Raw genomic sequence first — 72,089 nt, 5'->3', positions numbered from 1 at the left:
TCTCTGCAACATGCCAGCAAACAAGAAAAACGAGAGTACTTGCATTGATGCGTGTGTGTGGGCTTATGTGTGTTAAAGCGTGTGTGTGTGTGTGTACGGTGTGTGTGTGTTGTTTGTCAAACCCCTTTTTATTTTCAGACAAATAGAGTCCCCATTAATTTAGTTTAAGCCTAATTAAATTTCAAACGTTTGCCACAAACACAAACACGCGCAAGCTTATTCATTAACTGCTGATGGCCTTGCCACGCCCATATGTACGATGTATGTGTATGTGTGTGAATGTGTGTGGGTTGGTCTTTAAGGCTCTTGAAATGTCAGGCTCGTGCTCAAAGTTCCCCTTTGGTTTGGTAAACGCAAACTTTTTGCTTTGCGCTTTTTGAAAATTTTTGTTTTAGAGCTACGTGTTTTGGCTGCATGCTTTTCTTCAACGGCAAATTTTTATTGTTTTTTTTCTTTGGCATGGCATGAGTTTTAAATATTTAATGAGCCTTCATGTTTGTGTGCTGGTTGGTTGGCTGAGTGTGAGGCTGCATGTGGAAATGCTTTGCATGGGTATTTCAGTTGAAGGCTACTGCAATAGTTTGTTTGGTCGTTGTTTTGGCATTTATTGTGTTGAATGCGACTCTTCAAGGCAGCTGCCTTATTTTTATGACAACCATCTTATTACAAACGCTTATAAATACTATTTGGATGCCAGTAGCGATGTTGTTTTCATTATTTTAGGGTTCTCTTTCAACAAACTTCGGCTCAACATGCTTGAATAAATTCCAAGCCAATTCACAAATTCAAATTCATTAATAAACCGCAATGCCTATGTTTGTCGTGAGAGTTGAAACTGCCGCAAAGTTTTAGCTCTGTGCTGGAGGTGGAGATTAAGAATATCTGTGACTTGTTGTGTAAAAAAAATATGTTGATACTAAATGGAATATCAAACATTCACGGAACTTAAGAATCGATCAAAAATTTATACATTCTTTGTTGAAAAGTTATTGTTTAAAATGAACGGATATGTTAAATAAGAACGTTTTTTATTTCTGTATATTCTTCTGATAAGTAATTTGTCTTTAGCATGGGCTCTTAGTGAGAGCCTCTGCAATATTTTCTTAAATCAAACATTGTGTTTGGCTAAAATTGTATATCCGTGGACACATTTTTGCTTTCTCCGCGGCCGGGTTTTTGGACTTGCCTTTTTAAATAAACGGAGCTTCGCTTTCTTCTTCTTATAATTTTTTACCATCAGCATAAAATTTTCCAATTTAGATAGTATACAAAGGAAGAAGGATGTCTGTCTTTCAACTGGCAATTGCAAATAGCTTACCATTTATTCAATGCGCTCTTGCGCGCTCATAGTTTACAACCTTAAGAAGTGCTTATTTGCAGATTGTTTTCTGCAATGCGTCTAGGAGGATGCTACAAAAACTTGTTCGCTTGTTCTCTCCACTGAAGTAGCTGGAACTGCGATGCGATGCAAAAAGTCCACTTAAGGAAACTTCAAAGTATTTTCAGCTGCATTCAAAAATTAATGCGCTAAAAGGAAAACAGCGAAAATGCTGAAGAGCAGTGTAAAGAGCAAAGCGACAGGGCAAGTGGCTGGCTGCATAAACTATGGCCGCAGGATGTGCTCTACCTTTAGTTACCCATACAAAAAAGTAGTTAGTAGATATGATGATGCGCTGCCTTCCTCTCTGCATGCATGAGAAACAGCCAAAAGTAACGCTCCAAGTAGCCCAAGGCTGGCAAAACAATTTGCCGTGAGTGCAGACGAAAACAGGCAAAACTTTAGAGAGAGCATCATTTAGCATACACAACAAGGATTTTCGCGGGAAGTGCAGCTGAAATAGTAGAGGATCGAATATGAGTAGAGAAAGCTTATTTTGCATTGTTGAATGTTTTCCGAATATTAAATTATATATGAACTCTGATATTAAGACAAGACAAGTTGTTAAATATAGGCATAACTATTCTATTAGAAAAGGGTGTGAACATGAATTGATAAATTAATTCGACCTCGGTTATAAATACTTGCACTAAGCGGTCTATCCACAGCTATAGCTTGATCGGTAATTGTCTCTTGACACTATATTTAACAAATGACTGGAATTTAGTTTGATTGCTTCAGCTAAGTTTTAATTTTGTTTGTGCTGGGAGCTGCTTTGTTTTTTATCGCTGGGTGTAAATATTTCTGCTCACATTTTGTTGAAAAAGCATAAATGCCCGCGAAGCCTTTATTAATGGTGTTCAACCATATTGTAACTATTTTTCATTGTTTAAAATAATTTAGTTGCTTTGGGATATCGCTAAACTCTTTACAAGCAAGCAAACTATTCCGCGAAACTTTAATTCCACAGCAATGTCCGTTGCTCATAACAGTAATCGCAACCGCATAATATTGCGACCCCACCCAGAAGTCCTCACAACCACAACCACAACAATAAGAAAATGTGCTAAAGCCAGCAACAACTCCGAATGCAGCAAACGCCATCAAAAGAAAGGAAAGGAATGACATGGAATGGAATGGCATGGAGGGAAAGAAAGTCAAACGCTGCCAGGTTTCTATGCCACTACGGGCTCGACCCTGTTGTGTGGAAACAGATGGGGCGTCATTATTATTGTGCGATATTGTTGTTGTCATTGTCATCGTCGTCGTCGTTCTTCTTGTCTCTTGATGTTGTTGTTGTAGTTGTTTTTGTTTGATGCGGAAGTTTTTAAATTGTGCAGCAATTTCATTCATTCATGAGTATTTTCTTATATAATATTTTAAGAATATTTGTGTATGTGTATACGAGTATAGTACTTATTTTCTATAGCAGCGCCCTCGGACCTGTCCTTTCCCGCAGGCTCCTTTGTCTGTCCGTCCGTCCGTCCGTCCGTCCGTCTGTGTGTGCGTTTGTCTGACTTGGCTCTTAAACATTCAGCAGTTGCCACTTGACTTTTCAAGTGGCAAAGTGTGCGTCGTGGTGTCCATGTGTATATATATGTATGTATGTGTGCGTGTTTGTGGCTGAGGATCTTAAGAAAAATTTGCTGCTGCCTCTCGAGCAAAACAAAGTCGTGTGGGTGAGGTTCTTTGGTTATTTGGTTGGGTCAAGAGCAATAACGTTGAATAATAAGATTTGCTTGAAGTGACGGAGCAGCGCAAATATCGGAAAATGGCGGCGATTCTGTGTGCGTGTGTGTGTGTGTGTGTGTGTGTGTGCAGATTATGTTGGCCACTGATTTGTGACTAAGGCCGCTTATGGTGTGCACTCGAATAGTCAATATATAAAGTTAAGTGTTCGAAGTATGTGTATACTTGTGTGCAACGCATTGTCTCTTTGTTCTTTATGTCTTGCATACCCATCTAACTGTTCTTTATTTCTGCCTGCGAGCAGTTCTCTCTCTTATGCGTAATCGATCGTCAGTCACAAATAAACTCTACTCTGAATAGGTTATGGGCCCAGAACACGCTGTGACTAAGCGAGTTGAAAAAATAATTCGTTGTGTTTCTGGAAAAATCGGCAACTTGTAAACGTGAGCGAGAAGATCGTTCTGGACGTTTTGGACAAGTGTATTTGTAAACGTGAATGAGAAGATCGTTCTGGACGTTTTGGACAAGTAAATAAAAGTGAAAACGTGAATGAGAAAATCGTTCTGGACGTTTTAGGCAAGTGGTTTGTGTAAAGTGAACTTTAGAGAAGTTCTGGACTTTCGCAAGTGTAATAAAAATGAATTCAGCAATGCAGGCGATCGACAAGCTTGATGACCAAAATTATAGTGCCTGGGTCATTCAAATGAAAAGTGTGCTCATTCATGCCGATTTGTGGGCAGTGGTGTGCGGTCGCGTTGTGAAAACAAATGAAGACAGTGCTGAACAAAATGCCGCGTTCGACGCGAAAGATGAAAAGGCGTTGGCAAGTATTATGCTTTGCATTAAGGCATCGCAACTAAATCATGTAAAAAACTGCCAGACATCAGCGGATGCATGGCAAAGGCTGAAGGAAATTCATATGCCAACGGGGCCGGCGCGTCGTGTTAGTTTGCTGAAGCAGTTGCTTCATATGAAAATGCTGGAGTCGGACAGCATTGCGGCACATATTAACAAATTTATGGAAGTGCTTGAAAAACTAAATGAGATCGGTGTTAGTATGCCTGATGAGTGCTTGGCCATATTGTTGTTGTCAAGTTTAACTGAAACCTATGACAACTTTGTGGTGGCAATTGAGACAAGGGATTCGTTGCCATCGTTGACGGCCCTAAAAATTAAGTTGCTCGAAGAAGGTGAGAGGCGCATGGCAAGCAAAGTGAGCACCGATGAAAATGGAGAACAAAGAATGTTCTCGTCGCGCAATGAAAACGGTAAACCGTCGCGTAACAGTAAAATAAGAGCACAGACGCAGCAGCAAAGAAAAAATGCCGGTTGCTGGTCGTGCGGTCGTCAAGGGCACATAGCAAGAAACTGCGTCGCGAGAGAGAGCCGTGAGAGAATAGACGAAAAGGAGAGCATGAGACTGAAGAAGTCGCTCTCGGTATTTGCGGCTGCGGCGCAAATAGATGGCGGATTATCAAAGTCTGTTTTTTGCCTGGACAGTGGCGCAACGGCGCATTTGTGTTGTGATAAATCGTATTTCGTGAATATGAGAGAGCACAAAGAGAAAATAATAATTGCGGGCGACAATTATGTAGAAGCCAGCGGGCTTGGTACAGTGCGTTTAAATTGGCATGGCACAACAATCGAAATGAGCGATGTGTTGTATGTGAAAGACCTTCAATGTAATTTCATATCTGTTTCGAAGGCAATGCAAAAGGGTTGCACGGTTGAATTTAAAAGGAATAGTGCGAGTATAGTAGATCGCAAGGGCGATACTGTTTTGGTGGCTAAAGAGCACCATGGACTGTTTCTAGTTGAAACAAAAGAAAATAAATGTTTTATCGCACAAAGAAATGCAACAGAGATAATGAAATGGCACAATCGTTTTGGACACTTAAATATCGGCAGTTTAAATAAAATGATTAAAAACGATTTGGTGTACGGTTTGAAGGCAGGCCAGTGTTTTGAAGAGCATACATGCGAAACTTGTGCAAAGTGTAAAATAAGCGTAAAACCATTTCCAAGAAAATCTGAAAATCGTGCTAAAAATGTGTTGGATTTGGTGCACTCGGACATTTGTGGCCCGATGAAAAAATGTTCGATTGGTGGATCGCGATATTTTGCTACCTTCATCGATGACAGTTCTCGATATGTGTATGTGTGCTTTATGAAAACGCGTGATGAAATATTTGACAAGTTTAAAGAGTTCGTAACATTTGCAGAAAGGCAAACTGGCAAGAAAATAAAATGCATCAGAAGTGACAATGGCCGTGAATATTTGAGTGGTGCATTTGACAACTTTTTAGTGAGCAACGGTATTAAGAGGCAGCTCACTGTGCCACACACACCGCAACAGAATGGTGTGGCAGAACGCGCAAACAGAACACTTGTAGAGATGGCGCGTAGCATGCTGGTGCATGCTGGTCTCAGTGAAAGATTTTGGGCAGAAGCTATCAATACAGCTGCATATCTGCGGAATCGTTCAGAGACGTCTACACTGAAAGACATGACGCCCATAGAATCATGGTCTGGTAGAAAGCCAACTGTAAGTCATCTCAGAGTGTTTGGCACGAAGGCTATTGTGCTGAACAAGAAGCGTACTGGTAAATTCCTGCCGAAAGGTGAGGAGCGAGTATTAGTTGGGTACTCTGAAACTGCAAAAGCATATCGCTTGTACAATCCCAGTACAGAAAAGGTAATAGAAGCGCGTGACGTAATTTTTCTCGAAGACTCATTAACAGGTGACAGAGAAAAGGCAAGTTGGTCGATTTGTGATATCGATGTTCCAATGTTGGTGCCGGAACCAGATTCTGTTCCGATGGGCACTGCAGAGCAGAATGAGAGCCACGTTTATGCTGATGAAGATCGGCATGGCAGCAGTACTCCAGAGGTCGAGGAGGCTGCAGAGTGCAGCGCTGCAGAAGGAGAAACTTCAGTCGGTAACGAAACAATAGCAAGCCAGAAAAGAGGTCCAGGGCGGCCAAAGAAAATATACACGGGAATGCCTGGACGCCCGCGAAAGCAGTATAACATGGTGAATGTTATGACAACCGACGAGATAGCTGTACCAGAGACAGTCGATGCTGCATACGAATCAGAGTATGCCAATGAATGGAAAATCTCGCTGAAGAAGGAGATTGAAAGCCTACGAGCCAACAAGTCAAGGCCGTTGGCTGAATTGTCAAAGGGTGAGATGACAATGGGTTGCTGCAGTGATCACGCAACAAAGATCTTCAGCGACAATCAAAGCGCGCAATGTTTGACAAAGGGCTGTGAGAGCCATGCGCGCTGCAAGCACATAGATATTAAGTACCATCATATAAGAGAAATGTGTAAGAACAATGTAATTGAAATTGAATATGTACCTACAGAGCAAATGATCTCGGATGTTCTTACTAAAAACTTGTGTAGAGTTAAGCATGAAAAATGTATAAACATGATGGGTATGCGTTAAATTCATAGTTATATGTAACTTGAATTGTTTTGTTTACTTTTGAATTTGAATTTTTGTAAAAGTAGACATGCGTTGAGAAGGAGTGTTCGAAGTATGTGTATACTTGTGTGCAACGCATTGTCTCTTTGTTCTTTATGTCTTGCATACCCATCTAACTGTTCTTTATTTCTGCCTGCGAGCAGTTCTCTCTCTTATGCGTAATCGATCGTCAGTCACAAATAAACTCTACTCTGAATATTAAGTCTATAAACAAATGCAAAAACTACAAAAAAAGTACACATATGGAAGTTTCCCAATAACCAGAATATGAATAAATCAGTCATCAATAAATGTAGCAGAAACACAAGTATAATAATATATATAGGGAAAGATAGCTTGACATGATAATGTGAAGATAAGGGTACGATTTGAGGGGCATATCTGTGTAATAGGTCTTCCCTAACCGACTCGATTATTCTCTGCTTTGGAATTTATGCATTATTTTGTCTAATTTGCTTACTTTAACTATTTATGATTAACTTTGTATTTTCTTTTTATTTTTATAATTAATTTGATAAAAATAACATTTGTTAGGCTAAATACGGCTGTAAATTGGGGAAATAATTGGGTGATATTTGTATTAGCTTACTTGAAATAAGAGGAGCGAACAAAAAAAAAAAAAATATTTGTACCTACCTTTCGTTCAATAAATGTTTGCCATGTCGATTTAGAAAGGTGCAATATTCTACAACCTTTTTCTTTTGGCGTACGGAGGCTGCAACATTTACAATATCGATTAATAATTGGCACTCCACAGTGTCTAGTGTTAATCTTGGTGTAAAAATAAAGGAATATGGGCAAATCCCCCGAGCAGTGTGTCTCTGTACTGCCGCTACTAAGGCATGGGCGACACAAAAATAAATAAAAATACAAATAAAAAATAAATATACATATCTTCGATTATGCAATTAGTAAATATTTTCATTCAATCATTTTCAAAAGGCTAATTAATAATAAAGAATAAATAAATAAATTTAGAGCGAACAATAAAAAATCCCAATGGGCAAACTAACGTTTTTATGGATACTATTTAATATTGTATTAACTTAAAAAAAAGGTTTCCATAGCATTTACGAATCCTTCGATTCTATAGAAATCAATGATACCATCGCAACATAACAACATTGTTTCTTCGATATTCTATGGTCATAAACTCTATTCAGTTGCACAATCATCGATATATTATCAACTCTAATATAAGGCATTAGTAGTAGTTTAAGATATAATGTTTACATCTAATAAATTGTTTTGTATTAAAAAACTTTCTTTTTCATTCTAAAACATCATTTGTTTTTGAACGTTGATGAAATGCATGCACGAATTATTTGCTTAAAACTTTATTGGCAACATTGATTTCTTAAGCTTAATTGCATTGTTTTTGAATTTTATATGCTTACTCCTATCGAAAATGTCGAGGGGTACGACCACAGATACTTTGACAACTCTGACCATAGCTTAAGACATAAAAATGAAGTCCAAATGATAAACTTTCTGTTTGATATAAAACTCAGGAAAATAAAATTATTGGCTAGTTTAAACATTGCTTGATTAATTTTAGGATTTAGTCTCTGATAACCTTACAATTTAAACATTTTCTTTAAAATATTGACTTTTATATTAACTTGCAACCATTAATTAACTATTTTCTTTCTGTTCTCTCCTCTTTGTTTCTTTTCTCAGCAATTAGCAAATAAATTAAGGTAAGTTCATCAACCGAAACGCGCCTCAAATGTAGCGGCAGCTCAGCGCCAGCCTGTCAGTTAGCCTTTGACTAAATCTTAATTAGGCATTCCTTTATACGATTTTTTGTTGTTGTATAACTTCAAAGGGCCTCCCGCAATCTTCGGTGCCAGAAGCGAATGACTCATTTAGTACTGACACTGGAAGGCACTTTGATTTATAACTTACCCGCCCTGGGCGTGGGGAGAGCGGCATGAAGGGGTGATGGGGGAGATGGGGAACGCGGGGCAAGTTGATGGTTTTTTCGCATGCTGCTGTGGCGTTGACAGTTTGACAGGCAGCGTGTGGTAAAGTGGCAGACACTAACAACAACAACAATAACAGCAGTACACAGCTATATGCAAATAAAATGTGTGAAAGACGCAAAAGGAGAATCAAGTGCGTTCGTTGTCTGTTCACTATGACTATATATACCAATGGGTATTCCTATGTACATATACCCACGTACAGATACCACATATGTGCAGATATATAAATATGGTGGCATCTATCTGTCTATATATGAGGAGTTAGTGCTGCCGTTTTTGGTTGCTGATGTCCTCGTTAATCAACGCGTGACGTCGCTTGCACTTTATGGCCAGCATTTGTTCGTTTCATTTCGTTTGTATTCGTATTTGTTGTTGTCATTGTTGCTGTTGTTGTCATTTTCATTAACCTTAATTAGCGTGCCGTTGACATTCAGTCAGTGAGGCGAGCGAGCCGCCAACATAAACGCAACTGACTCGCGCGAGCTCCTCTCTCTTCTCCCCCCACCAGTGTTGATCACGGTTGGCCGCAGGGGTCTTTGGGGTCTTCTCGCTTATAAATGAGAGTGACATTTTGTGGCACACGTTTTCTTCAATCGTTTTTTGTTGTTGCTGTTGCTGTTATTGTTGTTGTGCTTATTTCACCTTCAACATGCAGTACGCGTCAGGCCACTGCATTGGACATTGAATGCCTCTCTCCCGCTCTGCAACTGACAGCACGTTGGCGTCAAATGCAAAAATAACTGAGTGAGCGGGAGAGTAGGAGAGTGGAGTACGCGAGTACAGTTAAAGCCCATAGACGACTGCAGCATGCGCTCCCTATTGAAAAGAATACAGTAACATTACATATAGAGAGCATGTACTTGTATAAGCAGCTGATATTATAACTGCATATACATATACTTCCAGATAATGCAAACAATCTTTGTGTGTACAGCAGCAACGACGTATAAACTAATATTGATATCAATATGCCCATTTTTATGAAGCAGTAACTATAATAATTGAGTGTTCTGATGCAGTAATTCTAATTAGAATTGAATTGGGTGTTACATTCAATATTATACTTGTTATAAGAAAAGGTCATACATACAAGCATACAGAAAAATAAAAGAGTGGCATGATCTTTGTGTATTTTGTTGTTTTAAAGCGTTTTAGGCCCATTTTCCATTTAAACATAATTCTGTCGAAAGTTAGCTTAATTCAAATTACTCTTTCAAGGAATTTTATAAATACGATTTGAGCTGAAAATAAATTATAAGTTTTGGGGGAACAAAATGGATTTACGTTGTATAAGAAACGTGCAAATTTTTGCATATGCCCATAAAAGAAATATTTGACTGCAATTGTATTTAAGTTTTATTTTAAATTCAATTGCGTTTTTGTTTTAACTGAATAGAAAACAGCTGTATTTTATAAGTTTAAAGAGGAGAATAATAATAAAAACAAATTTCAACTACCCTGTGAACTATAAAATAAGCCTGTTTAGTGAATATACAAGTATTTGGGGTTTTTTTTTGTGTGACATCAGAAAGCATATTTATTTTGAACATCAATATTATCCCAAATAAAAATATTATCTTAACTAATATATAAACTTCATCTTCCGTTGACTAAAACTGAATTTGTGACAAGTAAACTAAGCTCCCAAAAAACGTTCAGTCTCGTCACTGTTCCATTCGTGTGAGTCTACATTTCGTTTTAATGCGCTGCTCAGTACGTGTAACCGTATCCTTTTGCTAATAGGAGTTGCTTGCCAAGCCATAAAGCGCATGAGCTCGACCTTATGTAAGCAGCAACTACTAAGAGTAAGTTAGTACTGGTTGCCCCTTTCGCTCTCCCACCGGCACCCGCTCGTAGTTTTCGTGGTGCTGCTTCTGTCACATGCACATAAATTATGGCTACACATTAGCGTGGTTTGCGTTGTTGTTGTTGCTTCTGCTGCTTCTGTGGCTGCCTTTTGTTTTGCTCTATTTACTTGCCAATGACAGTGACTGCTAAATGTGTACCGGCCGTTTACTTGCTGACTTTACATTGAATTAGAGATGGGCATGGGCTAGCTGTGTTTTGGCCCGACACGCCCATGAAGACACTGCACGTGAAATGTATTAAAATTAGGACATAAAAGAATAATGTTATGGAAACGCATCATAAAGACCAATTTATTGTTATACGTATAGATTGAGATATTTTTTTTTCGTCAAGATGCCTAATGTTTCAATTAATTTTCAACCATACCCTTCCAAACTTTAATATTTTGGCTATTTTTCGGCTTGGAAATCCGTCATTACAGAGTTTTTTATTACCAATTTAAAAATAAATAAATAACAGAATGATAGAAAATTTGGAATCAATGAAAAGTGTATTTTTCGCAAAAAACGTTTTGTTACTGTATTATTGTCAATTTTGAATTGATTTATAAATAATGTTGGGCTAAAAGTGAAAGCATGCGGAAAAAAATTCAGCTTAGACATTTTAAACGTAATTTTTATATGGAACCAAGGTTTCTTCTAACGAAATGACACATTGATTTTTTGTTGGTTTCAACGAATGTGTGGGTATAATTTGGGTGCAAATATTTACGGCACATTGAATTATCAGAAAATCGTATTATTTGCAATATCAAATACTTCTGAATTATTATAATAATTTGTTTTTTTAAAGTTATGTTTTTCGTTTTGCAAGTTTCGCGTTTTTCCTCTCAACACGACTGAGCATTACAAACTGAAGCACGACCCCTGCACACCTCTACTACATTGAATGCATCTCACTCGCTCTCTATCTGCCTGCCGGCTTAGTTGATTGTCTCTTTGCATCCCACTGGTCCCCTCCCCCCCACAACAACACTTTTTTACTCCTCATTTGCCAGCCCACATGTGCGCTGACTAAACTAGTTCGCGTTCCATGCGTTTGCGTTTCACTTGACTTTGATCTCAATACATAAGTGTTAATTAGTTTCGATTTTGCCGCTGCTGTTGTTGTTGTTGTTTCTGTGTTGCTGCTCTTGTTGTTATAGTTGTTGGGGTGCTGCTGTCGTTGGGCCGTTGACTTTGAGGGGCTTCGGCTTGGGCTTGGGCTTGGGCTTCGGCTTCAACTCACAACATCTCAACGTCGCGTCATCAACATTTGCAAAACTTTCACGTACCTCATTTGTCAATGCAAAAATATTTGTCATCTCTTGCAGGCAGTGGTCGTCAGTGGTCGCTGCCTCTGCCGCTGCCTCAGCTGATGTTGCTGGGCCGCTCTGTTTGCTTGTCGCCTGTCACGTTCTTTTCCGTTTGTTTTGTTTTCTTTTATTTGTTTTCTTAGCCTGCCTACACGTTGGGTATTAGCGAGGGCTGGCTGATACGTCAGCGCGCAAACTAAGCTCAACATTTCTGTTCTTATAACCGATCTGAAATATTTGAAGATGCATATTAAAGCGCTTTGCTGATCTCAGCGTTTTTAGCTGAGCACTATAAGCAAATGGTTTGCCCCTGAGTGCTTGGGCTCCATGAATGAAGACACAGATTTTTGGACTGAAAATCAATTTATTTCAATTTAGAGCTATACAAATTGTCCAACAATCTTCCATTGTTCTGTTAACCTGAGAAAAATAATTAGTGTAGGCCTTCAAAACAGGAATTTGTTTCCCAGATGACATCTTAATTTGGAGGTAATCTTTGAGTGGTCAAAGAAAAAAGGTGAATGCGGAGGCAATTCGTAGGAAAATGTATGTATTGTCCAGGTGGAACAGAATTATTCTCCTTCCAAATGATCCGTCTTGCTAAAAATTCACAACAAATCCATTAACTCTGTATTATAATATTTTCCGTTTACACATTTTTCGAACTAATTGGTATTTCAGGCATTGCTTCAAAATCCAAAACATTATGATTAATTTATTTTTGTTTATCAACAGATATTTGTAAGGTAATTGATGTAGATTTTGACACAGGCAGACCTATCTAACCTCCATTAGCTTCTACTGTAAAGTTTACAGGTTGGATTATTCCTTAGCCTCTCCATTTCAAATTAATCTCATTGTTAGATTTATAGTATATTTTATAAAAAAGAACATAAAGCTAGCCCGGAACTTAAATTTATTAAAAAATTGTTTGCTTTAATATCTTACCAAAATCAGATTTGGGCACGCTATTCATCGCTGTTCATGCCAATCAAAAAATCTTCAACAAAAACGGTCTGTGCTTTTTTTAATTTAGCTGTCAAATTTTTTAAACAAAAGCATCATCCAATTACAGTTTGTTTTAATCGTAGGACAACACAACATCTAATTTGATTCATTTTGGCAAAGCCTTAAAGGTATGGCTCTTTAATATAGACTTGACAACAAATCAGATGCATAATGTTAGTCAGACAAATTCTCATTTAGTTTTTATTGTTTAAACCAATTACTCATTAGACAGCTCTCGTGTGTATAGAGTTTACTCTCTCTCTGTGTTAAATTTTTTTCTTTTTGGGTTGACTTTGCGTTTTGTTTGCTGGCCAACCGCACTTTTGAGCCTTTTATGCTGATGGCGTTGAGTTCTTGTTGCTTGTCAATAAAGTTCTTGACACCTTTACTTCATTTGCGCAGATTTCTTCGGACTGTGTGGCACGGCCAGGGCTTTAACTTTGCTTTTTGTCGTTTTTAGCACATGCAAATTGTTTTAAGCTGAGTTTTTCGTCTCTTTTTACGTTTAACAGCCATGGCGTTAATGTTAAGTATGCGTCATGTAAGCCGCCCTCAGTTGTTATTTTCTTTATATTTTTTTGCATAATGCCCGTCAATTTTGAGCCGCAGGCGGCGAAATCGCCCAGACCCTTTACTCCCTTACTGCTACCTAACTACCAGTTTTATCGCTTCATTTTGGGAGCTCACCTCGTGCGTGGTAATTAAATTCACGAGTTTGTTCTTCTGAGCATTTGCTATTGTTGTTGTTGTTGCTGTTGCTGTTACTTAAGCGAGTTTGGATAATTATTCTGCAAAGATATTATTAAAAGATAATAACGCAAGCGGACAAACATGCAAACAGACAGAAAACTGTGCACAGTGGTCCATATGGAAACTTTTCGTTGAAAAAGTCATAACTTTCTGAAAGAAACAAGAATTCAATTATAATTATTTAGTCATAATTTAATTAATTTACCAAATAGTTATTTCCTGTTAGTTAGTTTCCTGCAAGTGATTATTGATGTGTATGGTCTGGCGCTGTTCGGATGGCCATTTGGGGTAGCTTCCAACTTGGCAGCTCATAGTATGGATGATCCCCTTCCAGTCCCAACAAATGCTTAAGAAATCCTTCCTGGTTATCAGTCTTGGTGTGCTCACGTCAGGATCGTTTTACGACGCATTTCTCATCACCACTAATCTCTACGATTTGAAAGCTAAATTGAAAAATACATTATAATTAATTGTATTTTCGTCTGTATCAAGAACAAAAAATTGTAAAATAAACCAGATTATTAGCACTATTAAGAATTGACATAAGTAGAAGGGCACTCCCACACTTCCAATAAGCCCCAGTATTAACGAGTGTAGTCAATACATTAAGAATTAACCCATGTTGAAGTGGACACATTTTTTCTCTATCGTAAAATATATTTTAGCAATGCATCTTGTTTGAACGATCCGATCCATTGTGCGACGGTCTAAGACGAACGACCAGTATGCTGGCAATTGTTGCTGTTGTTGTTGTTGCCTTTTTTTCGTGGAAATTAAATATTTATCCGGTCGTTGTTGCTCCTCTGCTGCTGTTGTTACCTTGAGAGTTCAAAAGTTCAGCAATAGCCGCGACAAGGAAGGAACTACAAACAACAACCAAAACAAAAAAGTCCAAAGCAATTAAGCGTTCATAACGAAAAATCTAGAAACAACAACAAACACAATCTCCAAAAAAAGAGTCAGACGGGAGGGCGGTACGTGGCGCGATAGGGAGGTAAAAAGAGCGCCCATAGATGGCACTGGCCAGCTTTTGTTTGCACAATGAAATTTTTATTATTACTATATTTCTGTATTTTTGTTTTTCTGTATTTCTGTGTTTCTGTATTTCATAAAGGTCGTTGCTTGGGCGCTAGAGTTGGCGGTCTTTTGTGTTGCTGTTGTTGTCTAGCCATTTGCAATTAGTTGCAACAAACGAAGCCCGGCATTGTTTGCCGAACATTGAAAGTTACATAATAATTGTAAATACACGTATAAAGCAATTCGTTGTGCAGAGGAAAATGTTGTACGAGCTAAAAGTTAAAAGCAGATTAAATGAAATGGACACAAAATAAATTCATAAAGACTCTTAATTACAAGTTGGGATGAAATGACATAATAATTTGCATACTCGTACACTTTGCGGGACGTGCCCAACATTTATAATTGCAGGTTGAAAGATAAAATACAGAAAATGTTGAATACTTGCATAAAGGATAGCTGTTTAGCTGCAGATATGGGAACAATTTTCAGAAGCATTCAAAAGGAACATTTGTTTGTACATCTGTAGCGTTGTTGCTGCTGAACGTCAGTATCTGGGAAAGCTGCCTGTCGGTCTGCATCTTTGTTTGTCTGGAAAAGTAAGACAGCTAGAGTCACTAAAATTTATATGCAGGCTCCCCCATTCTTACTATTTCTCCACAATTAGAGGTAAAGGATAAAATGTAGAAAATTTTTAATTAATGTGATGACACCTTGATTAGCTGCAACATAGAGAAAGATATTTACATGACAGATACATATTTGCATTAATGGGGAAATTTGAGACTAGAATTTTCAGTACTGCTCTCCCAAGCTTCAATTTCCTTTCGAATTGTAGATACGAAATAAAGTGAAAGAAAATATAAAATTCAAATGATAGCCTAAAAAGAAAGTACAGTTATTCCAAGCAAAGTTTTCATGTTTTAGAAGCAACCACACCTAGACGTTGCTTGAATTGTTTGAGAGTTAAAAAATAAAATAAAATTAATATAATAAAGCGAGTTAACCGCAATATTGGATTTTTAATGGTAATTTAAATTTAAGCTTCTATAATAGAAGTTCTATTATATCTCCTCGATCGACAATCTGTCTATTTGTACATATAGCGCAGTACAAATGTACAAAATTGTCCTACCAAATCCCATTCCACTACTACTTGATTTCTCATAACTCTCTTAATTCTTTAAATTTTTCAAATCAAACTTGGTAATAGCATCCGGCTAGAGCCAATGTGTCCTTAAGTTAAGTTTCATCGTGATAGTCTTGTTAAGAAAGTTATAGTCTATTGAATGCAGAAGAGGTATAATCGATATTCCCCATTTGTTAACTCTTTTTGTTCAATTTGTTAATTAGAATGTTGGTATTTTTTAAATTCGCATGACTTCACGTTTACCAATCCTTTACTCTTCCTTTTATTTGCTGTATCATTTCCCACAAATTGATTATGACCTAGAACTATTGAGTTGTTCTTTAATAGTTAATTAGTTGCTCTACATTGCTAGTTCGAAGTGAAGGCAAGGCACGGAATGATAAACAAATTGACTTTTTATTTAGAAAGCAATATTTTAAATATTTTAAAGTTCCCTTAACGCCTCTTCAAACTTTTTACTTTCGTTTCATTTAATTATTACACATCACTTGCGTGTTTAAATTTTGTTGGCTTTGTGAATTTACCGCATGCCTTCATGTCGAGGCATGTCCGACTGGCCATCCATCTACTCTTCCCCCGTCCCCCATTTTACTTACAACGAAATATTTTCATGCTACGACTGGCATGCACATCATGATGCTACAATTTTCACACAAAGCGTAGCAAAAATGTGTATAAAAATAACTCACAATATCAAAATGAAATGCAGTTTTTGAATATTGAATAAAACGAACACACACTGAGCAGCTAACAATGGGAATAACAAAACAAAAGCCAAAAGGCAGACAAACAATAAGACCAACAAAAACAATAAGAAAATACTGTAAAGTAAATGAAAATTTATATCAAGGGTGAAAATTAACTTGACAAGAGAAGAAATAAATTGTATTTAAATTTATTTATGGCCCAGACATTGAATGAGAAGGCAGCAGACAGGTGCCTCTGCAATTTCAGACTGACCAAGGAAAACCTTCCCAGTTGGCCACTTGCGTGATAGTTGACTAAATAAAGCATATTAATTTGTTTAGTTAAGGATTTTCTAGATTTGATTGATTTTAGATTACATTCAAATATTCAAAGTAATATTTAAATCTTTACAAAACGCAAATTTTTAGGAGTAAAGAAACTGTCAAAGGAATAAAAACAACGAAAATCCATGAATGTCCAGTTGTATATAGCTCTAATTATGTTTAAAATGTACAATACGTATGTAAAATAAGAAAAATGTTAAGATCGTAAAAAAATTAAAATTAAAACACTGTGAATAAAATTTATTTGGAGCGTAATTTCCCCACTTTGGAGGACGAGTTTTCCGAAATGGGGCTTAAAGTTTACAAAAGGTGAATGCTTCTTCTGTTGTATTCTTACTTAGCTTGCTTAGAATTGGATGAAGAATACTGACTTTTCATGCAAACGTTGGAGCCTCTTTTTCACTTTTGGAGTACGAATTTTCCAAAACCACCTCGAATTATTAGCTCATAGCTATACATTACTATCACATTTTGTGATTTTCAACTTCATTACATTTGAAAGAGCCGTCTAAATTTCCTCCCGCCTTAGAAGTAATATTCAATTTAGGTTAACGCTCAAACTGACTATCCACCAACACCACAGTATGGCCTGCTTAAGTATGGATGCTTTTTTGGATAGTATGGGAGGTATACCAAACATAAATAGACATAGAATGTAACAGGAACCACTTAAAAGCTGGACTTAATATTGATCAGATAACTTGCATACAAACTTGAAAATCTTTACTAATACATTAAATAATATAAGAATCAGAATTTTGGAGCAAGTATGATTTTTCCTAAGCACGAAATCTTTGTACGCAAAAGATACGTAAGGGCTCATAATAAGTATTTTTGTGTTCTTTACAATCAGTCTACATATTACGTAAACCTGAAAACAATTAAGTTTATGAAAGCAGTTCATTTCGCGAACAAAGTGATATTTTTCATTGATGTTTTTATTTAAGATGAACTATTAAACTTACGCATTTTGCTTCAATGTATCGAAACGTCTTTCTGAATATCAAAATGTGCAGCTACATGCACATTGGTAGAAATCTTAGCCATAAGCAAACAGTAATTTTCATGCATCGTCTTGGCAGTTGCGTTTTTTTCGGGATCTTATTTGAGTTTATATTAATAAGGAATTCACGTTTTTGCTGTGCAATAGACATGTTATGTTATTAAGCTAGCTGACTTAATGAGATCAATTATATAAAGATAATTAATTAATAAACGTATTAAAAACCTCCTACTCATTCGCGCTTCTCATGTGCTACTATTGTAGCCACCTAAATTTTCTAAATTGGAGGAGTTTGTTCTAATAGATTTATATTTTTGCGAAAACTAGTATTTCTTCCCCGATTTGAGCTATATGTCGGGAATAAAGTTCAATAATTTCAGTAAAATATAAGTAAGTTAAGTTGTAAGATTAAAGAAAAAATACATTTCTTTCATGTTGTGTTTCGTTTTAAAGTTGTTGTTTGTCCCAAAAATTGTGCATCCTACGTGTTGTTCGTCCTAAATGTTGTTTTTGTTCGTGTTATAACAATTGGTGTTAATTTCGTGGTTTCTTTTTCAGGCAAACACAACCTCAAACTTGAAAGCGACTCTGCTGACGCCTTTCCAGGCCAATCTTCGCACCAAGCCAGCGCTGTTCTCTGCGATTCTCATAATACTAATTGCAAATGGTGGGTAATCAACTCTGCATGATTAGAGGCTTGGAAATAAAGCTACTTCAATGCCACAACTTATCTACGAGTAGATGCGCGTGAGAGACTGCGTGAAAGATAAGCGTGGGGTGTTCCGAAGTAGAAGGTAGAGAAAAAGTGCCTGGGAACTGAATAAATTCGCCCAACTGCCTCTCTTCATATACAAGTATATATAAGTCTCTCTCAATGGTATTTTCTTGGCTAATTGCAGTCGAGTAGCCTGCGGGTAAAATTGCTTTGTGATGGTAGCCGTAAAGTCACTTAATTTCAGAGTCCGCGAGTCCGTCTGTTGATCGACTGACACTTCATAGAAGAAGTCCAATCCGACCGGCCAGACCACAATTTTGGGGCGTGCGAGAAACGAAACTTGTTTGTTGCTTAGCTGTACTTTTTGTTTTGTGGGCGCCATTAATGACAGTCCAGAGAGCCATCCAGTCATCCAGCGGTCAACAGGCGAACACACATACGAGTACACACACGTACACATATGGAAATGCCAGTGCTTGTTTTTGTTTTTGTATTTATTGTATTCACTTGGCTATTGCTATTTATATGCCAGCGAGTGCGAAGGGACAGCTTAATGACTTGTCCATTTAGGGCAAGCAATTTAAAAATAGTCGTTGTCGCAAAATATGCAACGCCTCGTCAGATCCCGACCCATTCCGTAGTCGGTTGGGTAATCGATAGGAAGCTCCTTCTGCGCGCCCCACTCTCCTCCTCTCCTCCTTCAATCAACACGCGCGTAACTTTTATCTGATAATGCAACAATGCAGGGTGCAAGAGAAGACGCACAGTGGGTCGTTCCGCAGATTCGGTTCGATAAAAAATCTATTACCGAACCTGTGCGTGCTTCGTGAAATGGTTTTTTAAATAGCAGTTAAAATATAAAATTTAATAAATGGAATGCTTTCTATTCTAATTCTTTATATCGGGTAAAAAATTGATGTTTTAATGAGTTTTATAAACGACAAAAACAGTAAGCTCTCGGGTTATCAGCATTCTTAATGATTTGCAAATTTATCATATAGTCATTTAGATATATCTGTTGTGGTATGTACAGCTGAGAGTATAATTCTACATCACTGCTTAAATCTAATTCTATACACATATACATATATTAATATTAATATATATTAAGGTATAAAAACTAGAAAATAATTTTCTACAAAAATACCTATTACAAAAGTCATTCAGATCGCTATATTAAATTTTTGTTTGTTTGTTTTGTTTATATAACATTTCTTTGTTGGGGAATACGTAGCAATATTAATCTTTAATATTTGATTGTAATGATTACTAACACCGGCATTCAATTGCTTCTTCGCCTTGAATTTTAGTATTACCCCATCTGTTCAAACATTAAAATACAGTCCAAAGCAAACAATATTAGATGCACATAAACTTATTTATATAACGTATAATACCAACACAGTCGTTTCGGTAAGCAAAATTAAATATAATTGAATGCTATGCAGAATAGAAATTGCTTTATACTATAAGTGATAAATTATTAGTATATTAACAAATGTTTTGTTTTTTTTTTTTTTATTTATTAAGTTTTCTTCAGAAATCTTAGAGGAATTGCTTGTTATTTTTGTTTTTGGTCTTCCAAAAAATTAATCATTAAGAAAACCAAGAGTTGATTTTGTAACTGAATGTCCAAACGCCAAAAAAGGAAGCCTTTATGTAACAGGTACATACTCGTAGGTATATGATCAGATGAGATAAGCCGATATTCATATTGAAGACAAGTTCGTCTGTATGAACGCAGAGAACTATTTAAACAAGCAGCACCAAGCTTGGTATGTAGACTTGTCTTATCCATATACATAGCAAGTTCATTAAAAACTATAGGTAGCCTCATTACTTTATATACATTTGTTTGTTATATATATTTGTTATTTTCTGTAATTGGTTTTATTTAATGTATTGTGAAGTGCCATTTAATAATCTGACGTTTTATCGAGATAACGAATCTTCGTAGCAATTACTGTTGTTTATTAGGATATTGGAACCTTGTTTGGTAATTGGTACTTAAGTAATTTTATAGTGCCTCATCATAATTTTAAGTTCCATCAACGCAGACTTATACGAGTTCAATGTAACTACCGTAGAAACTATCGGTGCAAAAATCAATCTTAGTACCAACAACTTAATGGTTTATTACGATATCGCAACTGAAATTAGATTTTTAAGAGTTTGAAACTGAAGTTTCATATAAATATGAATAGATAGATAAAAAATCACTTCTAGTCCTAAAAACTTTTCTATTTCTCTTGATTTGATATTTATTTTTTTTATGGTGCCTCATCAGAATCCGAACTCATATCTGTTAGCTATATCAAATAGCTACCATAGGATTCATTGATACAACAGCGTTTATGGCTGTCGGGGGCGACAAGGGTGTTCAAGAGTCGGTCCGACATTTTAACCTTCTGCTTGTTTTTGTTCACTACACCCATGCCGATGCGTCACTGTGCAGCGGTGGCGGTGTTGGCAGCGGGGTTCTTAATCTATTAAAGCATCTTTTTCTCACTCGAACAGGCCATCTCGGTCAACATGCTGGGCTTTGATGCAGTGTGCGATATAAATATATATATATATATATATATATACTTGTATATATTTAAGTATATACTTTTTTTTGGATAAGTGGCCTTTTGCGTGCTGTTGCGTCGCATATCTCTGGTGTTTAAAAGGCTGCGCATGCGTCCTCTGTCTGTGCCGGGGACTGTGTAGAAGTGTGCGTGTGTGTGAGTGTGTTGCATGTATGTTGTGCAGTGTTCGCAGTCCGCCTTTTTGCTGTCGAGTGTAAGTTGCACACTTGGCTGACTCTGACTCCGCACATGTTAGTTGAAATTCTTTTTTCCATCGTTTCCATCCATTTTCATTTCTCGATGTAAAAAGAGGTTCGCGTTCGCGCGTCTCGTTGACATTTTCTTGCCTCGGTTTTTCCTCACACACTCATTAACGTTTTATTCGCTGTCACTTTAGACCATTTTGGTGCGTGCTTATCATCTGCTCTTTAAGTGCGACTTGCGTCATGGGTCTTAACCAGAATGATGTTGTCGAGCTCTTTTTACATTTGCGCCTCAATAAATCAAACTGCTGATATGAAAATGAAATTGAAATGGGTTTTGCGGCGCTAAGTACACTTCTGTTTGGTGCTGGGAGTTGTTCTCTTTCTTCTTGACGTTGTATCTGACAGCAGGTGTACTTGACACGAAAATATTTATATGGCTTTAACTGTTAGACGTTAGATACTAAGTGGTAAAAGCCGTGTAGCCTAGCATTGCTTATGACACGAGCGTGAGTAGATCGTAAAGTTGCTTTGATTAGATTGTATGAGATGGATGCTGCTCATCTGCGAGGCCTGCGGTGTGGAAATATTCATAAGATGAGCAGTAAAAATAGTTTATGGCTGTTAAATTGCTTGGAGGAACGAACATAGCTAGTAATAGTAATAGGCAGCTTTAAAAGTGAAAAATTTGTAATGATGTTTCTTCCATATCTGTGTGAATTTGGTTGGAAGTATAACCGTCAACAGTTTTAAATTCTAAGCTATGTGCTTGGGTGCGTGGGTTTTATTGAAATAATTTTTATCTGTAGAAAAAATGTCCAACAGAGTTGTTCTGATGAAGCATTCTTAGAAAAGACTTACTAAATAGCGACGTAGCCTTAAAATCATACTCATACTTATTATATAATCTGATTATATACTTAACAACAGTTTTAAATTCTAAGCTATGTGCTTGGGTGTGTGGGTTTTATTGAAATAATTTTTATCCGTAGAAAAAATGTCCAACAGAGTTGTTTTGATGAAGCATTCTTAGATAAGACTTACTCAATAGCGACGTAGCCTTAAACTCATACTCATACTTATTATATAATCTGATTATATACTTATTATTTTTTGGCTCGGGCTGGAAAAGAAACTATAGTTCCCAAATTAAATTGGATGCTCTGATGAGAATTTGTAAACTGTCTTTAGCACTACAAGTATTTCTGCACTCTTCTATCTAGGTCTCCTTAGTGGACTTGTCTCAATTCTCTTCTTGCTTATTCCCCTGTTGGTTTGTTCCTTGTGTATTATTCCTCTTGTAACTCCAAAGAATCCTGAATGCAGCGATTTCTCTAACTCCCGTAATTCTTGGAATTTCGAACTAAAATTTTGGAAATACCCCCAGTTGATTATTATGTGTCCGTGTGCCAAGTTTCACTAGGATAGACCGATTTAACAAGAAGTTATGGCGATAAATATATTTGCTGCTGCAGCGCTGCTCAAGCGCTGTTCAAGCGCTGCCCGCGGTTGTTGTTGATGTTGCTGTTTGGTTGACTGCTAACATGTTTACACAGACACGAATTGATGCACATAGGCTTACATACACTCACACAGACGCAATTGCTATGTAAATGTGCAATTATACACCCTTTACGTGAGTTCGAATACCGAGAAAGGTAAAATCGATCACATTTTTTTTTTTTAATTTTCTTAATTTTATTTTATTTTCTATAATTATTGTAAACAATGTACAGAGTATTTCAAAGTCGGGACACCCGACTTTAGCTTTTTTACTTGTTTTTAATATTTTAATTATAATTTTAATTCTTATATTTTAATATTTATTGGGAGTGGGTACAGGGTATATAAAAGTTAAGCCCGCTCGACTCTAGCATTCCTTTCTTGTTAAGTTTGTTAATCTGATCAATGAAGTACTTGTAGTCCAGTAAACTAGCCTATTATTTAGTTTTTACACAGACCTGTAGATGTACAAGCATTTATTTCCAAGAAATGCTTATTTTGGCAATACTTTTCCAGTCTGACCTGGAGTTTGGCTTAGTTAGTTAGTATAGTAAGTTAGCTGTGCAGTGTTTTGTCGAACGTGGCCTTCAATTAGCCTTCCTGTTGTTTTTGATTAGCCACCGCCCAACATCTTTTACAACTTGCAATTAAACATGAGACTGTAAGAGCCACTTCAGGCCCCCGTCGCACTTACAATGCTACAGAGGCTACTATTTATGGCGCTTACATTACTCAGACGTTGTTGAAGCCGCTACAACAACAACAACAATAACAACAACAACAGCAACACCAACAAGTTAAACTAAACTACAACCTTGGCTTTGGTTTTGGCTGCCGCTTCAACAGTTGGGGGGCTTCGTCGGTTCGACTTTGGCATTGCGAGCGAGCCAGCAGGCGTGCGTGCGTGCGTGCGTGAGTTGCTCGTGTTGCGCATGCGCATTGCGTTTTATTATTAAATGTTGTATTTTTTCTTGATTTTGCTTTATTTTTCTGCCAGCTAATGTTTTTCACTTCAATTTGCCATGTTTATTTTGCTTTTGAGCGCCTCTCCTTTTGTTTGTTTATTGAAAACACTGACTAACTGACTGACTGGCTGGCGGGCTGGCTGAATAGTTGACTGATCACTGTTTGGCCCGTTTTGTTTGGGCAGCAGCTGCACGTGTTATTTGGCTTTTGTTGTCTACTTATTTTTCAACTTCATTATAATTTATGGCTTATAACATGCTAGCTAAATGGCTAATTTAGTTACGTGAACTATGAAGGTCTTTTTGTTTTTGGTATTTCTGTTTTGTTTGGCTAATAGCCGCCTTAAGTGAGGAAGTACAAATTGTGGGCTTCCCCCCAGCCTTTGGGTCAAACCTTGGGCCTATTTCTGCGTTATTGAGTACTTGCTCTATCATTTTATAATGAACGTTCAAAATACGTGTATTCAATAGCTTTGATGCTTTTCATTATGCAAATCAGTTGGCACAGGCTTCTAATTCAATTTTTCAGCATGACGCAATTGAAAATTCATTAAAGCTAAATGAGTTATTAAAAAATGACTGCAGCATCTGAGTGTATAGCCAGAGTCTCACAATATTTATAATAACTCAACTTATTTGTCGGCTTAACTGGTTTCGTTAAGCGCGCGACTACCCGGAGGCGCCGACCAAGTCGATGCAGGGCTTTAAAAACCAGTCATCGTCATCGCCTTTTCCGACTCCAGACTCTCTTGTAATTTATGCTGCACTGCATAAAACTAATTAAAAGACCTTGCATGCATGCTTTGAAGTTTATTAATAATAAAGAAGTTTTTTATTTTGTATTTTATTCAGTTCTTGAAAACGCTTCTAGAAGTTTCTTCATTAAAGTTAATAAATTGTTGATGGCATGCGTCATAAATTAGCATTTTGTTTTGTGCCTCAAAGTTTAGTGTAATAATGGTGATTAATTAAGTTTTTATGGCTTATTAAAAGCCGCGAGACGACGTCAAACATTGAAGTGTCCAGTGGTGTCTAAATTTAGAATAACTCAAGAAAAAGTAATTGTTAAGCTAGTCTGCTGAGATGCCAGCAAAAGCATTTCTTTCAACTCTGAAACAAAAGATCATAATCTTAATGCAAATTTTATTTGTTTTTAAAGCATTGCATTCCATCAATAAATCTGTCGCTTCTTGGGCTGCGTCTTAAAGACCTTTTTTTATTAAAGTCTAAAATGGAATGAATCATTAACTGCCAACTAGTTTTAAAGCGGTTTGCTAATGATGATGGATTTTCTGCATCTTTATTTAGAAAATACTGTAGAATTTAATCTACAATTTAGAATTTGAATGAAGAGTTTTTGGTGGTACGATAGTATTTAATCGAGAAAAAAAAATTAAAATTAAATTAAAATCACTAAAAGAAAGTGCACTGGGCGGTAAATTATTGTCTAATGAAAAAAGGGACGCTATATCTGAAATATCTGTTAACTGGCTATTTCAATCCAAATGCAATACAAAACAAACTTTTTCGCTTCCATAAACCTATTTAGAGAGATTATTTGTTTACTTAAATGGAGATTTTAGTATGTGTACAAACTATTTGCCGCTCTGATCGTTGCAGTTAATATTTAAATTTAATCTATTTAAGTTTTCAAGCTAGCCGTCCAACCAATAGTAGTAACGGAGTGGAGATATATTTTTTAGATACGCTCATAAATTCTGACAAGTGGTATCTCAAAGATACTTTTTATAGCAGTCACGCATCTGAACAGCATCTTGAGTTCAAGTAGAGATGAACATGTGCGACACGACATGACTCAGTCACGAAGCGTACTTTTTTAAAGAAATTGTATGTATTGTCTGAATTTATCAGAGTTGGTTGATGAAACTTCGATTAATTTCAAATATTTTAAGTAGTGTTTTTAGTTAAAAGCTCTTTAATGCATTAAACGATAAATAACGGTTTAAATTGTTGATTCCAGCGGTTCCGATTAGAAGTCCTAAGGTACTTCATATTCGGTTTTCAATGTAATCAGCTTTTCGAGGCTATTCCTATTTTACTTTAGTACGTATTTTATTTAACTTCTAAATTTTCTTTTTGGAATTTATTATATACATTTTGTTTTATGTAAAGGTTAAAAAAATACATTTTGGGTAATAATTTTATTAAATATTAATATTCTTTAAAGAATTTTAAAAATTATTCTATGACCACACATTAGACAATGTATTTAAGTATTTATGTGATCTTGAGGTCCCAGAGCTTAAGCTTCAACTTTTGTTTCTAAATTCGACCGGTTGACCTAATTTTCTTTTTGGATTGAATCCCCAAATGAGCTTTAACTTTTACAATTTATAACGACCCGTTGAGCTCCAACTTTTCTCCCTCATATATATTTTATACTTGTATAGTGCATAGTAAATCACTAATTCTAAGTAAGATAAATTAATAAATTAGGAAGTATTTATCGCTCATTATCTTTTTGCTTAAACGCCTGATATCTGAGCGTTGGTTTCTGCTTCAAACGTTAAAGCAACTAACTATAATTGAAACAATTGAAAACTTGAAACAAATTTGGAGACAAAAGCTTCATAAATATGAGCGACATACAAGTACGAGCACAATTCCCTTTTGAAGATTATCATTCCAATGTTCCAAAATTCTTCCTAAGTAAATAAGACATTGAAACAACTCCAGAACTTGCAAGAGTGGATGTCCATCCCTAATGTCAACTAAAAGCATAGCTGTCTAAGTAAGTGCAGCCACAGCTGCCGGCAGGCACACACATACCGACAAGTATATCTTCTGGTTCTGGTTATGGTCTTATCAACTCTGTTGCATGGAAACAAAAGAAAAATACAAAGAAAACTGATAAAGAGTTGCAGCTGTGCGCGTGCATTGGACCCTAAAATGAAAGTACACGTAGCTGGCGAGCTGGAGAGCTGGAGGCGAGAATAGACAAAGGGGCTGGGGGGTCGACAGGAAGTAGAGGCAACTGATGCCATTAGTAGGGTCCGCCTTGAAAGCCACGTCAAGGTTTATGGCAGAGAAGTTTAACAAATAAATAAGTAAACGAGGAGACAATTGCAGCAAATGCTTTTAAGCACTTCCTTGAATGGGAAATTGTCACAAATTTATATAATGACGAGGCGCTGCTCGGCCTTATGTTACAGATTTATGGCAACACTTTAATTGTTATTGCAATTGCAAGCTGACGGACGACTGATGCTCAACTCAAATTACAACGGCGTCGCTAATGTGTGTTGTCTGAACAACACAAACCAGCGAACAAAAAAAAAAAAAAAAATAGCTAACCGGAGAAAAACTGAAACGAAGCGGCACAAAAGTTTCAAGGCAAAGGTGGTGGCCGAAAGCACACAGAAAGAGGCAGTCTCGGCTCTTGGCCGTCGGCTGCCTTGACTACAGTCCACAGCGAGATGCACACGCGGATTAGATGACAGATTAGTTAAATGCGCATGAAATGAGCAGACGCTTCCTACTGCGTCTTATGGCCAAGATGAAGTTGGGAGCTGTGAGGTGCAAGCTGCAACTGCAAGCTACCTTGGGCTTCAAGCCTTGGACTGGCAGGCGTTGCCATAATGTCTTCATTTAATAATCAGCCATAGAAATGGCGAGGCGTCAAGTCAACGAGAGTGCTGTTAAAACGCATTTAAGCACGCGAAAATTACTTCTATTAATAGGCGTTTTAATTGCCAGTTATAGCAACCGATTAGCTAGATGTCCAGCGCATGTCAAGGTTAAGTGCCACTGCTGGCAAACTGTGCTGCACCTGTTCATGCCACATGCGAGTGAATAACAAATGCAATATACACATAAAGAGTTGAGTAATTATTAAGATAAAATGTGTCACAAAAGTTGTCTGTAACTGGCAGAAGTAATATAGTTATATAGTATATATAATAACAAAGGATCAGAGCTGTTTATTCCACAAGATTTGAAGCTGTAAATCTAAATATATCTGCTTCAAACTTGTCTCCCTGTATCTGAAAATTTTCATTAAAACAATGTGCCATCCCATTTCATTTTGATTACGCGCATTTGGACATTTTGGTGGTCTGCCATCCTTTTTTGGCCATTTATCTAAGCTGCGCTCTAGTGGACCAGACTTTATTACAATCAGTTCATATTCCATTCCATTGACTGCGAATCACCACAAATATTTATACAAGCCACAGATCCGAGACTGTCGACGTTGTTTTGTTACACTTCATTGATTTGTTTCTATGACTCGTTTGAAGAGGAGCCGAGCAGTGCTCGCCACTGCTGGAGCTATGAAATGAAATCCTTGCTGATAGGATTAATATCGAATACAAACACTCGACGGCAACGGCAACGGCAGCAGCAACAGCAACAGCGCACATAAAATCCGTAAAAGAGGAAAAAAACGGAAAGGAAAATACAGAAATACAGAAAGAGAAACACATAAAAATCATTGTTTTGCATTGTGTTCTGTGGGTTTTGCATGTGTTTTGTATCTTGTATCTGTGCGGTTGAACGACCACGCCAAACAGAGCACAGAGCACACAGCACAGGAGCATAAACAATGTACACAAAATGTTATACAAATACATATATATATATATATATATATGCATACTATATGCGAATATTCTGGAATACTTTTATAGTTGCTGGCATTCGTGTGGCTGTGTTTTATTAAAACATTTTGGCACATTTGTTGAGACAAAAAATAAATAAACAAGGGCATTATTGGATAACATTCCGATTGTTATTGTTGTAGTTCGTGGGGGTTAAGCGAAGAGTAACATATGGAATCAAAATTGTAAATACGTTTCTGGTGAAAAAACTTGTAACAACAATGCCATGCTGTGACAAATATTGGATAATGAAGCCGTAGAAAAAATCACAAATGATTTGTAACTTTTTAAAGCATTCAAAATATCTCAATCTGGCTGATACTTTACCCGGTGTTGGATGTTCCCACACTCAGCAGAGAATTCGTGTCGTGTTCATAGGTTCAGCAGCAGCTAAAAAATGCATGTATCTGGTCGGTCGACAACGATTACATCAATTGAGTTGCCGCCGACACATCTTATGTCCGTCACAGTGACGCAGGGAATGTTCTCCCGCAACGTCTAAATATCCTAATTTATTTGGAAAAAGATTGAAATTGAAAATTTGAGAGAGCGGCTAATAATTTGTATTTTTCTATGGCAAAAATATGAGATTCAATTATGAAATTGGTAGATAGAAAAGAAGTATAGAAGCGGAATGCAGAATTCTCCACACTTAGCTGTGCTTTAGAAAATGGTCCGAGTGCTTACTAAATACAAAATAATTCCAATCACTTGTGTGAATAACTAAGCAGCCTAACCAAACAAACTTCTATATAAAATTTACGACTCTTCTCTATTACACTTAGAAATAGTAATAGACCTTAAATGATAGTTCAGCTCAGGGCAGAACATATCCTTTTAATGCAGTTGCTATTACTGACAAGAGAGCCTGTTACTGTCAAGGAAGCTCAACAGCGAAATACCCTGAATCTAAACGAACTTCCGCATCCGAATTAAATGCGCAAATAAAAGAAGAAGAGTGTAGATTATGGGGGTAGTACTAGAGTGAAATAGATTGGCTAATATCTTTGCTTAGAATTGACAGATTTTGCTGAAATGTACAATAATCAGAATTATATGTATATTATTTAAGTAGAGAAGTTTTTTGTTTGTATTGACGATGTTCTTTAGCGGGAGGAGTAGAACGAACAAAAAATTAAAATAAAATAAATAAAATAAACAATTAAACAAAATCCTAAAAGTGAACCTAAATTTTATATCGCAAACCATAAAGGGGGCGGGTGAATCAACTAAGTTTCTAGCACCGGTGAATTGCTGAAGCCTTTGTTCATTAGGCAAGAGCGGAACTTTTTAGTTGTGGATAGTTTCTGTTGTTATTCGATTAAATGGTATATGTATTTATTATCATTCTAAGTTATATTATGCGAGGTGAGACTTGTTTGCAACAACAGTTGTGAATCGGAAGCAATTTAAAGCTAAATTAAATTATAGAGTTGCTTGTCGTCATCTTCTTAGTTTTATTTCTGCTATGGGTATTTTCACCGACTAGCTGGCCCGATTGGTATCCTTGATATTATTAAAACTATTCTATATCTGAATCCCCCTCTCAATTGGCATTGCTTTATAATCCTTGATTCCAGCTGCTGCTGTTAGTCTAGAATATCATTGTCACAGTGCTGATGAACTATTTCCATTTACTAGGAGTGAATGCTGCTTACTTTTTCAATTAAATAACCGCGGCTATTGCTTCAGCTTCAGCTGAAAACACACACACACACACAAACATACAAGTACACCATTTGCGTAATAACATGAATTTATAAAGTGCTGCTACCAACAATTTCAGAGACACACACACACACACGTACACGTACACAATCGTATGTGTGGCGCGCATGAAATATGAAAAATAAAAATAAGCACACAACAATGGCGACGAGGAGCAAACGGAAAAGGCAGAGTAGTTGATGGCGTTGATGGCGACACGCCTTAAAGCAGGCAACAAGAAAAACAAAATTGTGCGCCAAGATGCTGTCATCGCAGCTAAAAGTCAACAGCAGTAACAGCACTTAAACAGCCTGTGGCTTCTTCTCCTGCTTGTTGTTGTCAGACAGTTAGACAGACAGACAAACTTATTTCTTATGCACACGCGATGGTGGGGGAGGGGGAGGGAGGCGGGGATGTAAAATGGCAGCAACACGTGCAAAATGCGCAAAAATTTCGCGTCCGCTCTCGCCTCAATTTTCTTGTATATTTCCCGTAAGTTACTGCTGCAGTTGGTTAACTGTTTCCGCGCAGCTCCCTACCTGTAAGCCCTGTCGGTGTGCTTGTGTTTGTGCGCCGCTTAATGGCCACATTTAATATCACTTGTTGGCCAAGTTGTGGGCCGCTCTCAAATGCCGGTAACACTTGCACGCGCGTCTCTCTGTCTTCATTGGTATTAGAGATGAAACTTTCCCGGAGCTGCTGTAACTTTTCGCTTTGATGTTAAATTTACTTTTTTAGATGCGTGCACGTACGAGCCGAGCATGTGGAATAACATTTTTATTGAATATGCGACACAAGTTGAGCTTACGTTTCAAATGTCGCCGGCAATAACACTAAGCCAGCATTTATGGCCACAACTTTAAGATGCTCGCAGCAATTTCGACTGCTACAATACACTCAAAATGTACAGAGTCAAGATACAGCCGAGTTAGTTTCGCTTATTTATACTTTTATACTTAGCAGAGCAGCAGCTAAGATGGCTAATGTACATCGCCAACTGGATATTATTGATATTTTACAATTTGCTGAACACTGAACCCCATTCTGCACACATTTTTCGAAACTGCAAGGAAATTGTTAGCACAGACTCGATCCGATGTGGAATGCTTGTTGCAAGAAAAATCGCTGGATAATAAAAAGTATATTCAATAAATATACACCTAATTCGGTTCTTACACGGTTAAAATTGGTTCCAGAAAAAGTCGTGTAAAAAAAACCGTGTTAAAAAATGCATTGATCATATGTTGTTTTGAATCGTGCTAAATGGAATAAAGTCGGGCAACCATATACTACATTTTTAATTTTCAAACCGTGTTAAATCAAATCCCGTCTAAGAAAAGACCGTGTTATGACAGAATTAGGTGTATAAATATTTACGTAGCTCTCCTTCGCTTAAATCACGGACAGCAACATTCTCCTTCTCAGAACATTATAGGTGTAGGTAGCTTTTAATTATTTGAAAATTAATAGCAATTGATACTGCCATTTTGTATAACAAAGAAAGAGAAAACGTATAACATAGAAAAGTATGTAGAATGGGCAGAACAATATAGTATTTTATTTGATGAAGAAAACTCGACGTATTTATCAAGTGACCACAAACCACTAGTATGGGTTCAAAACATAAAAATCAGAACTTACAGAAATGCAAGATATTGCCAAACCTTAAGCTAAACTGGATGTCTAAATTAGTATGTTAAGTTAAATAAGTTAAATAGTACTACATTTCAGTAAATACTAAAGTCTAGATTGAATATTAACGAGGTTGTTGAGAGTTTGCATTTGTTAATTAATTAATTAAAAATATATATTGTTGAAGACCCTGGCAGGCCACTAACATGTTAGCAGTCTTAAATTCATATTGAACACTTTTGAGATTTCCATTCTATCTTAAATACATTGATTATTGTTGAACATTTTTGAGCAATATCTATCTAGACTCTTTAAGAGCATCCACTATAGTTGAAGTGTATGAACAATATTTATCAAGCCCCTCCCTTGCTGGTGCCCTGTTTTAACAGGGAATTCAAATTTCACTTTGTTTTAATTAATTGTCTTTCTTTCTGTTTGCAGGTATGTGCAACTCGAAAACTTTATCTAGCAAGTTGGTAATTAGTTTACGTCGACTGCTCCATGTAAGTCAACACTTCAGTTTGCAATTTCATTAGAAGCCTCGCATGCTGCCAGCATCTTGACATGGCTGGAAAATTTCAAAAAAAAAAAAAAAAGAAAAGAAAAAGAGGCGAGGCGAGGTGGGGGGACACGTAACTGCTGTGGGCGTCATTTTTTGCGCTGGTCAATCAATTAATGACAAATCACATAATGCATGTCAACGATAATGAAAATGTCATTTGCCGAATGGCCAACGAGAACAACAACAACAAACACGATGTGGCAGTAATAAAGACAGACAGCAATACTCTAGAGACCGATGGAGCATAAAAACGAACTTAATTAATGAAATTAAGTGAGGAAATGTGCATAGGAAGTGCGCGTACATACATATATTTGTACATAAATACATGTATGTATATGTTTGTGTGTGCAATATATACTATATTTTTATACTATACTTGTATATCTGCTAACATTTGCCCCCCGTCCATTTGCCATAGTTTTTCATGGCGTGTTTTTGGCACAAGATAATCGATTAAAATGGCACCTGCACGGGGCTTTCGCGTCATGTCGCTGCGCCTCATCATGCCACGCCCATTTCTCCACGCCACGCCAAGCCACGCCTCGTGTCGCAGTGTTGTGCGTGTCGTTCTGTTTTGTGTTTATGATGCGGGCCCCCGACCCAAAATGTCGCTCATTATGCGCATTAATGTCGCATTTCATAGTGAGTGGCCCCGAATTGGGCGCCATAAACCCAATGAGTGACTGATGCATGCACAACCCCAACATATTTAGCGTTGAATTGATGCAAATTGTGTGCATGTGCCCGACAGTTCGGGATTTGGCCGGCCTAACCGCCTCTTGCTTATTGCAGTATTAGTATTAGGCCCCATATTGGACGCCGGCTGCAATGGATTCAATCAACAATTAATTTTTCCTCCTGTTAGTAAATACAACTCGCAACTGGTTACTTTCATCAAAGAGAGCTTTGTTAGCTTTTCAGGTTCATTTTTGGAGAAATGTTTGATATACAGAATGTGGTAATAATTATTATAATAACTCTAGGTAGTAATATGTGCTGAATATTCTTTACAAATAAATATTAGAGCCTTTAGATAATTCTTTTAAGAACTATGGACTGCGGTATGGGGAACATAATTCTTTCAGATTCGATTTTTTAGAATTTCACAACAAAAATACAATGGGAACTTCTTATTTAACTAATTTTAATTGAGCAGGCATTACTGTAAAGACTAAAAAGGTATCAAAGCAGATATTCTGCTGTAATTATGGATCTCAATTAATGCATTAACATCTATTGTCATAGTTTTCGTTTTTAATTTGGCGCTTCATAGAGTAAACTAAGCTGTAATAATTCAGTTCTGCAGAAGGTTGTGCTCTAAATGTAATTTTCAATCTATGCATTAACATCTGCTGTCGTAGTTTTCATAAAACATTCAGATTTCCAATCTATACAACAAAAGAGATATTGCCACATATGGATACTCTTTGTTTTATTTATGTATATAGAGTAGCCATTGCTGCAACTCAACTCTATTAGCCAAAAAATGTTTAAAAACTAGAACTAACTAGCTCTGCAGGAGGTTCTACTGTAATGTTGGATCTCTATCTATGCATTACCATCTATTGTCGTTGGTTTCGTTTTATTTTGGCGCTTCATAGAGCGGACTATACTGTAATAATTTAATTCAATAACTAAGTAAATCCAAGTAGTTTTCATAAAACATTTAGATTTCCAATCTATACAACAAAACAAATATTGCCACATATGGATACTCTTTGTTTTACAAATGTATGTAGAGTAGGAATTACTGTAACTCAACTCTATTAGCCAAAAAATGTTTAAAAACTAGAACTAACTAGCTCTGCAGGAGGTTCTACTGTAATGTTGGATCTCTATCTATGCATTACCATCTATTGTCGTTGGTTTCGTTTTATTTTGGCGCTTCATAGAGCGGACTATACTGTAATAATTTAATTCAATAACTAAGTAAATCCAAGTAGTTTTCATAAAACATTTAGATTTCCAATCTATACAACAAAACAAATATTGCCACATATGGATACTCTTTGTTTTACAAATGTATGTAGAGTAGGAATTACTGTAACTCAACTCTATTAGCCAAAAAATGTTTAAAAACTAGAACTAACTAGCTCTGCAGGAGGTTCTACTGTAATGTTGGATCTCTATCTATGCATTAACATCTATTGTCGTTGGTTTCGTTTTTATTTTGGTGCCGCGGCAATTTATTGGTTTTTCTTTGCGTTATTCTTACTCCAATAATATATACATGCATATGTATATTAACTTTTTTTTGGTTGAGCCTTGCGTGTTATAAGCGCCTGCAGGTAGGCAACAAAAAAACACACACCACACACAAATAAGCAAACAGGCGAAAAAACTGTCTGCGCTTAGCCAAAGCAGTATGTCTACCTTGTCGTGGCGTGTTTGTTTGCCTTTTGTTGTTTTTTCTTCTCTCACTGCACAGCGCCTTTTTGTGCTACTTCATTAGCCAATTGCCTAATGCGGTAACTTGGCCTAAGTTCCAGTTCGAGCCCAGTCCGAGTCGTCATCGTCATCATCGAATATGTGTGTTACGCGTCTTTGAGGTCAAAAACAATCGATTTTTATTTTATTTAATTTTTTCTACTTTTTATTTTTGTTCTATGCTTTCTTTCGTCGGTTTTCGTTTGCTTTCGCTTTCGACTTCTGCTCTTTGGCATGCCAATCGCTCGGCTCGTTTTCTTTGGCGCACGTGCTGCTACTAAAAATATTTATGAAACCATTTAAAATGCTTTAAAAATGCGCATACGTGTTTATGCTTAAGTCGTCACGAATACGCTGCGTATGAGCAATGTGCTTTATGAATGTCGATGTATACATATGTATGGTGTGTAACTATGCATTGGTTCGTGTGCATGTGTGTATGTGTGTAGTAAGCAATTCTAATTAGTTGTGGACACGTTTGGGACCTGATTTGCACAAAAACAATTTCGTGTTCACACCTGAGGCTCTGAGTCTTTCAAAGGTGTGCTTTTTAGCTTTTTGTTTCTCTTTTAATTTATAATGTTTGCTCCAAGGGACTGCTGTAAACTCAACTATAATCAGCTATGTATTTGTCCGATTTCAACAAAAACTGCTGTCTATTTACTTGTTGATAGTTGAAGCGCTCATGACGTGGTCTTACCAGCCATGCTGTTACACAAATGGCGATTCTAACATTTCTTTCAAGTTAAAGAAATTCTCATTATAAATGTAGAACTTTAAAGAACTACCCCCAAAAAAATAACTTTTTAAACAAATTGTTATTCAAATTTTGAGCGAAGAAATTATAAAATTTCCACACGTAGACGCATGCAACAAAACACAAACTTTTTTCTCATCAATAACAACATAAGCTAATAAACAAATATTGTCTAAAGTTTCGTTTTAAGTTTATAACTTTTATTTTTGTTAGTTAGCCATTTGTTTGCACACACGGGAAAAATGTTAAGTGGTGTGCCAATAGCAGCGATAGGAATTGTCTTAAATTGAAAAGTACGCTCATAAAATATAAAACATTTGCCTCCCTACTTGGTGCAACCACTCAATTGTGTATGTGTGTGTGTGTGTGTGTCTGATGCCACAACGCTGCTTAATTTGAAATTTCCGTGACCTGTGTAATTATAGCGATGGCTATGGCTATGGCTTTAGCTGTGGCTGCGGCGGCGACTGCGGCTTTGCTCGTAGCAATAATAATTGCCAAGTCATACACACGTATGTGTGTGTGTGTGTGTGTATGTCACACTACTGCCATTACGTACCCCTGAAAAATAATTATCATAAAAAATAACAGCTGATTCGGTCAGCGTCTGTGGGAAAATTGTGGCACTTGGCGGTGGGTGGCTGTCGGCTTTTGGCAGTTGGCGGTTTAACTTAAACAGCCGCAGATAAATTATTTATTTAATTATTGCTTGTAGGCCATTTGCAAATTCCGTGCTGGGCTTAGTTATAAGGCCTTAGATATACGTGTACTTATTTCTATGAACTTATCCTTTGTCATGCATAAACTAATATAAATCTATCAATCACCCTTGCAATTCATCTTCTTCCGTCTGCAATAAACCATGCAGTTGATTTCGCAAAGTTTATTTATTTATGGTTGGCGAAAAGGAATGGTCAGTTTTGCACATTATTAAATTTCCTCTTCCTAAAAAAATATTCTTTGTGTGCCACCATTGATTCCGAATATCACCGCAATATCTTCAATCCTGATGTTTAAAATAGATTAGGCAGCCTGGCTTTTGACTTGAATGTTCTAAATACTCTATAACCCAATCAGTCCTTCTTCTTCTTCTTTTATAAGAAATTTTATAATATGCATATATACAAGTGTTAACTTTGCCATCATATTTTTCCCCAAAAAGTACTTATAACTGTCAGTTTTCATTTATAATTGCAATTTAAACATTTTTTAATCCACGTATTTCTCTGCGAAATTTTCTATCCCTACAACATTTCCCCTTCAAAAATAAAATGGAATAACATATTTCAGCAGTGAAAGATTAAGTTATAATTGTATTATAGTATTTAGGCAAAATTTCGTATTCTTACATAAATTTTGGAGCAATAATTAAAATCGTTTTGTCATTTGGATATACTTTCTAGAAACTAGTTTGGTTTTGATATAAACCCTTCAAGATTTAAGAAAATTATAATGTTATTTCATCGTATTTAATATTTATTTTAACTCGATGAATGAAAAACATATTGACTAATATATCTGTATGGACTCCTTGCTGAGGCTGACAATGTCTTTTTATGCCCTAAAAAAAGGTATATATTTATATGAATATATTTCGTTACCACTACTTTCTACTAATAACAAATATAATAAAGTATAGTAAATGATAATAAAAAACCTGTTCAGGTATCTCCTTAAATATGAATATTATATAAAATAATGTGTAAATCGAAGTCAAAATATTGAACTATAGTATGAACATAATATTTAATTTTAGGTACATTTTGTTGTAGTTGATATAAATATTCATAAAATATATTATACCTTATTACGTTTTTCAAAAAGATACTTAATTCAAACATTTTCTCTTTGTTAATTGATGATTAGGCAGAACAGAGATTCATGAGATTTGATGTTTAAATTTAACCTCATTCATCTTTAAAGTTTAAGTTCAGCGATTTGAAAACAAAGTTTAATGCTTTAGGATTAATTGAATTAACCATCTACTGAATATAATTCAAAATGAAAAAGTTAAACTGCAAATGGAACTATTAAATATTTGGAATTATTATTCTGAATGAATAGTTGATTATGATTATGAATGATTACTCAATATTCAATAGTTTCATTTGCATTAAATTCTATTTCTAATTAAATTAAATAATTAACAGCTGAACGAAAAATTCTAGACCGATTAGACCCTTCTCTACTCTATGTTGTTAGTATTTTTTTTAACATCCTTCATCATTATCCTGCTCCACACGAATATATTTATTTCTTCTTCGCACATTTACTTCTTCAGAATCATCACTTAATGCTGTCGTATAAACTTTCGACTCTACCCACTGGCATTATTTTTATTATTGTTTCGACTCCTCTCTCGTTGCCTCATTAAAGTTTCCTGTCGCGTGTTAACCCAATGTGCTCATTTCAATTTGAATTTCACGATTCAAGTGACTTTCGTAGCCTGCAGCTGCATAATTTATGACCCATTGACCATTACAGACCAAGCTTCCTAAATTAGTAGCAACATGAATGCTATTAACTTGTTTTAGATATCGTATGTACGAGAATGTATAGCCATACTATATATAGCCTCAACTTTGCTCTTTCAGTCGCTGCCTTGATTTATTTACAACTTCATCGAACTTGTACATGCTAGCTGCTCACATTATTCTAAATATGTTGTTGACTCGCATCTACGTAACTATTCTTGGTAATTATTATTAATTAGAGCTGCCATTACAGTTAAAGTTGTTATGGAAAGACAGACAGCGCATGTTGTTTTGAAAATATTGAGAAAGGAAGACGTTTCTGTTAGCGTCGAGAAAGAGTTTCCTTTCATTTCTAGTTTTTATAAATAATATTAATAATAATCGATCGAAATATTTATATTAATATCTGGTTTTAAACGACTTTAACATAAAGCAATTGATCTGAAATTTTAAAATGAAAACGTAACACATATTACAGTATTTGTTAAAAGCAAGCGAAATATATTTAAACGAAATCGAAATTTATGCATTCTGGGGGTTGGAAGAAGCTTTTACATTATTATTTACACAACAGTGACTTACTAAGTCACTTAAATAGTTATTTTATGATAACGTTTATTAGCAATGATGCGCTTAGTTTGAAGACAAATATGCTAATACTACCGAATGTATATTGCAATATTTTCATCAAATTATATTCTAAGCATTTATAAACTGTTGTTGAAAGACTAGACCAATTGAAGTTCTGTAACTTGATTTATAAAGAAGGATTAGCAATAATAATAATACATTACTGATGCCAGATGAAATAGGAACAAAGTAAAGTGCAAAGTAGGCTTAAAAAAGACATTTGTTTAAGCTGAACACTTTTTGGATTAGAATTCTGAATAGTTATTAAAAAACAAACGTATATGCATACAAACATATGACAAATTAAAATGAGTTTAATAAAGGAGATGATAATTTGCCTGTCTGACCAAGCTTTAATAATTTTCTGCACATACATATGTAAACATATGTAATATACCAGAAGGGAACATCTGTGTAATTTCCTTAAAGATCTTTTAAATTTTAACAGCATTTAAATAAAAAGTAAAAACACACTTTTTTGGCAGGCTTTTGTGCAAATGATTTGCTTGTCTGGCCATAGCTTTAGCGGGTTTGCCAATTCAATTGAGTTTGCTTCGCATTTATATGCGAAATGGTAGCAAAATGACTGTCGAATTGTTCTTGTCAAATGTTAATGATGTTGTATTGAACGCTTTATACGTATACGTATTCGTATATGTTTTTGTTTTTTTTTTTTTTAGAATTCTGCTACACGTGCGGCCATTTCAGTGCCAATTGCTTCATTTTTATGGCGCCTAATAACTGCTCAAAAATAAGAAGATAAAAAGGAGGGAGAAAAAACAGAAATGTAAACCGTTTATAGCCATTGGCTAATGCTTGGGCTTTAGCTACCAATTTGACTTGGAATCTAATGAGTTGTTTCAGCCGCAACAACAACAATAACAGATATGATCAAATACATAAATCGAACATTTACGATGCCGCATAAATCTTCGAGAGCGGCCAGAGGCAACATCTTCGAAACGAACGGTTTTGGAATCGGCATCTGTTGCCTCACCTGTGTGTAGCATTTGCCAACTAACGCCTGGCCTTCCTGCCTGTCCGACTGTCCGCCTTCCCGGCTGTGGCCACACCCATAAAATGGCGTACCATTATACCTACAGTTATAATTCATTTTCTGCGGCCGTTTCCGCACCGCCATACCAATGAACCAATATAAATTCAATACTTTATGAGTGTGTCTTGTGTGTGTGTGTGGCACATAAACAAACAAAAGGAAGGAAGGAAGGACGGAAGGTGAGGCCGTCAAGTGTTTGTTTGTTAGCCTTACAGTTTGACAAGAACTGCCAAGTGCAATAAATGCCAAACCATTCAATACATTCATCAATGCACACAAACCTTCTTCTTCTACAAGTATAGTACTTCGTTGTGTCAACATAGTTGCGACAGTTCTCTCTCCCTCTCTCCTTGTCTCTTTCTACCTGTCTATGTGAATTATTTTCATTGTTTCGGCCACCTTAGCTGTCCAGTAGATCTTTCTATCTTGCCATCTTTCTGCCTTCTTGGCCGGCTCGTCTGCTGGCCTATTTATAGTTAACAGGCCACGACAGCAGCGCCCATTAGGCCAACATGCCAGCGGTATTATCGTTAAATGCACATAATGCCGCGGGTATCTCTACGCTTTTCTTGTTGAGCGATTCGCTGGCATTTTGATATTTATTAATGCGCAATTATCGATAATTATCTATTTATCTATCTATATTGGCCACTGAGTTAAACTGAGCCCAGCTGCTTTCCTGCATCGCCTGGACTGGCTGGCCATCAACGTATTTAGCCAGCAAATTGTGCGAATTGTTTTGTTAATTAAAATTCATGGACGATTAGTTGCAAGTAATTCGTTGCTTTAATTGGAAAGTATCTTACGGCTGCTTGTGCAATCAAGCATAGGAATTCTAACAATAATGCTCAAATAGTGGTTGGAAAAATCTATATATATATAAATTTATATGCATCTAAAGGATACTTTGCCTGTTTTCGTAGTTGTTGAAAATTTCATTGCCTGCTTTCAATTGTTGGACAAAGTTGCTTACAAAACTAAAACTAACTTAAATTAGTTATTTAAGTGGATATTGTTCTGTTGGCCAGCATTTGGGATTGCTTGATAAACTATTTGTAATTAATAAACACAATACAGGGCTGTTTAAACAGTTAGAGAGAGCGTGAACTAAACATGATCATGATTGAAGTCAGCCCGCAAATGTTCTAACGTTCAAATCGATAGTCAGGATTTACTGCGAAATACCAATCGTACCATTTAATGAGAAGTACTAAGCTTTAGAAGTTTACCTTACAATCGATCGCTAATGCATTGAGGTGCTACATAAAACAATCTTAGTTGCTAAACCGAATAGTTCTGGCACAACAAACGTAATGAGACCATCTAAGAAGAGGGAAACGAAATAGAAAAGTAATTTACCATTAAATGGTTTAAGGGACCAATACTTGCTTTTAATATAAGGATGAATCATTAAAAAATCATTTATAATTGTCTTAAAAATATGATTATCCCCAGAAATTGATATTCATATATTGATAATTCATAACTTCACTAATTAATTGTAGACCTAGACTTTACAGTCAATTGTAAAATTACTGAGGATTTATTAATTTATCCAATAAATACAGGTAAAACAAACGACGAGGTGGGAAAGCAATACCTAATTAAACTATAGCTGAAACGATTGCTCTAATTATAATTCATTATTAAAAAAAAAAATTATAAATATTAGCTATCAACTAACAATGAACAAAATGTTGAATACTGTTGAATACCTTAATTAATTAATTTTCTTTAAAAAAAAGTTAAAATACAGAGTTTAAATCCATTGTATAAGTTAATAAAGACCTCACTATTCACAGAATCTGCCTGCCACGACTTAAACGTTATACTAGTATTTCTAAATAATGTTTATGGAATTGTTTTAACATGAATATAAATTGGTTGAAAATCGAAATGGGAGAAATATTGATTAAACTAACTAAGAAAAGCAATAATAAGTATTGAAAACAACCAGAAAATTACATTTTTTAATTTATCTTCAACACCTTAAGTGTCCCGCTAAGAACTAAAAGCGCTTTCATGCATAAAGCAATTTGAAGAAACCTTTTTATGAAAGTCCAGCGGAAATTGTAGAAAAAGGAATAGTACTCTTATTATACAAATATATGTATAATTTAAAGCGACTGTGACAGAATTAAATCTCAGCACTTACCGCTAGAAAACTGAAATGGTTTTTTAATAATACTCGTTTTAGAATATATTTAATAATAATAGTGTCTTTTTTCTTTGCAATTTTCTGAAATGCTGGCGTAATTTTTCAGTTTTTTAATTACTTTATTTCCGCCAATTTGAACTAGCTCACCAGTTTATAGTCTTGTTATATTTATTTCATTTCGCTTATATTTTCCTTTTTATTCCTTTGTATTAAGGCAGGTGCTAAAATTGATGCTAGAGTGGTGCTGGAAGCCTTCAGTTATTTAATACACCTTCTTTTCTGCCAGGACATAAAATCTTTAGTGCTCATAAAAGTCGCATTAATAACAAATCCGACAAGTCTATTAAAAAATGTTGGCTTGGTGAGTGAGCACACCTTTATGTTTGATAGCCATTCGTTGTCAGTCCAAGTATTTCCGGTCTCGCATTGTGCTAAAATTAAATCTAGCTCAAAGATAGTGTTGTCGTTAAAGCCGTAAATGCTTGGGCGTGGTTGCGAATAGTACTGAAAATGTGATTAAGCATATTTTTTATAAGAAATAGGTACCTTCATAGAAAGCCCTTTGATTTCAATTACGTTTGAAGCTGAAAAATTCGGATAAATACATAAATTTTCTTCAAGTTTTCTGATGTATTTTCTAAGCATTTTGTTTGGCACACACCTCCACAAACCCAAGCTTGTTCCACACCATATCATTTCCCACTCACACACACATACTTGGACACTGGCCCATAACAATTTCCAGTCAATGACTGCCCTGCCTTGGCAACCAGCCTCTGTCTCTTTGTCTCTGTTCCCGTGTCCCCGCCCCTCGCGCCCTAGTCGCTCCTCATCATCATCTCCGACTGCCTAATAATCGTGGCTTGCACTGTGTGTGACTTTTGTGGGGCCATTTGTGCAAACAATTTGCTGCGTTCATGTTACGACTTTTTGCCCCTCCTCCCCCCTTTCGTATTACCATCACCCAGCCCATGCTAGACAACAACAATTCAGCGCCGACACGCTGTTGAAAATGAGCAGCAAAGGCCGAGATGACGACAAGAAGTGGAGAAAAATTCATCGAAGAAATGCCAAACTGCAATTGACTTGCATGACCATAAAAATTAAGTTATATACACCAAAACCAGGGCCAGGGAACGGAGCGGAGTGGAGAGCGAGGGTGCTGGTAGAAGTTGTTGAAGTTGTTGCTCGCCTCTGCATGGCTAAAGCGCAAAAATAAAGTCGAGTGAAATTGCTGCTGTAATATATTTTAATAGTAGCAGTGGAGTTGGAGCTGGAGTTGGAGCTGGCTGAGTTGGGCGAAGCATAGGCCGGAAAACTGAGCAGCGATCGAGAGCCGATTGTTGTTGTTGCTGTTCTATTGCTGTTGCCTCTATCCAGCTAGCTGGTCGTTTGGTCAGTTGACCAGACCTCTCAGTTGGCAACTGTGGATGCGATGCGTCGCACAGTGGCTCCGAATTATTGTGCATTGATTCACAATTTGATATCTCTGGGAAGAAAGCAGCCTTTCTAATAGTCAAAACAATTAAATTACAAGTTATTAAACAACTTTTATACTGATGTTTTTGTTTAAATGCAAGCATTTCGTCATTACAATCGTCAAATCAATGTAGTGTCCTTCTTGAAAACGTAAGCCAATCAATTCAATCGGCTGAAAATAATTGTCAAAAAAGACTTTAAGTTGGGTCTGCCACGCCTCCGCCTTCTGTGTGTAACATACATTCGCATTAAACTACTTGTAGTATAACCTATTAACCTTTGGATGAAGTGTATAATTTATTCAAATAAATTCAAATAGTACTTTTAGTGCCTCCGATACTCAAGTTTCTAAAATATGTAACAGCATTTGCGAATAGCTTGAATATGAAATATAAATTTGAAGGAAAAGGACTTTTTATAAAAATGGAAGCTTAAAAATATTTTTGGATGAGACAACATATTCTTTTATGTTCTTTATCCACAGTCCCCAGAATTATTGCCAAATTGTGTTGATTTCCTATAAACCAATTTTAAAAACAACCAAAATAGAAGAAAAACTATGAAATATGATTGAAATTTGTTATTGTTTCAAAAATATATTAAAATATTAATAAAATATTTGAACACAGTTCTTCTGCATTTTGGACCATTTTTAAATTTGACAAAAATTTCAATTTTTATTCAATAGATAGGTAAGAACCAAATATTCAAATATTTGTACGATGGCAGGCATCATAGAACTTTTCCACATCCTAACGCAATTTGGTGTCCCCTCCCAAATATCAATTAACTCAATTTTAATAAAAAACTGACCACTGTGCAACGATGAACCTTTTGGGCAAAATTTTTCGCTGCCCGCTCGCCGACATCGTCTTTGCTGCTGTTTGCTTATTATGTCTAATTAGATTGCGCTGCTGCTGCCGCTGTTGTTGTTGTTGTTGCTATTGTTGTAATACATAGTTGTAGAAGAATGGTGGAGCTTTGTGGTATGTCTTATTATTGCTTGTTGCTAGCTGGCATTTGACTGGCTTACCATAGCCAAGTTTAAAGTGAGTGAGTTCACAAAGTTGGTTCGGCTCTGCCTGAGCAGCAGCTGATGAAGTAATTGGGTGGGTGGCTGTTGGTGATGCTGGTGATGCTGAGGTTAAATTGGGGTACACGGAGCAACAGGAGTCGATAGCCGAAAGTTCGAGGGCTAATTGGCAGGATCAGGTAGAAAGTTAGCAAATGTCAATTGAAAGTACAGCCGGCAACAACAGTTAGCTGAACATATATTTTGAGATATCACTATGAATGCTCTGTAGCTATAATACATACGAATATATTGCTGTATTCCAAACATCATTTTAGAAGTCTCGAGCTCACCAACAAATTTTCACACTCAGTATCTTATCGAAAGTATTTTGTATTATCTGGGAACGATATGCCTGGCCGATTCCAATCAATTTTCGTAGAGCTTGCGGTTTACTGACATACGGGTAAAGGTTAAAAAGTTGCTTAAGTTTATGTAATATCTGGCAGCATATATACATATACATATATGATAGGCTAATAAGCACCTATTTCGTTTCAATTAGGACATCTAGAAACACTAAACTTGTTTTATCCATATGCAGAGCACGTTTATTAAAATTATTTTATATAACTGCCATGAGACCGATCGATGGAAAATTCACTCTTGGTTGGATAGCTTTTTTTTATAAATATATATTAACTAAAATTTTATTTTTTAAGATTTGTATATATTATCGTATGAAAAAAGATATTCTAAAGTTTCTTTAAAGTCTCTTCACTATAACATATAACTGCCATAGGAATGATCGGTTCCAAAATTTGTTTTAGGACTAAAAAATTAGTTCGCTACTAAGATATCTTTACAACATTTGGTATTTTGGAATTTTTCACAATTTTTATTTAAATCGGCTTACTATATTATACAACCGCAATAGGAACGATCGCTTCTTTGAGTTAAAAACGTTTCTATTTCTTTTGTACCTTAACAAAATTGTGTATTTAAGAGTTTTATCAAAATCGCTAAACTATATCACATAGCTGTCATAAGAATAATTAGTACAGCAAAGAATATTTTGAGGAAGTTTTTTTTTGAGCTGGTACAGCGTATTTTAGAGTTGGGGTTGTTCGACTCTATCCCTCGTTTCTTGCTTTTATTTTAACGTAATTAAGTAGGATGCTATAAATTGTGACCTACTGGGAATAAGTGCTTCAAGTTTTTGTCTTGATAGAACTCTCCCTTAGCTTGAATTTGGTTGCCCGTCCATTCTTTCAAACTTAGGAAGTGTGTCAAGACGTGTACTCGTACGATACTTTAAATACTAATGGCAAATTGAAAACTCATAAAAATTCTCACGTTTTGCTCCAAATTTGTGCACAACTAACTGTTTTTTCTTGCTATGCATAATCAGAGTGAAGTACGAGAACAGAGCGCCATTGAATCTGAGGGGCAGTCCGCCAGTCAGTCAGTCAGGCAGTCAGTCCAGCCATTGAACTTTGCTGCGACGACGATGACGACGACGTCGACGATTCCAACATCGACTTCGAACTCGACGCACACACGATTATGATTTGAAATGTCCATTGAAAAGAGAGAGAAAAATTCAAAGCTAAATCAGCAGTTGGAACGACTTGAAGAGTTGTTCTGTTGCCGGGCGCACAGATTTTTATCATCAAAATTGCCGCCGGCCGCCGGCAGTTGTCCGCAGAGTGGCCAGCCGTCACAGCTTCAGTTTGAAACGCGTTGCGTTGCGCTGCGTATTCGCCAGATAGATTTCGTCGGTTTCCTGTGCGCGTTGCTCAGATGCTGAGCATGTACTTATATGGATGTATGCCACATGTGGTACTTGGCGTCTCAATTTACCCGCCGGCCATGCAAATTTATCAACTGGCCTAGAAACACAAAAACCGGTGGCACTTCGGATACACGGGGCGAGCCCCAAAGCCCCCAAGCCCAACAGCGCCAACGGGTGTGTAACCCAAGCAGCTAAAAGGTACAATGAACTTCGATCAAGCCAATGACGTAGCGAAGCGAAATTCGCGTCCATTTCACGCAATCAGTCAGAGAAGAAAGCAAGACCCTTAATACGAAGCTGAGCGTTGATTTGGACGCGTGTGCTCGGCGGGTGTCTTCATCGAGCCCCTCCAGTCCAGCACGGTCCGAATAAGAAAACACATTTCTCAAATTTTAAATCTTTGGCAACCTTAATCGCTCACGCACGCTAATGAGCACACGCATAAGTTATCCAAATAATAGAAGACATACATACTATACTTACAAGCACTGCCCACATACTTGAGAACCGACAAATAGTGGAGGGAGATAAGTATATAAGCAATACACACATACTGTAGCTGGAATGTTTTAAGACTGTGTAGAAAACAATGTTTAATCTGAAAGCCTAGCAATCAGACTCTTTTGCATCATCAATGCGAGTGCCAAGTGAAAGGCAAGTTTTACTTTCGGACACGCGAATTCGTTTCATTGTTGCAATTACACTGAACGAAATTCTCCCCCAGTTATGATAATTGAACATTATCTTAAATGCATGTTCTTGTAAATTTACGAGTATATTATTTATAATTCAACTTGGTTTATGAAATGTTGCCTATGAAATTTATAGTTTTGATATTTTCGTTATTATCTTATATTTTTTCTCTATAGTCAGTATGTCTAAAGATATTCCACATTTTTGGGTTAACATATTATTTTCGATAAAACCAAAAGCATTTATTCAGTACGCAAAATTGCAATGCTTAAACTTTCGTATATTTTTCAGTAGGTTTTTGGTACTTTTCCTAATCTTTAGAATCAATAAAAAAGCAATTAGAAAGATGAACTCATGAACACTAGATGAAAACTAGTTGGAAAGCGCCAAAGCTAACATTTATTAGCACTTTTGGGTAATTTCATTTTAATTTTATTTTTTATGCTGCGTGCTTCGCCATTTCTATTTCAGTCTGAAATGTATTTGATTTATTTGCACGATAAAGAAATACTTACTATATACTATATGAACACATACATACTTGTATCTAATAAACGCGTTGACATAGTTTTCTGTGCAGTTTTAGAGCAACTCCATTAGCGCTTGACAGGCGTGACTCCGAAACTGTAGAAAGCTGTTAAGCAGCTTACAGAATCTGCGAGATAAAGACAACAAATTAGCGCATTAAATTGCATATAAAAACAAAAAATTTAAATAGATCATGAAAACGCAAGTTAATTAGTGCTAAACTGCGAGTGAAACTAAATAAATTTTATAAACTAAAAGTTGGCCCACATTGAAGTTAATGCGATTTGGAAAAGTTTTTGGCGTTTAACCGAGTAGGGAAGGGCTTCATGAAAAATGTGCAAAGTTTTTTGCAGTTCACGCACTAAATTGTAATTGTTGTTTGCAGGCTTTTAATTTAATGTCTGCCTGCTGACTAATGCTGATGATGTATTGCCCTCCAAAGTCGTTGCACTCGCTGCAAAAACAAACAAACAAATAAATCCCCACAGAGCTTAAATGTAAAACTCGTTCTGAATACTCGATTAAGTATGAACTGTACATATAAATGCTTTAAGCGGAATTAAGTAATAAGAGCTGCATACACGTACATATATCGTATATCGTCGGTTGGGCTCTTGAATGCATACAGAATGCGTTGAAAATAAAAATAGTTCGTTGCGCCATTTATAAATGAATTTCTAGGGTATTCTGTGAAACATTTCCCAAAACGATTATTTCACATTTAAAAGCCAATTTTTCTATTCTACATTTTTGTGCTAAAATATTATTTCCGATGAAACCAAAAGCATTTATTCAGTCCGAAAAAATGCAATATGTAAGCTTGCGTATATTTTTCAGTAGGTTTTTGTACATTTCTTAATCTTTGAAGTGCAATAAATGAAGTGTGTGAAGTGACAGATAAACTGTATGTCGTAATTAAAATTGCAGATAATTAATGGTCTGTGAGAAAACTTAAATAATCAAAGTGCAAATTTTTTTCTGCCGAAAAGCCAATTTATTGAGAATCCTTGAATAAGAAAATGCAAAATACATACAAATTAAAAAAAATATATATGATTTAGTTGTTTATTTTCGTCTCCCTATACATATTTACATAGAAGCTTCTGCAAATGGCTGTGCTGTTTTGGGGCTACTTTCCAAAACATTCCTATCGTAAAATAAGTCTGTTTTCACGTTGTACCGCCCATTAAATGACTAAACTCATATAAGTATTTGTATAATCACGCTCCTATCTAAATAAGCACATTCAAAAGTAAGCATTGTTTAATAAAGATAGCGACACTAAACTGTAAAATTCCGCACCAGATAATAAAATTACGTACATAAAGCAATGCGGCAGCTTTTCATACTTATCGAAGGCATTAGCTTTTACCTTATATAAATATTTTTTCAATACTACCTGTATTTTGAAAAAAATCAACATTCTGGTTTCATAGATACATCACTGGTGGCCATTAGTTTTGAAAAATGTATTAATCATGTTAACCATGAATGAATAAATATGTTCCACAAACGCTCGGGCATAATGTCTAAAATACTTTAATTTTATTTAACATTTCTTTAAATGGAATTCGAAATGTTTTTATTGTTGTAGATAGGGGTGCAACCAATATGTTATAAATTCATTTTTTGGTAAAGAAGCTCATAATGTTGCCTTGCTTCGTTTTTGCGCCGGCTGTGTTTTTGTTGGCTGAGGGCGGACTCTTTTTCTTTGAGGCTGGCGCCGTCTGCGCTGCCGATGCTGGAGAAGCGCGCTTCTTGGCTGGCTGAGCTGCTTTCTTGGGCTTGATGGTGATGACGAAGCCATCCTCATCGAGATACGTTTCGGCTGGGGGCGCCGCGGCATCCTCTTCTGCATCCACATCCATTACTTCAGTATGAGGCTCTGGCTTGGCTTCAATCTCTTTCTCGTTGGCTTTCTTTTGTGGCTGCTCTTCATCGTCGGAGTCCATGATACGACGACGTTTGCTGCTTGAGGTGGAGGCCTTGATATCCTCGGTATCGGATTCATTGTCCGACGCGACGACGGTGCGGCGCAATTTGTCCAACTTTTCTTCCTCATCCGAAGATGGGCTGCTCTCCTCGTCGAAGAGCTGCACTGAGGTGTTGGAGGCGGCTGTTTCTTTTTTGGGGCTCGCCTTTGCCGCCTCACTCGCTGGCTGCTTCTTGAAGAAGTTTTCCATGGTGTTATTGGTCGCTGCTTTAGTGTCCTTGGCTGGCTTTGTCTGTGCTTTGGCAGCTGCTCCTGCTGTGAAGAAACTGCTAATGCTACTCTTCTTGTTGCCGGCCGCTGCTGCTTTTCCTTTCTTTTGCTCCGTAGGCGACTCTTTCTTCTCGTTCTGCTTTCCCTTCTCTGTGGTTTCCATCTTACTGCCATTTGTGGCATTACTATTAGAAGTTGATTCACGCTTCGGCATTGTCGCGTCGGGTGCTTTATGCACTCCATTGCTCATCGCTGGCGTCGGCCTTGCTGTCGTGGCTGCTGCCGCACGTTTCTCCAGCTTGGCCAGCCGCACCTCCAAATGCTGCATGGGCTTAAATATCTGTGCGGGTGCCTTGGAGCCGCCAGCCACTTCCACCGAGTATAGCTGGGACTGTGCATTTTGCAATTTGCGGAGCCATTCCTTCAATTTGCTTTCACCCTGGACAATCGTGTAGACCTCGGTGGGTGCACCTCCATTGCCAGCTGCTTTGTTGCCATGAACAAGAAAGCACTTCTCGTATTTGGTGCCACACTTCAGCTCCTGCTGCTTGATGTGCGCCTCCAGCGTGTCGTTCACCTCCTTGTATGTTAATTTGTATTTCTCCAGCAAATCGGTGACCAGCACACGACTGTCAAAATCGATGAGGCTATCGTCGAGCGCGCGTTGCAGCAACATTTTAAAAGCGTAAGCTGTCGCCAATTTAAAATTCCAATTTATTTAACTTTCTGCGACTCTCTTATGCGGAAAAAGGCGCACAAATGCCGCAAGCACAGCTGTTCGACTGACAGCGGCTGTCACAGCCGCAACGCTGTTAGGTGAATGGCTAAAAGTATTGTAGTGCGACGGCGAACCGCCAGAGGGCGCGCTATGAATGTTAATGTTATGTTAAGCACTGAACGCAATGTAAGCGGGCTGTTAACAGCTGTGACTGTTATTTTGAATTTTTAGAATGTTAAACGCAATTCTATTTTAAAACTTAAAGAATTTTCTTCAACAATACAATCGCGCGATTCAGGAAATAATCAATGTAATTGGGATTAAATATAAAATTTTTTTTTGTTTTTTTTTTCTTGTTTAATCAAAGCATTGATGCCGTGCATTCAGATTAGCACCTTAACAATACATTTTTACAAATATAAAATAGCCCAACCTCGAGCACATCCGCGAGGATTAATAAGTTAGTGGTGGCTTATGCTTATCAAAATGTTTTGAAAAAAAAAAAAATAATAATAATAATAATAATAAATAAAATAAAATAATAATTATACATAAAACGTTGAACGCAATTCTAATTTGAAACCGAAAACACTTCAAAAATACAAATATGCGATTCAAGAAACTAATCAATAAAGAATTGTTTGTGAATAATAATAATTATAGAATAATAATAAAATTCAAAAATAATAAATAAATAAGCTTATATCTCTGATAATAAACTATTAGAATTGAACACATAGCTTGTTAATACATGGAAATATGTATTTAACCCATTATATGGTAATAGTAATACAAGATGTATTTGGTGAGCACCGTTTTAGTTGGCATTGGTTGCCAATTAGTATGTTGAATCTCCAGAAGGCAGAAAAATTTTTATGAAAAAGATTACCTAATTAAACAAATCAAATGGTTACTAATTCAAAACAGAAAAAGAAAAACAAGAATGGAAAGCTTAAGTCGGCAAGGACCAATTGTTACATATCCTGTACCCACAAAAAGTAATTAGATACAAGAGTTCAATTAACCAACTCTTTTCATAATTAATATATTTAAGATCTGCCCCGCCTCCTTCATTTAACACTTAAATGCAAAATATTCTGAAGATATCTTCATAAAAGACTACATTTTCCTACTAAGAGTACTCTTCAAGCCGATCCTACCTATAGCTATAGTACTTTACCAGCTAAAGCTATAGGTTCTTTCTGATAAACTGGATCTGCTTACGATAAAGATAAGTCTACATGCCAAATTTGGTATGCGTAGCCGTAATGGTTAGCTAGCACTCGAGGTTCATACAGTCGAACAGAGAGAATCACCTTGTCATATTAATAGCATATATAACATATCTGAACCTTTCTAAGTAATTATTTTAATCCAATAATTAAATTATTATGAATGCTTTCTTTGCTTGCAGCTTCCTTCGGCCAAATTAAATAAAACAACAGCAGGAAACATGCGTTTCGAGCCCCTGGGCCAGAAAATGTTCACACGCCGTAACTGGCTGCTGCGCTGCAGCATTCTCATCAATGTGGGGGTCATCCTCTACGTTGGCAGTCACGTAATGATCGGTGGCGGCAACAATTTCAGCAGCGGCGGCAGTTTCCTGCTGCAGGAGCAACAGCCAGCGGCTCTCCAGGCTGCCTCACAGCCGCCACAGCCCATTGCGAAAAATGGGAACGAGCTGACGCAGCTAGAGGAGAAAACACAGTCGCCACTGAATGCGGTTGAAAACGAGGCTGCGCCTGTTCCGCCTGCCGATCCAGGCGAGCCGCCAGCTCAGCCGCAACAGATCGAGGATGTGGCAAAAGATCCAGTCGGCGAAATCTTCGATGCCGTACAGGTTCCTAATGCCAATGTGAATGGCAATGGCAACCGAAACGCTGCCAATGTCGAAATGAACAGCACCCAAGCCGATGGCTATATCGTCACTGGCGATGAGAAGGAGCTGGAGGAGCGGGTCCGCGCGCTCCTAAACTGCTACGACCACGAGTACGAACAGCAGACGCTGCAACGCGGCGACTTCTGGGTGCTGGAGAACTACGTTCAGGCCGATCATGGCAAGCTGAAGTGCCATGAGACCATCACATATACCACGCATGCGGATTATACGTTTTTGGATAATCTGGTGCCGTTACTCGAACGGTAAGTTAGAAACAGAATCATATACTTTACCCAAAAAATTACATTGGACTTCAGGCATCCAAAAAAGCTTAACATACCGATAGAAAGTTAAGTCCCAACTCAATATCAGGAAGTAGAAAAGCTAAGCTCAGATGTCCCCAACTTAAAGTAAATAAATTAATTTAAAACATATGCTTATAAATATTTTATAAATAATAGTGTTCCACAAAATTTGACGTTTTCTATATGTTTATTTCGATCTCTATCAGAATCTGAATACGAAATATACGAAATATTTAAAATATACCTGACCTATACCTACGTATAAATCTGACGTTTAGAAAATGAGTCGAAGTTTGTGGATAAATTAATTAGTGCTCGGTTTTTAAAACTTCTTAATGCTTACAGGCAATATAACTTAGTATCATTTATATAGTAGATTTAGTGGCATTTGTAGAAAACGCTTCAAGCTAAGCTTATATTTTATTTATGTAAGATGGGACAGTGAGATTGGATTGATTGAATACCCAAAAGCAGCATCGCCATCACTTCTCGGTAATCATTTGGTTAAAAATAGTTAGTCGACAAGAACTTAGCAGTTGATTGGTACTTAGCAGTTGGTTGTCGAACCAGAGTACGTATACTACATAACCTGATATTAGCCTTAAGTCTATTACGGGTTCTCCATCTACACCGTTCTTGCATTATAGTCCTAATTAATATCTTGGAAAATACACAATAATAAACGTTGCATATCACATTTATGAGAAGTGAGTAAATACAATTGTTAGCTTATTAAGTTTTCATTATGTTAACTAAAAGGTTCAAGCCCTATTTGTTAACAAAAGTTCCCCATAACACCACTTTAATGTGTTGAATTTTGATGTGTAGACTTTTGATGTGTAGACATCTGATGTGTCGACTTTTGATGCCATCTGATGTGTAGACTTTTGATGTGTAGACACCTGATATGTAGACTTCTGGTGTGTAAATCTTTGATGTGTAGACATCTGATGTGTAGACATTTGACGTGAAGACATTCTTTCTCCACCTGCTGGACTGCAGATATTTAAGAGTTTGCTTAATGGCATTCTCAGCTGGATTACCATGAAAAAAAGGCTACTACTTACATATATATTCTAGTATTTTAAATTTCTTATTAGTCCTCGTAGAGAGTTGTCTAATCCTGAATTTTTGGTTTACTCTCAGGTGGAACGCACCTGTTAGCATAGCAATGCATGCGCCCGGCACAGACTTCCAGCCCACATTGGACGCCATCAGATATCTGAGGGACTGCGTGGCTGGCAACAATCTGGTGCGGGCCTTTGCCACCTTTCACGTCTATTTCAGCACCAAGCACATACCCAAGTCTATACCGAAGGCGAAGGATGCGCTCAAGACCGGCTATAACTGCTCGCTGCCGGCGCCATATTTCAACGTCAGTTCGGGCCATTTGTATAAGGCCCAAAAGAAGCTGCTCTATCCGGTGAATGTCGGCCGGAATATAGCGCGAGATGCGGCGCTTACGCACTTCATACTCGCCTCTGACATCGAGCTGTACCCCAATCCGGGTCTGGTGAAGAAATTTCTGGAAATGATTGCACGCAATGAACTGTATTTGCACCGTGCGGCCCCCAGGTGAGTTGAGGAGTTGTTGATTAGGAATGGATGAGTAGGCGGAGCAAGTATATAGCAAGTAAGAAGCAGAAAGTACAAGCGAAGAAGCGTAAGTTCAAGCATTATTGTTTTATGACTAAATACTGCACTAGGAATTCATATTGATAGTGGAAAAGACAGACAATAATCAAAAGTTGCTGCAAATAAACTGTTCTAAGCATCCAATGTTCTCTTTTAGACACAGTTTCAAGACAGGAGTCATAACAACAACCTGCACTTTTCTGGGATTTTGTAGTCTCAATTGGAAGTTTTGATTTGACATTTTAAGAATCACGTTTGATCAGGAAATTAGGTTACTTTCCTCTGCATCGAGAATATTTTTTAAAACAAATTAATAGAGCAAAGCTCTTCTTTCAATAAATGGAAATATTAAACGAATACCAACCGTGAAAATATAATTTTTGATAACATTTAAGTAGCATTATTTGTCAATATAAGAGGTTTTAAAGCTTGGTAGGCTTTGCATAAAGAAGTCAGTCCAATATTAAAAAGGAGTAAAAAGTTTTGAAGTATTACTTAATATGACTTTATGCAGATGTAAGAAAAGTGTCGAGTCAAGCCGACTTTTTACACGAAAAGTATCAACAAGTGCCGTTTTATTTGGAATCGTTTGAACCCAAACTACAGCTTCAAGTAATATCGATTCCTACTAGGTAAGAAGAAACTAGTTGTGAAGTATTGAGTATACAAGTATAACAATGAGAAAAGAAAATAGGGTAGTAGTTATTCGTATTGAAATATTAAATAATAAAAGTTTTTACAAAAGGCTTTCTATCGATAAGTTCTAATGTTTTGAAAGAATCGAGTATACAAGTATAGAAATAAAAAGAGGATACATGATTAGTACTAAGTACTTGCTTGAATGTCTAGTTTTCATTACAAATATATTGAAGTATCCAAGTATTAGTATCAGAAAGCTACTACTTACTAAGAGTATCGTTGCTTCTGTTATGCTGGTATCGTTTGCAGAGTAATACTGCAGAGTATTCATGTCGATACTTCCGTGACAGTTTTTCAGATTAATGAGTACAACTCTTCAGTAACTATGACATCGTTTCCGATCACTCTTCCAGAGTCTTCCCTCTCAGCATTTTCGAGGTGGACGGCAACTCGCCGGTGCCACGCGACAAAACTGAGCTGCAGGAGTTCCTTCGCACCGGCAAGGCGATACCCTTCCATAAAAGAGTTTGCGCCAGCTGCCACGGCGTGCCCAAGTCCAAGGAATGGATGTCGGCCAACGAGACAGACGAACTGAGTGTCTTCCATATAGGGAAGCGCACCGGGTATTATGTGCACTGGGAGCCCATCTATATTGGCACAAATGCCGATCCCCACTACGACGAGCGGTTGAGTTGGGAGGGCAAGAGCGATAAGATGACGCAGGTAAGTGAAATGGGAACCTTTCTTTCTTCCGATTCTACTAATTGATGCCTCTTCTAATTGTAGGGCTATGCGCTGTGTGTGCTGGACTACGAGTTCCATATACTCGATAATGCCTTCCTCGTCCACAAGCCGGGCATTAAGGTGCTGAAGAAGGATAATCGGCGGGCGATGTTGGCGGGCAAAACGAATCAGCTGATACGAAAGATCATCTATCCGGAATTAAAGATCATGTATGGCACGCGCAAGGGCTGTGCGGTATAGTAACTAATCCTGCAGCGGAGTTGAGAACAGACTATGAGTGCGAAAAGACTACAACAAAAACAAAAACAAATACAACAACAAAAACAAAAAGGAAAACCACAACAACAACAACAACAAGAAACTACACTACTACTATTTGCAATGCTGTAGAGAGGGTTACGAAGATCCTATAAAATTGTTTGCCGCATGAATTGGCATTGCAAATGTCTTAAATTTAGTCTAGACTTAGAACTGTTTAGGAATCTTAGTTAGTTAGGTTTAGTAGAGTCAGCTTATAAGTATTAATGGCTGAAATGGCAGTTCAGGGCGGGTTTTCTATTCCACACACTAGTATGCATAAGAATTGAGCCTTAGGTTTTGAGTTCGCGTTTTATAAATATTTAATTGCAACTAAACGAGCACGGCTTAAGTACGTTAAACGTAGTTAGTTGTTGTTTCCGCAAACCCAACTCCACTCCACCTTCCTCCCCATACCACTAGATAGGAAACTTTTCGGATCAGTTCCATTTAGAGTTTTTTGCTTGTTTTACTCATGAGAAGTCAATTGATTTAGCTTTAAGTTACCAATTTAGCTTAAGTTCCCTTAGTTAGCCGAATTCTGCTTAGGCATAAAGTTCATAGTGTTTTTTCATATCTCTGCAGTATTTATTGGAAAATTTATTTATTTCGGTTGTGCAATACTCACCACCCCTGATTGCTTTGAAACATTTCCGGCAGATCAAAGAGCCATCAATGAATTTTGTCTAGAAAGAGAAAGCGTAGCGTGAATGTTTTCTGAATATTTGCTAGAAAAACATCACATTTATAGAGAGAAAATGAAAATAGAAATTGCAAACCAATGTTATGGTCAGACAGGCAAATAATTAGCTCAAAAATAATTCATTGCATTCACTGTTGATTCAACAAAAAGCTTTAAAAATAGTTTTCGATTTTGCACTTTCAAAGTTTGACAAGTTTGTGCCAGTCATAGAACTTGCTCAAAAAACATTTTAAAGAACTTGAAATTCCATATTGATGGATTGAAGCAAACAATTTTTCAAATTTGTTGCCTTTTTGATAAACAAATAATTTATACGAAAATTAACCACCAATTATTAAATGTTAATCGTTTTTGTAATTTGAATTGTTTGATAAGTTTGCTTTTAATTGATCAAATAATTTAATTGCTTAATAAAGTTTTTGTGTTAACTGATTTCCATAGAGTTAGGCCAATAGTTCATGTTTAAATTATTTGCCTCTCAGACAAACAAATAATTTTATATATAAATAATACAAAATTAATATTTCTGGAATTCGACTTTTGAGTCCAAACCTTTTATGAATTCATGTGCAAACTATTTTCTTACTCTCTTAAAAAGCAAAATTTGTCAAGCAACAAATTTAAAATTAATTGATTTAGGTAATTATGGAAAAAGTTAACTTACACAATACTTTAGAAAAGTTTTTTTCAAGCTCACATCTTTGAAATTTAAAGGCAATATGTGCCGGGTTTGTGTGCAAACAGTTTGCCTATCTGACCATAGGGTTTTGAAATAAACCATAATTGAACATTTCAAAGCATAACTCTAGCCCGTAACGCATGCAAATTTTATAAGCAAACTGCAAGATTTACTCAGTTTTACTGCAAAAAGGTAAAATGAGAGAGAAATCTTAATTATATACATATATAGAGAAAACAAGAAAATAAGACGTTTCGATGCGTAAAGCGTAAATGCAAAACCGTGATATTTGTACTAGTAAAGGCGAAGAGGAGTTCAAGCATTAATTATTATTCTAATTGTAATATCTAGATGTAAATGAAAACAAAAAGAAATTGATGATGATGATAAAGATGAAGATGATGATTAAGAAGATGAAACCATATGCATTAAACTAGTTTTGTATATGTTTTTTAGTGTTGAACATTTAAGTCAAACCTGTGCACATATAAATGTTAAAAACATAAACAAATTACAATTACACAAGCATTATTGATGGTAGTTGCAAGCAAAGTGTAATATTATGTGTAAGGCGGCCGGAAAATATATTTCGTAGGCCCTAAAGAGACGACTATGTTTTTATTAGAGAAGCTACTACTGATCCAGCAGTGCGCTTAATTGAGAGAAAGACATGCAAACAAGAAAGTAGGAAAAAACAATTGCGAGAGAAACTAACTTTTTTCTGTCAATTTGAAAAGAAATCGTTTAAAAATATATTTGAACATGACTTGGGAACAACAAAAACAAAAAGAGAAACATATAGAACCACAATTATTGGTGTTTGTATCTATTACATAGATGTCTATGCTAAAACGTAAGAAGCTACGGATTGAAAGTTTGAAGATTCGAAGAGCTGGAAGCTTCTGCGCTGACAAGCCTTTGCTAAACACTTTATTTGTCTTTTATGCGCTCAGCATTTAAATTTTCAATTAGCAAGCAAAGCAACCAAACAAGAAAACTAAACATTAATATTTAAATCAAAAAATATCACTAAACTTAAATTCAATAAAACTGTTGCAGATACGTAGCTAAAAATAGGCTCCAGAAATGTGTTTCCATTGAGAGAGTAAATTGAAAATATATAAGAAATCATAAATATGATAAATTATTAAAGTGCCTTAGACGAGAACATTTTATGAATGAAACCCAAAAAATGAAGTATTTTTGTTTTATATACCAGCGGCAAATACTATTATTGTGTTTCTTTACCTTTTAGTTAATATACTAAGTATATATTAAAACACAGACCGGTGAGCATTCAATTTGTTGCGCATTATTTTTGTATATATATAGAAAAAGACAACATTGTATTTAGTATATGTGTACATATATACATATATAAAAGTTAAGAAGAAACAACAAACATATGCCTATTCACGACTTTCTTATGTGCGAGTAGTTTTGCAAGCGAATGCATTCGATTAGCACTCGATTACTGAATGAGTCTTCTTCACTAGCTAACCTGCCAATATTATGTTTAATAATTGAAACTAATTTGTATTATTTAATTGCCTTAATAATGTACGATGTGCATGCATTAATGTTTAGGCCATAAACAGAACTATTTAAGCGTAAAGCCATAAGTTTCTGTTTGTTTTTATTGAGCGCAGCATTTTCAGTTTTCATTTTTGTTCGTCTTACCATTATCTTGTCAGTTGGCAATTGTATCTGATTTTTGTGAGACTTAGAAGGAAATTGCTGAGCATGTTCTATGGACTATTAGCTGATATATAGTATATATATAAAGAGAAAATGTAAAAAATAAACAAAACACTGAAGTTTAAAGAGAAGACAGTTTCATTTATTTGGGGTGTGACTTAAGTGGTTTTCATTTAATAGACACTTTATCGAAGAATCTATGAAAACCCCCCGATGGCAATGCCAGACCAAGCCCGAGCTATCTTAGGCGTTCAAGGCACGGCTGGCCTTGACTTTAAGACATGTTTGATGCCCGCTGTTGTCAACGAAACTAAAAGTGCGAAAAATGTTAATTTAAAACATGATCTTAACATAAATTAAGTGACAAACAAATATGCGGGCATATAACAATGCTTGGGACATTAAACAAAAGGAACTTGTTGCTTTTGGAAGCGTTGTTTTCTTAGTTTTTACTTTTGGGCGCTGCACTGACTCATCCAAAACGCAGATGGGATGAGCTTGAAACGAGCTTTTAAATTTATGCCGCTAGGCGTTCAACTTGATTGGCATCTTTGCTAGAAGCTGCGAGCTGCGAGCTGCCATTGTTGTTGTGGGTTATTTATTAACATGTTTGCTTTTATTGCAGCAGCAAAAGCTGTCGCAACCACGTAACTAGAAGAAGATCAACAGCAACAACGTCAACACAACGTGTGGCTCATCCGCGACGTCGCCGCAGCCACTTGCCATTTTTTTTTTTTTTGTTTTTTTTTTCAGACACATATTGCCGTCCGTTAAGATCGGCAACACGTTTCTAGCACACACAGTCGAAATTGTCAGCTCGCGCGCTCAACATCGCGCCCGCATATCGCAGTAAACGTAACGTACCGTCAGAGTATCTAGCGCGTAAGGACTCCAACTTTTGAAAGGATACATCCACATAGCCATGGCTAAAATTATAATCAGTGCTCTAGTGTGTTTGGCCATGTTTGGCTCCTTGGGTTAGTATATTGCATGAACATTTTTATGTGAAAACGAAAGACTTAGGCAACGAACTTGGAATAATCATTACACATTAATTGAGTTAATGGTTGTGGGTACATTTTAGATACATATATATATCGAATTATTGTGGCATGTGAAAGTGTGTTTCAAGTGGAATTTTAAAATATTTGATGTGTTTAATACTCTCTCAAGCACAAATTAAACATTTTAATAGACTTTGCTGCAAAGTTTTCAGATTTTTAAAATGAACAATTTGTTGCAACTATATGAAAGAATTAAGACTTAAAGAGTTTTAAACAAAGTTTGTTCTACTTCCCATTTAAGAACTGTATATTAATGTTTTTAATAACTGTTCCTGTTACTGTTGGAGTCTGAAAAAAAAATTATTAAATTTTATATGAAGAATTTAAAAGACTTTTTAGAACCGTTACCCTTGACAAATTTTTCGGTTTTATTTGACTACGAAAAATATTACCTTCATGCAAAAAAGCAGAGTTTAGAATAATATGTTTTCATTGGAAATATGAATATGTGCATATTTACAAGGACATTATGATTAAAATTACATTATATTTAATATATTATTTTATTTTTTTGTATTACTTTACAATTTTGTTAAGCTAAAAAAGAATACCCTATTTTAAACGTACGAGTATGAAGAGAAAAACAGTATTTATTAACAAAATAAAAGACTGTGTAGGATTTTTAAAATAAAACATGTTCTGCTGATTTTAGAATTATGAATTTATTAGACTTCTTAGAAAAATAGGTTCCTATTAGTAAAATAAAAGACTTCATAAAAGTTTCTACAATTTTTAAATAATACGCTTTTTTTGAAAAAAAAACTAAGTACTTTAATTTTTAGAAAAAGTAAATTTTCCTGAAATACACGAAATCCACCAAAAGTCCACTAATTAGAGAACTTTAGTTATGAAAATTAAAGTTTTTTAATTTATTTTTTTTTTATTATTAAATTAGCACATTGCGTCTCAACAATGTAAATTATCGGTTGCACATTTTTGATGGCGTAGAGCGAGGAATTCGAATTTTAAGCAAATAAATGTTATTTGTCACATTTAATCATTTTATTTTCGATATGTTTTATTTTAAAAATTTTACAATATGCAGTGCTGTTGGAATTTTTGCACTTTATTTATTTAGACGTCATACAAAAATGTGCTAAAATGTTCAAAACGGTCATAAAAATGACTAATGCGTAAAAAAAGCATTGGGATGAATAAATTGCAGTCGAAAATTATCTCTCTACGTGGCCAAGTGCTAATTTTTTCAAATTCAATTAATTTTGAACAAATTTAAAAACATTAATTTTATATACATTTCTAAGAATTAACAGACTGACTAATAAAGTTCCAAATAAAGTGGAGCGACCAGATAGGCTTCAATTTGTGTCTTTTTCCTTAAATATTTATTTAAGCTAAGATGGAGGCTTACAGAAGCTATAAAAAGTTGCCTTGACTTGCTTGGAAATGTCTTTGGATTGTGGTTTTGTTTGAACCTGTTTTTGGACATTTCGAATAAAATGTGTTAGCCGCGTCCGCGCTTAGCTAAAAATATGACTTAAGCTGAGATAATTCAAACGTAATCTCGAAAAGGCGATACACTTGCTTTAAATAAAAATAAAACCCACATACCTAACAAAAAGTACCTAAACAAATTGGATTAGGCATTGGCCATTGGGATGTCCACATAGTAACAAAAAACGTCTTTGGGTATTGAACATCAGTGTGGAGAGCGATTAACTAAATCAATTTAATAAAATTATAAATTAAGTATATTAATACGCTTATCAATAAATAAACATAAAAACCACGAATAGGTCGCTTTGATTTTGGCTTGAAATCTTAGAAGCTATTTTAAAAAAATAATTAGTTTAATTATAAAATAAAATATCACAAAGATATCGACTGTTGTTGTATACAATTTCGTTTTGTTTTCTGTCCAAAATATTCTTCAACGATTAATAAAAACAAATTACTCTAAAGCTGATGGATTTTATAATGATAATTACATTTTTTTTTAATTTTGCAAAATCTAGTAGGTTCCAAAACTAAAAAAATTTTCCTCAGAAATAGGAAATATATTTCGAATTTAAATAATTGCAGTTCTGGTTTTTACCTGCCGAAATTAAAGTTAATTATTTTAAATTGTGGATAGCTAATTAAATGCTACGCGGGGCTAAAACAGCCTTCGTGTTAGAATATTATTAAAATTAACGTTTCGTTACTCTTGAAAATCTTTCAGTGTGCTTAAAAGTGATTATTAAACGAATGTCACTGCAAATTGACTGCCAATTAAATTGAAGTGACTTTATTTCCGCACACGACCCATCAAATATTTCATTCATTATTGTTTCGCCTAGAGGCGAAGCTAAAATTGCGTTAAATTTTGAATGAAACCCCACAAAGGTGAACGACAACAACATTTTCACATAACAACGAGTATTTTGCAAAATCTCAAATTACACACAATGATGATAAATCAGCTGATTAAGCAGCGTCATCGTGCAATTAAGCAACTACTCAGGGGTGCAAGCAAGCCAGCAAACCAACAAACAATCAGACAAACAGACAAACGAATGCAAATGAAAACCCAAAGAAAAGTTGCCCAACAATTATAGGAAATTGAGTGCAAAAAAATTAACAAATAATTGCAAATAATTAGCGCACAATCGAAAGACTTAGGCAACGAACTGCTACTGCTGTGCTTGCCTGAAAGTTAAGCCGAAATTATTTAAACAGTTAATGCATTCAAATGTGTGTAGAGGCGCAGCATTTCAAGGTCGACTGGCAGCTTCATCTTCAAAACCAATTCACACGCCGCCAGCTAAAGCCGCAGCAGAAGACGTTAAATATTATGTATAAAAAATCAATATTACATAAGCTTTGGCTTGCGGCCGTTGTGTTTGTTGTTGTTGTTGTTGACTGATATGCCCAGAAACTAGTTTTGAATCGGCCAGCAGCGAGTTAAACGCTTCATTGCGTGCTCGGCCGTTCGTTGTGACCTTTAAGTGTTTTGCATTCAGCTATGCAGTCGTTTATTCAATCGCTTCTTCTTCTCATTTTTTCATACACTTTATTTCGTTTTGGGACACCTTCCTCATCAGCCAAATCAAATGATCATTTATATTGGTTTAGCCGACCATATGTGGCGCACAAAATGAAAGGAAATTATTCTCGAAATGCCATTCGAAAACTTTAAATTGCACCGAAATTCCAACGCACAGTGCACAGTGGTGCATGGCGCAGAAATGCCAATTAATAGAGCAGTGGTTTGCGGCTTATTTTTAAGGAGCTTGAAGAGTGTAACTTTTCATGATTTTTTGAAGCAAATATTTATAGAATTCAGCATACATAGATAGTATACAATTTTGAAATAAGTTCCCCGTCTGTAAAATAAAACACTCGATACACAATAGTATTGTGATTGATTCTTTATTCAACAAATGATCTAAAGTGTTCCCTCCGACTTTGCAGTGGATAGTTCTTGGGTAAATTTGTTCCCAGAAGGAAAAATGGTAAATCTTAAAGCTTCCGCTTTTAAACTTTGTACTAAGGCCTACTTTTGACGCACACTGATAATATGTTGTGACAAACCATGTCAGATCACTATAACATATAGCCATCATAGAAACGTAGTGATGTCAAATGGTTTTTGTTTCAAAAAACTTGTTTGTTTCTTAAGATATGGAAGCCAAATTGCGTCACGTGTGACTACGAATGACCAAATGCCAAATAGGTAAAAGAAAAGTTTCTGGCAGTTTTGCTGTAAAGCGTATATAGCTTGGGGTATATTTCTAAATAAGTTTATGGTATATCGTTAAACTTAAAAATTGCACAATGAGGATACATAACTACCAGACAAGTAAAGAACAGCTTTTTCATCTTTTGTGAACAAGTTGCCTAGAATTTGTAAAGTGCTGCTAACAATGTCCACAATCCCGCTAACCTTTTTATACAAATAAGAAACAAATATTCTTACAATGTTAATAAATACACTCTTTGTAGATGAATCATTTTTTATTAAAGTAGGGTTGCAAAAAAATTTCGTCTGTCAGAGGAAGGAGATAGGGAAAGTTTTTGCTTGTTACTTGATAAAGAGATGGTTTCTATGGGCTTGAGAGAGCTCATAATGTTTCTAGTTTAAAATTGTATTGCATTCCAGGCGTGCTGGATATACGTGTTTCTGAAAAATATATTCCGGAAATTCAAGTATTTTACCGATTTTTTGCAGCTTAATTTTTTTGGTGTTGTACCCGTATTGTACCGGTATTGCATTGTTTATTTAATTGCATTGCTTATTTAAGAACTACAGTCTTGAAAGCATTCCTTCATAAGTATGAACACTACAAGTGTTTTTTGAATTAAAAAGTTCAATTAAATTTGTTAAAGCTTCAGTAATAATAGGCTAACAAATAATTAGTTATAAGCCTAAAGAAGGCAGAGTGGTCTTCGTATAACAAGATACCTTTTGGCAGCCTTTGGAATTCCACTGTGCATTGCCGGGTTCAACAAACGGGGTGTGTGGGACTCTGAAACTCATTAAAATTTCAAATGCCACAAAGAAAGCCGCTCACCAAAATCAAAAAAAAAAAAAAAACATACATTACAGATAGAGAGAGAAAGAGATAAAGAAATAAATAATTGCTATGCTGTGCATGCCACTTTTTTCGCCACACCACGGCCTGTCATGTTAATTGAGAGAAGTATTGTTATTTTGAATGAATTAAAGTGCGCGCCATCCATCCATTAGACCATTAGAGGTAAGAGAGATAGAGCCCTTCCACAACCCGACCCTACTAACCCCAATCCCAACTCTGTCGCCTCTCCTCGTTCCAGCCCATGCTGCCGGCTCGTGTCGCGAGGCGAACGGCACCGCTCCCGTCTCCGGCTCCTGCGACGCCTACATTGAGTGCAAGAACGGCGTGGCCGAGGAGAAGCTCTGTCCCGACGGCCTGCTCTACAATGAGAAGTCGACTGGCTACCCCTGCGGCTATCCCATCGATGTGGAGTGCGCGCAGCCGACGGCCCGCTTACAGGCCGCCCAGCCCACCGACGACTGTCCCCACCAATTCGGCTACTACCGCATGGGGGATGCGAGCCATTGTGGCCAATTTATGAATTGTGCGGCCGGTCGCGGCTTTGTCTTCGACTGTCCCGAGGGCTTGGCCTGGAATCCGGCCACCTATAAGTGCGATTGGCCCGATCAAGTTGAAGATTGCGATGCAGAGGCTTTTCTGGGCTTCCGTTGCCCACCCTTGGCGCCCAAATCGGATCTGCTGGGCGAACAGGCGGAGGACTATACCTTCCACCCATCGCAGGACAATTGCCAGGTGTACTTCATCTGCATTGAGGGACGTCCGCGTCGCATTAGCTGCGGCGAGGATCAGGCCTTCAATCAGGAGCTGAATCAGTGCGATGATATCGACAATGTCGCCAACTGTAGTCCGGATATTAGGGCCAAGGGCGCTGAGATAAAGGCGGCCCGTAAATCGGCGGCTGAAGCGAGAAAACTGCAGCGCTCTGGTTAAAGCATTCGACTAGAGAGATTTATCAGATTTATATTACTTAATTCCATGCAAACTATGATTCAAACATATAGTTGCTCGAGTTTTCTAGTCTGTAGTTAAAAGCCGCTTACAAATAATTTGTTTATTGTAAGTCGATTGTCACAATAAATGCCATCAAACGAATCGCTGATTGTTTAATGTTCAAGTTTGTGTCCTGAGTCTTTCGTTTTAGCCACAACTATCTCATGGCCCAGCATTTACTAAAGTTCCCCCTCCATTCCGCATCTCTTGCAGCTCTTGGCTCGCCCGAATGCCCCACACCCAACGGCCGCTTTGCCTCCGGCGACCAATGTGATGCCTACACCGAGTGCCAGGACGATGTGCCCATTCCCAAGCTCTGTCCCGACGGTCTGCTCTTCCATCAGCGCACCAAGTCCACCGGCGAGTGCACCTATGCGCCCTACTCCAGCTGCAAGGAGCGCGCACGCCTGCAGCCCGCCAACGGCACCGATGAGTGTCCTCGCCAGTTCGGCTTCTATCCCAATGGCGATGACACCAAGTGTGGAGTTTACCGAAACTGCGCCCATGGAGTGGCCAGTCTGACCAAATGCCCCGAGGGTCTGGCCTTCAATGAAGAGAGCTATCAGTGCGACTGGCCCGATCTAGTCCCCGCCTGCAACGCCGAGGCCTATCTCGGCTTCAACTGCCCCGCCCCCGAGCCCGTCGATGGCATTGCTCCCGAGGTGGATGTCAGTCCGGAGGGCGAACTCCGCTACTATCGCCATCCCCAGACCTGCAAGAAGTACTTCGTCTGCGTCAACGGACATCCCCGTCTCTACAACTGCGGCAAGTATTTGGCCTTCAATGCCCAGAGCAAGCTCTGCGACTTCTACAACCGGGTACCCGAGTGCTACGAGCTCCTCAAGGCGAAGCAGAAGGCAAAGGCCGAGCGACAGACTCCATCAGCCGCAGCTCGACAGCCCTCAGAGTAGGGCACTGGAGCTATCGCCGATCTATGTTCAATTAGAAGTAGTTGTAAATAGCATATGATTCGATATATGTACATATGTACTATAAGCTTGCACTTGTGTGTAGTTTTTTTAACATTAAATAAACGCATTCTTACACCCTACGAATAGTACAATTATATACAAAAATCGTTCATCTGCTTAACCAACTCTAGGCTATAGATCGTCTAAGAATAAATCCAGGGAAGTAATATCAAAAACGTACACACTACCATCGAAACTGCGAAAAGCTAAAGTACTTTCAAATAACTTTTAAATGTATTTTTTATTGTTGTTGTGCCGGCTTTTAGATACAGAGTTCCAATCTGTCATATAGTGCCTTCTGAAAACTAAAAACTATATTCTCAACAAACAATTTTAGACATGAACAAATATTTTTTGAAAATTTTAATACAATTATTGAGGTAAAATACCAATTATCTCTAAATAACTATTCATAGAAATGCCTTCTCGTTGGAACGATGTATGGTGTTGAAAAGCTGTTGAAATAAATCGCCCTTGGATTTGGATTGGATTTCAAGTATTTGTTAGTTCATGCGTCTCTTTCTTAGCTGCGATAGCTTCCGGAACAACCTCATCATTATCAGACGGGCTGCTGAAGGGCTCGTCCAGTCTGATCTTCTTCGAAGTCGTCGTCACTCTAAGCATCAAATGGATCCTCTATACGTTTTAGACGCCAACTAAATTATCCATCTAATTGAATCATAATTTATCAGACTTACGTGCTTGCTCATGGTACTTCAAAAGGGAAAGTCTGGAAAACAAATTCAGTTCCTCATGCCCCTCTCTTCCTGGGATCCAGCTATTATTGTTTTCCAATTTGCATGCATAGGGCTTTGCATCTCCGAGGTTTATGTGGGATTGCAGAAAGCTGAGCTTGGAGAACCAATATGGTTGAATACTATTGTCCGATTTCCTCAGCTTCATCGCACACTGGCACCGCAGACAGTGCAGTTGCGTCCTTGCTCCATTCGCCGCTAATTCCGGAAGCTTTTGTTGTAGGACCGATGTGATGGAGGCCATGTTTCATTACGTGGATATTTGTATAAAAATCATGTTACAACAATTTCAGAAATCTGTTAAAGTTGTACAATTGCTTAATAATCAAAGCCTCACCTTTGTTATTGCTTATTCAAATCATTTCACTTATTTTTCGTCAAATTCAACAAACTCATTACAAAAATCTGGCACAGGTTATGCTTTTGGAGTCAGCTGTTCTTTAAAAACATTAACACTTACTCGATGCTTGACTAACACGTATCGATAATTTTGTAACGATTATTAATTCCGTGACTTGTGACTTCCGCTACTTGGTCACCCGCCAATTCAAATAATTGTTCTTTGTTTCGCAAATAAACAACAAATACAGGTATACAACACAAAAACTAACAAAATATTAAAATTCCATTTTGTACAAGTATTTCTCTAAAAATATACAACACTTAACATACTAAGTTACTAAAAATGAAAATGGGGGATGCATCAGAAAAAAAACACAAACTCGTCCTATCTCGGACTTACTTGTAGGAGAATCTGGATGCCTAGTTTGATTATTCTAAGCCTTATACTTGCTGAGCTCCTCACGATAGGTTAAATATGAGGAAAGTATGGATATCATAAATAGCTGTTGTTGTTGCTGCTTCGACTTATTCTTGTACTGCATACATACACGCATAGACACCATGATGGAAATGTATGCGTTTGAAACATACACTGGTCGGCACAATTATTTTGACGAACTGTACTCACGACTATCGGTGCTGGTTGCTTTTAGTTTCAAGGAATAACGGTACAATTTTCATACGGGATATAGAGTTCATAGCAACAACAATATGTAGGCAAAATATTTTGCCTATTACTCTTCACACCTTCTTTCTACAAATGACAATGTGAGTTGACTGCGGATTCAGGCACGGCATAAGTATTTTGACCAAATCTTTGTCGCCGTTTTCGCGTACGTTTTATCAAGTGATACTAAAATAACTTTGGTGTAACAATTTTTGTTGACCTTTTTACATTATTTTCATTAAAATTTGATTCAAAAGTAATCGATACAATGGTAAAAAAGACAGAATTAAGTTATGTTGTTAGAGCCTCAATAGTGGCGAAGTTTAATGCCGGCGTAGCACCAAAAGACATTGCAAATGAATATAATTTGTCGCGGCAAACAGTCCACTATCAAATTAACAAATATAAGACCCACAATCACGTCAAAAACTTGCCTAGATCAGGTGCTAACCGCAAAACAACACCCATTGAAGATCGAGTCCTATTGCGGGAATTTAAAAAAAATATTCATTTAAAGCCGCAAGCTGCTGCAGATCAATGGAATAAGTCGACCAAGACTCCAATCAGTGAGCGTACTGTTCGGCGACGCCTAAAAGAAGTAGATTTTAAGACATACAAAGCGAAGGACATACCTTACATATCAAAGGTGAACAAGCTCAAAAGATTGGCTTTTGCAAAGGAGCATCTGCATAAGCCAAAAGAGTTTTGGAGAAGCGTTCTATGGACAGATGAAAGCTCCTTTGAATACAATTCATCAAAAACAAAGATTTTTGTAAGGCTCCCACAGTTTCAAAGACAAAAAAATATCCCCGTATGTCAAAAAGTGAGCCATGGCGGAGGCTCAGTCATGTTCTGGGGATGCATTGCGTACAATGGGTTAGGTGATTTCGTTCCCATCACCGGCTCAATGAACCAGCAACAATATTTGAGTACCCTTAACGAAAACGCATTCCCTTCCGGTGACAGGCTGATTGGAGAATCATTTATCCTGCAACAGGATAACGCCCCATGCCACAAAAGCAAAATGATAAGAGCATTTTTAACCGATGTTGGTGTTACTACTCTGGATTGGCCACCACAAAGTCCGGACTTAAACGTTATTGAGAATGTGTGGTCTCTTGTAAAACGTAAAAGAAATGCGTCTTTGCATAAAACCGAAGAAGAAACTATTTCCGAGGTCACTTCTCTTTGGAAAGAGATACCATTAGAGGTCCTTCAAAATTTAGTGGACTCAGTTCCAAGACGTCTTCAAAAAGTTATCGAAGCCAAAGGCGGGTATACATTTTATTAATCTACCATCAATTTCTTATGTTTTGTTTAGTATTAAGCTTTGTTTTTTTTGTTAATATCCATTGTCAAAATACTTATGCCAACCCATGAAAATTACCTTGATTTATAATTTTAAAAGTCCTTATAAAAATATATCCTTTGAATTATTTTTAAGTTTGTAATACCAATATGGAATTGAGAAAAAAAATTTCCTTTGATATCTTAAACCAATAACCAGTTATTGACAAAAATGTATGATTTTCTTCTCGTCAAAATAATTGTGCCGACCAGTGTACATTTACATGCACACATTCGTGTGCATTGAAATTTATTTATTTAATTAACTAACTTAATTTCTTTTTTTTAAATATATATTTTTTTAATTTTCGTTTTTTGTAGAGAGTACAGCGTATTTTACTGTTGGCCTTCTCTCTTTTTTATTTGATTCAAACATTCAATAGTTTAAGTTAATGACTTCATAGAAAGACTACTTGTATATGGACAACAAGATAAGATTACGCTAATTGGGTCTTGCTTATCGGTATGTATATGTAATCCACATTTGTCGATTAAATAGTTCCGGAAACAATTAAATTAATGGACTTGAGGCTTCTGCACATGTTTGGTTGATAGCTTGACATTAGCTTTAGATTGTCCAAGATTACTGGACGGATATGAACCAATCTGGGACAGAAAAGATACTTTCTTTTGACCCCGATACATATAAATAAGTTTTTTTTATAGCCTGTACTCAAAGGGTGAAAGGCTATACTAGTTGTGTGAGAATGTATGTAACACACAGAAGGAGGCATGGCAGACCCCACAAAGTATATATATTATTGATCAGGGTGACAAGACGAGTCGTTATAGCCAAGCCCGTCTGTCTGTCCGTCCTTCCGTTTGTGGGCTGGTACAGGGTATTTAATAATTGAGCCAGCTCGAGCCAACCGATAAAAAAATTTAAATTGTGTCAATGTTATAGTGGCGCACCATGATCTGGAACTTTATCAAATTTATTGCATGATATAGCTGTCATAAACAAAGTTGATTGACTTCCCGAGAATAATTTTGTGTTGATATCTTGACATTAGTTGCCGTATAAAAGCCCAATTCAATTTCAAAGAATTGGATAACTACATATTTGCTATAATTAAGTAAAAATACTTGTTTCATTTCGCCAAACTTTTTTATGAGTCAAAGGAAACCGGGTATTTATTGAAGTTGTCGCACCTAGCGAGGTAAAATTATAATTTGAAAAATTAGAAATGAAAGCATTTTTATGAGGAAGTAAATTTAATTTTTAATGGAAAATGTTTTTTTTTATTATAATATCTGTTTTTGCCTGCACCCTTTTCTGAATAAAAGTTTTAATAACAGCAGTCTCACGAAGCTTCATATGAAATATAATGTCTTTTATCTATCTTTTATAGAGTTTAGGTGCATCGAAAAAACTCAACTTCTGTGTGTTACATGTATACTCTCGCACGGAACTAATATACTCTTTTAGCCTTCGGGTACAGGGTATAAAAATATATCGGTTATTGCTATTAATGTCTAATTCTTTATATAATCCAAAATAAGTTGATTAGTTCGTTAACTATTTTACCAAGGTCCATAATATTTTTCTGGTTTTTTTCTTTACCAAACAACTACTGATACAGTACGCGGGCTATTTGTTTCGCAGACAAAACGTAAAGCATAACTGCAATCTAAATCATTCATTAAAAGGTTGATATCCCACATGTGGACACAATGTTCTTTGCCACCTTGATTATCAGGTTGATTTGGATGCCAATTTAAAAATGTGGCGTTTAGGCCTGTGGTAGTCGAAACATAATTGCCGCTCTGCCCTAGATCTGTTATATCCGTCCAGTAATGAAAAACGTTCAAATGCTGTTTAATGGCCTCATGCTCCTCCTCGGACTCCAAATGCAACAAATGACCACCCAGTTGGCGACATTTATGGTCTGCGTTGAACCAATTCAGCCTAACGCTTTCTTCAATAAAGTAGTACTTGGAGCCGATTTTCTTAAATGGTGTAATATCCACTGGAATTTCCTTCGGTATGCCGTCAATTTCGTGGACTTGCGTTCTGGGGACCACATTGGCAGCTAAGAACAAGTTGGTTCGGTAATTTTTGAAATGTTCAAGTAAATATTACCTGTCAAATGGGAGAGAATGCCGCACACGACTAATATTGTTATTGGACTACACATTTTCCGGATCTTCTCTAGAGTAAGTTGTTAAAACAATGAATGCAATTTTGCTATATGCGGACTTTTATAGCAATGTCCGCTAATAACTATATACATACATATGTATTTCTCAAGTAGGTTGATTAGATTGTTTGAATGCACTAACGTCCGGAACTCAGCCATCGACAAATTGAAAGATTCTTATGAAATAACAACGATCCACTTACCCTTTATCTTATCGCGATGTCTAAATCATTAAGAACAAGTAAAAAAGCTAAAGTCGGGTGTCCCGACTTTGAAATACTCTGTACATATGTTTACAATAATTATAGAAAATATATTTATGGCTATAACTTCTTGTTAAATCGGTCTATCATAGTGAAACTTGACATACGGACACATAATAACCAACTGGGGGTATTTCCATTTTTAATTTTAGTTCGAAATTCCAAGAATTACGGGAGTTAGAGAAAATATACTTCTGTACATTTCATGTACAGAGTATAAAAAGTGGATTGGAAATAACTTTTTATTTATTTTATTTATTTATAATGAAATTGCCAGCACTTACAAAGTGCGGACAATTTATGGTTTGTGTTAAGCAATAGCTGCGATGGCCTTCTGCTTACATTCTTTGTTGTA

At 36.6% G+C, this 72,089-nt stretch overlaps 5 protein-coding genes across 8 annotated transcripts; 2 read left to right on the top strand and 3 right to left on the bottom strand.

Moving 5' to 3' along the window:
• Positions 1-18,241: 18,241 nt before the first annotated feature.
• On the top strand, positions 18,242-58,785 carry LOC115628991 (beta-1,4-glucuronyltransferase 1-like). 2 transcript variants are annotated; one of them, XM_030525273.1, is made up of 5 exons: positions 18,242-18,337; positions 51,495-52,222; positions 53,411-53,839; positions 54,952-55,261; positions 55,325-58,785. In XM_030525273.1, exons 1-5 carry the CDS (start codon positions 18,335-18,337, stop codon positions 55,520-55,522), a joined length of 1,668 nt encoding a protein of 555 aa, XP_030381133.1. In that variant the 5' UTR covers positions 18,242-18,334; the 3' UTR covers positions 55,523-58,785. The 2 variants fall into 2 exon arrangements, with proteins under 2 accessions (XP_030381133.1, XP_030381132.1); XM_030525272.1 differs by lacking the exon at positions 18,242-18,337 and adding an exon at positions 32,037-32,087.
• LOC115628993 lies at positions 48,683-50,110 on the bottom strand. Its single transcript, XM_030525274.1, has one exon. It carries the CDS (start codon positions 50,036-50,038, stop codon positions 48,782-48,784), a length of 1,257 nt encoding a protein of 418 aa, XP_030381134.1. The 5' UTR covers positions 50,039-50,110; the 3' UTR covers positions 48,683-48,781.
• Positions 58,786-59,475: 690 nt separating the features above from the next.
• Positions 59,476-66,289, top strand: LOC115629020 (protein obstructor-E). 2 transcript variants are annotated; one of them, XM_030525315.1, is made up of 2 exons: positions 59,476-59,636; positions 65,462-66,289. In XM_030525315.1, exons 1-2 carry the CDS (start codon positions 59,582-59,584, stop codon positions 66,157-66,159), a joined length of 753 nt encoding a protein of 250 aa, XP_030381175.1. In that variant the 5' UTR covers positions 59,476-59,581; the 3' UTR covers positions 66,160-66,289. The 2 variants fall into 2 exon arrangements, with proteins under 2 accessions (XP_030381175.1, XP_030381176.1); XM_030525316.1 differs by lacking the exon at positions 65,462-66,289 and adding an exon at positions 64,497-65,322.
• A 278-nt stretch (positions 66,290-66,567) lies between these two features.
• LOC115629042 lies at positions 66,568-67,445 on the bottom strand. Of its 2 annotated transcripts, XR_003995860.1 has the most exons (3): positions 67,312-67,445; positions 66,918-67,185; positions 66,568-66,855 (listed from the first exon to the last, which is right to left on the bottom strand). XR_003995860.1 is itself a non-coding variant. In XM_030525345.1 (2 exons), the coding sequence occupies exons 1-2, from the start codon at positions 67,216-67,218 to the stop codon at positions 66,836-66,838; spliced, it is 321 nt and encodes a 106-aa protein (XP_030381205.1). In that variant the 5' UTR covers positions 67,219-67,245; the 3' UTR covers positions 66,568-66,835. The 2 variants fall into 2 exon arrangements, 1 of the variants encoding a protein (XP_030381205.1); XM_030525345.1 differs by lacking the exon at positions 67,312-67,445 and having other exon boundaries at positions 66,918-67,245.
• A 3,354-nt stretch (positions 67,446-70,799) lies between these two features.
• LOC115629024 (C-type lectin 37Db-like) lies at positions 70,800-71,486 on the bottom strand. The gene is made up of 2 exons (XM_030525321.1): positions 71,414-71,486; positions 70,800-71,363 (listed from the first exon to the last, which is right to left on the bottom strand). The coding sequence occupies exons 1-2, from the start codon at positions 71,466-71,468 to the stop codon at positions 70,891-70,893; spliced, it is 528 nt and encodes a 175-aa protein (XP_030381181.1). The 5' UTR covers positions 71,469-71,486; the 3' UTR covers positions 70,800-70,890.
• Positions 71,487-72,089: the final 603 nt, after the last annotated feature.

The sequence above is a fragment of the Scaptodrosophila lebanonensis genome, unplaced genomic scaffold (genome assembly GCF_003285725.1).
Source record: "Scaptodrosophila lebanonensis strain 11010-0011.00,11010-0021.00 unplaced genomic scaffold, SlebRS2 tig00000131-arrow-arrow-pilon, whole genome shotgun sequence".
Classification (NCBI taxonomy): Eukaryota; Metazoa; Arthropoda; class Insecta; order Diptera; family Drosophilidae; genus Scaptodrosophila; species Scaptodrosophila lebanonensis.
Note: the sequence above shows the minus strand (reverse complement) of the source record. Positions and strands in the feature narration are given on the sequence as shown.

What these genes read in the sequence shown, in the direction of transcription:
- LOC115629042 (XM_030525345.1), bottom strand. Translation starts at nt 67,218, where the DNA reads ATGGCCTCCATCACATCGGTCCTACAACAAAAGCTTCCGGAATTAGCG. An exon ending in GAAGTACCATGAGCAAGCAC is followed by an intron (nt 66,856 to 66,917) that starts GTAAGTCTGATA and finishes TAAAACGTATAG; the next exon opens with AGGATCCATTTGATGCTTAG.
- LOC115628991 (XM_030525273.1), top strand. An exon ending in CTGGTGCCGTTACTCGAACG is followed by an intron (nt 52,223 to 53,410) that starts GTAAGTTAGAAA and finishes GTTTACTCTCAG; the next exon opens with GTGGAACGCACCTGTTAGCA. An exon ending in TTGCACCGTGCGGCCCCCAG is followed by an intron (nt 53,840 to 54,951) that starts GTGAGTTGAGGA and finishes TCACTCTTCCAG; the next exon opens with AGTCTTCCCTCTCAGCATTT.
- LOC115629024 (XM_030525321.1), bottom strand. Translation starts at nt 71,468, where the DNA reads ATGTGTAGTCCAATAACAATATTAGTCGTGTGCGGCATTCTCTCCCAT. An exon ending in CATTCTCTCCCATTTGACAG is followed by an intron (nt 71,364 to 71,413) that starts GTAATATTTACT and finishes ACTTGTTCTTAG; the next exon opens with CTGCCAATGTGGTCCCCAGA.
- LOC115629020 (XM_030525315.1), top strand. Translation starts at nt 59,582, where the DNA reads ATGGCTAAAATTATAATCAGTGCTCTAGTGTGTTTGGCCATGTTTGGC. An exon ending in GGCCATGTTTGGCTCCTTGG is followed by an intron (nt 59,637 to 65,461) that starts GTTAGTATATTG and finishes CATCTCTTGCAG; the next exon opens with CTCTTGGCTCGCCCGAATGC.
- LOC115628993 (XM_030525274.1), bottom strand. Translation starts at nt 50,038, where the DNA reads ATGTTGCTGCAACGCGCGCTCGACGATAGCCTCATCGATTTTGACAGT.